Source organism: Pleurodeles waltl, chromosome 3_2, assembly GCF_031143425.1.
Source record: "Pleurodeles waltl isolate 20211129_DDA chromosome 3_2, aPleWal1.hap1.20221129, whole genome shotgun sequence".
Classification (NCBI taxonomy): Eukaryota; Metazoa; Chordata; class Amphibia; order Caudata; family Salamandridae; genus Pleurodeles; species Pleurodeles waltl.
Window position 1 is genome coordinate 171,004,325 of NC_090441.1, and position 60,464 is coordinate 171,064,788.

At 44.4% G+C, this 60,464-nt stretch overlaps 1 protein-coding gene and 1 long non-coding RNA gene across 3 annotated transcripts; one reads left to right on the forward strand and one right to left on the reverse strand.

Moving 5' to 3' along the window:
• Window positions 1–24,398: 24,398 nt before the first annotated feature.
• LOC138286635 (keratin, type I cytoskeletal 18-B-like) lies at window positions 24,399–60,196 on the reverse strand. Of its 2 annotated transcripts, XM_069227086.1 has the most exons (8): window positions 59,791–60,196; window positions 47,296–47,378; window positions 44,807–44,963; window positions 38,632–38,793; window positions 34,331–34,456; window positions 29,844–30,064; window positions 28,471–28,499; window positions 24,399–24,712 (listed from the first exon to the last, which is right to left on the reverse strand). In XM_069227086.1, exons 1-8 carry the CDS (start codon window positions 60,145–60,147, stop codon window positions 24,615–24,617), a joined length of 1,233 nt encoding a protein of 410 aa, XP_069083187.1. In that variant the 5' UTR covers window positions 60,148–60,196; the 3' UTR covers window positions 24,399–24,614. The 2 variants fall into 2 exon arrangements, with proteins under 2 accessions (XP_069083187.1, XP_069083188.1); XM_069227087.1 differs by lacking the exon at window positions 28,471–28,499 and having other exon boundaries at window positions 59,791–60,195.
• On the forward strand, window positions 31,924–32,814 carry LOC138286636 (uncharacterized). Its single transcript, XR_011202026.1, has 3 exons — window positions 31,924–32,031; window positions 32,549–32,606; window positions 32,729–32,814. It is a non-coding gene; the product is annotated as an uncharacterized lncRNA (long non-coding RNA).
• Window positions 60,197–60,464: the final 268 nt, after the last annotated feature.

A 60,464-nucleotide genomic window follows, 5' to 3' on the forward strand; every position in this document is an offset into this window, starting at 1 on the left:
CCATCCCGTTGGGGCTACAAGTAAAGAACGTTCCTGTAATTTTAATTTTCATAGCGGATCCTGAATATATGGGTGACTTCAGTTTCATCTGAACTAAGTTTTCAAGAGACTGGATGGTACTATCAATTAAAACAGCAGAACGCCTAAACAAGAAACTACTGGATGAAATACTGACACTCAAAGAAGCTATCAAATTCAACTCTGTCATAGTGGATGCAAAATAATCTATTATCCCTCAGCGATAAGGAAATCAGTACATTTAAAACAGATACAGAAAACTACAAGAAGAAGGTGCAGAAAGACATCATTAACTTTTCAAAAGAACAGGTGTATTCATATCTAAAGAAAGACTTCTACAACCAAGGCAATACAAGGCATCGTACTCAATTTCATGGTAGAAGCAGTAGACGATTCAGAATGTTCTCTGATATGAATAATAGTGACTCTGAACCGTCAACAAGCGCTTCAGAAAGCTTGACACAAGGCTTTTTTTATTTTTTTATTTATTAAATAGGAAGGGGTTCAAGGAGAGGAAGAGGATGCAGATGGATCAACTCTAGGCAAGGAGCAGGAGAGATACGAACAAGACGACAGATATACAGATGGGGTATGACAGGTAATTCCTATATACAACGTGTCATCTCGACCATTGGATGAAATGGAACAAAGGTGTTGACCAGAGAAATGTCACTTGTAACCTCTGAAAACCGGAATACACAAAGACCCACTTTGAAATGATTCAATTCTTCCAAAAGAAAAGATTAAAACTATTCTTCCTCGAGAATGAAAATATAAATTCCAATGGGTTTTCCAGATTAAAGAAACCATCAAACTTTTTTCAGCCGAATAGCAACATGCCGGGCGAAATGATTGCTTTTGAGAAAGTGGTCCTTCATGCTCTAGACAACATGGGATACAAAAGAAAAAACATCAACTATATCCTCCAATCGGATGAAAGAATGGCCTGGGCTAGACTACAGAAAGACAAGATTATTATAAAAGCAGCCGACAAGGGTGGTGCTATTGTGATTATTTACTGACTAAAGTACAAATAAGAAATCTTGCCAAATCTAACAAGGAACCCGCTATAGAAAAATAGGAGATCCGACCCCCTTGATTCGTGCAGAAGCCATTAGATTGATTAATTGAGCAAAGTGCAACTGGAGGTCGGCTCACAGACAAAGAGAAGGCATTCTTGATAAACAGCCCAGGACACCAATGATTTACATCCCTCCCAAAATACATAAGGTTCCACAAAATCCACCAGGGAGACCGATCATCTCAGGAGTGAGGTTGATTCCGGAGCCTTTGGCTAAGTATGTCGATGTATTTGTAAAACCTCTCATCCAGCAAGTACCAAGCTATCTGGAAGACACCACCGCGATGGTGAATAAACTCAATCACATTGATTTTGATATTTCAACAGACCTGTAGTCGTGAAATTAGCAGCCTGTATCCCAGCATCCCACAGGAGCTAGGACTAGAAGGGATTTAATTTTTCCTAGAAAGGAGAGAACTACCCATGAAGTGAGCACGTGGTTTTTACTTGCAGTAGCCTCAGTCTGCATGGGTTGTGTCTTTGTAATAAAGCTTACATTGGTCAGACTTGTTAGGAAATTCAACATCGTATTACACAACAAATTAGCTATCCAGCGCCAAATGATGCCTGTGCCATTGATTCAACACTTTACTCAGAGTAAACATAAATTGTCTGATATACGATGGACATTTCTATGACAAACTCCAGTGAAGGGACGTTTTTACGACAGGAAGCCCGCATGATAATGAAGTTGCGAACCTCAGAAACGAAATGTCTGAAATCAGCAACGTCTTCTAAATACACCCGTGAGGGTGTTGCTGAGTCATTCCAATTTTCTGTGGAGCCGGGACGAGGGCCACATTATTAAATAGAGGATTTTTTCAAGAGAGACTTCCCTGATCTAACAACATAAAATACGCGCTCTTGCCTTTTGATTCAACATGTTCTACTCAGCAAACTGACGGGTCCCCTTTCACCTGCGACATCGAGCGAGAATACATCTTTGTGGTTCCCTTCATGATGGGGTCGGTCACACACACGGCTCACTGAAGTAATCCAAGAAATCCTTTGTACAAAAAACACCAGCCTATGGACAAAACTCGGAATCATGGACACGTCTGGGACTGGACCCTGCAAGTCTCGGGCATCCGTGCAAGAGTCGCCGTCACACACGCGGCACCTTTTAAGCCCTGGGAACAGAAAACGCTGAATTTCAGCGACGCTGCGGTCTCGATCAAACAGAATAAGAAGAAACGGAAAGGTAAACATTGCCCTGCGTACTGCGAAAAGAGGTTAATTCGAGCGAACAAATAGGTCTCTGTCCCTAGTGCGTGTTTGTTTTTAGCGCTCACGCCAGTCCCGGAAGGAGTTTTCTCTGTAATTGACAAGGGGGTCAGTGGCCTGTATTTAAAACAGATGAGCATGTTGTGGGGGATCGTTTTTAAACCATGGTTGCCTTTTAAATCACGGTTGCTAATCATTGTTGACATAAACACTCACATGGTATTTAACATTGGAAGGTGCAACACTGGGGCACTCCTGCCTAAAGTATGAAAGTAATATGTCCCTGCTGAGTGCAGGGCTATGGGACCGTCCTCTAACTGCACATCTTGTTGAAACCTTATAAACTGTAAGAGAACACCCACAGCTGCGTGATTAACCAGGACTATCCAAAACAAGCATTTGCAATGCAATGGGTCTCGCTCTTGCTCGAGTTAGAGCTATTAGCTTTGCAAACGCCTAACCGGACTTTTCTTGCCACATAAATTGAAAATGAAAATTAATACAGTTTCACATAAGCAAGCCGACTCAAAGCGCCATGCCATAAGCGTGAAGGGGAGACGCAAAAGGGAAAAAAAAGTTCGCTCGCAGTCAAATGTATTGGTAAACGTGCAATTGGCCATGTAACAGGGTCGATGGCCAAGGTGGTAACAAAACTGCCCCAAGGAGGGACACACCCAAAGCATTTACCAATGATAACAAAGGATTTTTGAAGGGCAAGCCCATGAACCAGTGATATTGATGGGCGTGAGGTGGGTGCAGCTAAAAGCCCAAATAGATAACTTGTTGCGCGCTGCTATGCTCGACCTAAAAATCCAAAAGAGATTATGGGGGTCATTCCGACCCCGGCGGGCGGCGGAAGCCACCCGCCTGGCGGGAACCGCCAGAAGACCGTACCGCGGTCAAATGACTGCGGCGGTCATTCTGACTTTCCCGCTGGGCCGGCGGACGACCGCCAGAAGGCCGCCCGCCGGCCCAGCGGGAAAGCCCCTTCAACAATGAAGCCGGCTCCGAATGGAGCCGGCGGAGTTGAAGGGGTGCAACGGGTGCAGTGGCACCCGTCGCGATTTTCAGTGTCTGCAAAGCAGACACTGAAAATTTTCATGGGGCCCTGTTAGGGGGCCCCTGCACTGCCCATGCCAGTGGCATGGGCAGTGCAGGGGCCCCCAGGGGTCCCATGACACCCGTTCCCGCCATCCTGTTCCTGGCGGTAAGAACCGCCAGGAACAGGATGGCGGGAAGGGGGTCGGAATCCCCATGGCGGCGCTGCTTGCAGCGCCGCCATGGAGGATTCCTATGGCCGCGGGAAAACCGCCGGTTTCCCTTTTCTGACCGCAGCTTTACCGCCGCGGTCAGAATTGGCCAGGAAGCACCGGCAGCCTGTTGGCGGTGCTTCCGCGGTCGTTGGCCCTGGCGGTCGATGACCGCCAGGGTCAGAATGACCCCCTATGTGTTTTTTCTCTATGCTATTAGAGTCTGCATGATGGTGAAAACGAGAAGCTTCTACGATGACCTCGGTTGAATATATTTGCCCTACACACAGAGGCAAAGAGTAATTTGCTGCCTATGACCAGAGGAAGGATTGGTGATCCCCTGATCTCGTATTTAGTACGTCGTCGCATATACTAAACATTGTCTGAATCCTAAACAAGGGGCATCTACTTTTCGCACTGCATTCCACTGGCAATATCGGGCGCTTTAATTTAGTCGTTTATGCTATTCCAGAGACTAGTGCACGCATAGCATATCACATCGAGAAATTGAAGGGACCCTAAACTGTAGTCAGTAGCTGATTGTGATATATGTATGTTAACGTCTTTGTGATTTAATGTCACAGCCACTGTGTTGTGAACATTTATTTTGTTTTTGTGGTGTTGCTTTTTTGGCACATGGGAAACATTGAATAACAATGCCGGCAACATCTATAATGTTGCGTAAAGGAGATTGTGTGTAAAGAACTTAAATAACATGGCAAAGATGGTAAATGAACGAGACTTTGGCAAGCACAGTATTGTTGCACTGCCTTGTGTTTTGTTTGTAAAACAAATAATCAGTACATGCTGGGGGCAATGTCATGGTTGTATTTTGTTTTAATTGATCCCTGTCCCATTAGGGCTTTATAGGATCCTACCCCGTTGTTTATCCCAGGACTTTGACTTGGGCAGAGTAATGAAATTATCCTAGAGCCGTGTTCCACTGAATATTCTAGGACCTGGCTCATGGGCATGATTGCCAGAATAACAAAACAAAATGGATGATAACTGGGTGAATGTGTGTTGTGCTGTACGTAACTTTGTGATGGGGGCCAACCACCGGTGCATAGTAGATTCCTTTGCGGCGTTACTATGTATCTCCTTGCCTACTCTGTAAAATGCCTTCCCAATGAGGTAAGATTTGTATTGGAGTATCCTTTATTGGTGGAACTTGGAAGAATAGTATTAAGATGGTACTAAGTATTCTAATTATTTAGGTATAAATATATGTAGCAATAAGTTGAATTATAAAGGCAGAGAGGCTCTGTCTTAATCGGAGAGTGGGTTATTAGCGTCCTGCATATTCGGGCGCACAAATAGTGTTTTTTCATTGGGCACCAGATCATTTATTCAAATATCCTGGCTCCTGTGTTTGTGAGTTTCAGTTTAAGCATGAAATCCGTCCGGCTTTGGGCGCAATGTATTAAAAAAGGAACATTTTAACTGGGAAATAATACAGATTATGTATATGTTGTTGTTTCGAGTTGAATTAATTTCTGGCACGATAGTTCTCTTTTGATAGCCAGGGCGTTGAGAACAACCCTCCAACTTGGCAGACAAAAGCTCATAATTAATAGCAAAGAAAGATGGGGTGATAGAAAAGGTATTAAAAGCAAGGATTGCTTAAAGGATGCGTGCGTGGGTGAAAGGATGGATGATGAAAGGGTGTGTGGGAGGCTGAAAGGGTGGATGAGTGAAAGGCTGCTTAGGTGGGAGAAAGGGTGAGTGAACAGGTGGGTGGGGGAAAGGATGCGAGGGTGGGTGAAAGGATGCATGGGTGGATGAAAGGATGCTTGGGTGGGTGAAAGGATGCTTGGGTGGGGGAAAGGATGCGAGGGTGGGTGAAAGGATGCATGGGTGGGTGAAAGGATGCATGGGTGGGTGAAAGGATGCTTGGGTGGGTGAAAGGATGCGAGGGTGGATGAAAGGATGGATGAGTGAAAGGATGCTTGGGTGGGACAAAAGGTGAGTGAACAGGTGGGTGTGTGAAAGGATGCGTGGGTGGGTGAATGGATGAAATGGTCGATGGGTGAAAGGACGGGTAAAAGGGTTGATGGATGGATGATGAAAGACAATGATGAAAGAATGAATGTATGAAATGGTGAAATGGATCTCAGCGGGTGGATGGAAGGGTGAAATGATGAATGGATAGATGTTTGGGTGGAAGAGGGGGAACTCTTCTGGGAGCGTTGGGCTCACTCCCTTTGCTTGCTTGGTATCATGAGAGCTTTAGTCCAAATTGTAGGGGATGTATGTGAATTTTCTGGCTACTCCTTTGATTGCTATTTATGGGACTAAAAGTCTTCTCGAACCTTGGTAATATGTTTGTCTGAAATGACGGATGGCGCTTAAGTAAATTATCCCTTACAGGAATTACTTTGGGATAACTTCATCACGTACACCTTCCATTCCTTGCTTTGTAGAGCTTACCTCCAGTGGGTTGATGAAGGAAGCCACGCTGGGTTTGTGTGTTAGTCAGAGGTAAGTGTGGAAAGTTATTCCAGGTGCGAGGGATTACTGGAGGAAGGTAAGGTGCGGGCTGGTCAGTTTTAGATGATTTATGTATTGAGTTTGTAGCTGGGCGAATGTTAAACTTATTGAGCCCAAACAACTATAGTTGTAAATGCATTCAAGGTTTTCTGATTTGGTAGAATAATTGCAATACTTTGCCAAATAACCAGCGAGGGGGAGTCCCTGTCGCTTCACCTTTGAACTAAATTGATTCAGAGCTATTACCAGATGCACAAAACAACTAGCACTGGCAGTGCCAAATGTTTGGCATGTGTGTATTGAGTGGTTCACAAGCACCTGCGAACGGTGCAGTAGCAATGCTGTTTTCTCATGCACGGAATCTTGCTCTGCTGCTCCACGTTGTAGAAATCATCTGTCAAGAATGAAAAACCCTCCTCTTCCCAGCAGAGTTTAAAAGCTAGATGCTCTTCAAGGGAACTATGTGGGATCTTTGGAGATCGTGGGGAACCGAATTCTGCCACCATGAAACTCCTATGTTCCCTTAACAAGTGAGCTTGTCTCAACAGAGACACTTACAGTGAACAAGACACTCCGCTAACTTACTGAGGCGAAGATTGGGAAAAGGAACAGCAGACGAGTCTCAGGTCACATTTAAACAATTCTGTTTGCATTATAAGGAACAGGTCCAAGCAAGCATCCAAAGTGGTTCCCTCTCTGACCCTCCACAACTGTTCAGGGTCACACTACACTTCACAGCTGCTCTGCCCGCAGCAAGAACCACCCTCAACAACTCGCCAACTTCAGACACCTTCTGCTTCATCCTCAGAACCTTCACATAAGGTCATGCATCAAAGAGAAACCGCTCAAGCAGCCTATCGAGTCCACTGCAGACCGATCTCTCGCGGCCTGTTTATGGAAATAGTAGCAAAGCAGTCGTAGTACAGCTCCGCCAGTAGCAGAACCCTCTGCTGTGGAGTGACCGACAGCTATTGGCCTGTTTATGGAAAACTGTAACGAAGCAATCGTAGTAAACCTTCAACGCTGCTGTAGAATGACACCTGGCTAACTCCCCCAGTCACAAAGCACATCGCTGGATCCACATCTGTGCAGGTCACATATTCTCATGTTTTCCACTTCTCTTGTAACGCACTAGGGGAGATGCACTTCACTTTAGAGGATTATTTCCACTGGGGAATGTGTATGCTGCCCATGTAATACTGTGGTAAATATCAAGCGAAGCACAGTGCACCCTACAGACTCAACCGATTGACTTCTGTCTTTCCCAGGAGAAATCCTCATGAATATTTCATAGGCATTGGTCACATCCTTGGATGTTATACACTGGTCCATCCTCAATCATTCACAGTTCAGTTATTTTGCAGTTCGGTTAACTCACATTTTGTGTGTTTTAGCAGTCAAGTACTTGCTCAGTCAGTGCAGGTAATTGTCTCGCCTGTTCTATGATTGTCGCCACTCATGAGAGGAGAGTATTCCCTCCATTTATGTGTGTGTACACACTGCTCACATATCACTGCAGTGAAATACCTAACAATGTGCCATGTCCCAAGAGCTCAAACAATTGGATGCCTTCCCTACTAGTCCAACAGAGGTCTTACTGACACAGGTGTGGTTCTCCCCACCAGACCTTGTACGTTTTTTGCTTCTCACCAAAAAAGTTAATACTTTAGAAGTTCCCAAATTTCATGGGGACACAATTTTCTAATATGAGCTCTGGGGTTGTGAACTCATAAAGTATTTAGAAACTTAGAGCTACAGCCATGGGAGGTCCAAATAGCATTTGTTCCTGCAGACTGGCACTGGTGCTGCTGGCAGCTCCTGAGGTCCCAGCTTGACGCCACCACGTCTTTCACTTGTGCCTGTGGTACCAAAAATGGTGAAAGGCAATGTTGCGCCCTTCCCTTTGGTGCTTCTGCTTGTCAAAATCAGCGCTTTTGCTCCTTCCCCTTCAGCATCCTTGGAATTGGGAGTGTATATTGGCACCCCAGGGCTCATGAAGTGGTCCCCAGTCATTGTTTGCGTACGATGCTTCTACATAAAGAGGCTTCTTTACCTAAAAAAAAGTCACTCATATGGAGGGTTCTGTCCTGCTTCCCCCATATTCTTGGGTTCACCCTCTGTAGATCACCTAGGCCCCAAAAGGTAACATTTTACTGTTCAGAGAACAGTACAATGTTCCCTACTCAGATATGCTTTCATGGAGGGAATGTTAAGAGTCAGACAACCTGTCGGAGAATTTCCCATCTACAGGTAGTATATTGCACACAGCTTAACCCAAAATGAGTGTGCACACACAATAGTTGGTATTTCACATTGATTGGTCACTTATTATACTCTGTCTACGAATCATGTGCCTTAGAATTATTGCACGGATTAGACACATCTCAACAATAACTATCAATCAGAGATTTGTAGAGCGTGGCTAATCACCCATAGGTTCGCAAGGCTATACAAATAAGGGCAAAGGTTAAATAAGCTAAATCATATTTAATAACACATCCCTATCCAATCTGTTCAAGTCCTACCTAAGTGATGACCAGCGGTCTAGCAGCTTAGTTATTTGAGGTCTTTATAATAAGTCACACAATTAAGAACCTTGTATCTTATTGAGCCATCTGGCCCGAAGTCGCATCTCCACATTTCAGCATCCCCTCTAGCAATTGGTCCAAGTGTCCAATCCCGCATCCAAAGTGGTACTTCATATGCCTTTCTTTAGCTGGGTGTCCTAATGCGCAAGGAGGTGCAGTTCCTGTTCGGCTCCTTTGTGGATGTAAGTATATTGAGCAAGGTGTCTTGTTCAAAATGTAGTTGTACCCAAAATGTACTATTTCCTTTTCCTACAATACGAATACACAAAGGGCCTGATTTAGAACTTGGCGGATGAGTTTCTCCATTACAACAGTGACGGGTTTCCCATCCTCTGAAATAGATGTCCCGTTATATCGTATAAGATTTATCTTTCAGCGGACGGGAAAGTACTAAATCAGGCCCAAAGGTTCTCCTTGTGGCCACATTTCAGCAGCTGCATTCCTGAAGAATGTGTGCAACAACCTGCTTCTCAGAGAATGAAAGGTTTTCCTTCTCTGCTGTGTTAGTGGGCATTTAAGAACATCACAAAAACCTAGCACGTTAGCTGCACATTTCAATCAGATTGGCCTGCGTCATAAGATCTTTGCTTGGACCTGGTAGTCCAGTGTTTTAAATGCACAACCAGACCTGTACTGTATACAACATAAACAAATAAAAAAAAACTATAAAAGCTTTATTACACACGTTCCCTACCATGGAAAGGACTAGTCACCAAAGTGGCCGAGAAAGGTAACATGTTCATTTGTCACTATTCTTGTTAATGATAATCAAGATCTACAAGAAACTGCTAAATAATCGCGCACATTGCTTTAATCATTTTTATAAGAATTAATGCTGCTAATGCAGTCTGGCATTGTGCTTGTGGAATCATTCCACCATCCTTGTCTGCGGAAAGCTGCTACTGTAGTGTCTCATAAGATGCACCATTTCAAGATTGCTTGCTCATTTCAATGGAAAGTACCAAGCAACTTCACACAGGAGTACTAGTTTGTTCTGTCTGAACTCATAGGCAAAGCAGCAGGGTACAGTCTTCAAATGTAGGTGCAAACGGTGATGCAATTAGGAGGTGTCCCCGACAACAACTGCAGTAAATATCGCCCCAGCTCCACAATGCACCACAATCCTAAAATGAAAGAAGAACAACCACATCCCAGTGGATGCCTGCAAGGAATCGTCTATACTTTTATTTTGTTTGCATGGACCTAGATTGCTTTATTTTGGGCCAGTGGGCAAGGAGAAGCTGATAATCAACCTCCGGAAAGCCGTGCTTCTTCACCTTAATCGTGTCATTCAGTAGGAAAACTCTTGTTGGCATATTTAACTTTCAGCTATGTCCTCTTTAAAAGATGTGCAAAGGTTGTACATGTTACTCAGAAAAGTAAATGTCCAATGTGGAACTCAATGAGTCTTTCAGCTACTCTCGTTGAATTAAAAACCTTATGAATAGAAATCAAGGCGACAGCCCTGTAGCACCGCAGATCAAACTCTCCATGTTAAACATAAAAAATGATCTGTTTTTTTACATTTGAAGCATAAATCCATATCCACTCTGTCTTTTGAAGGTGCAAGGACCATATTGTAAGGAATAAGCAGGGTATGCAGAGACTGCAACAGCCCTCATCCTCCTAGACCTGTTGGCCACCTTCAACAGTGTCTGCCACCACACCCTGAAAATCCGCCTCAGCCAAGCAGGGATCCAAGACCAGGCCCTCAACTGGACCACATCCTTCCTCTCCGGCAGAACCCAGAGAGTCCGCCTCCCCCGTTCCAATCCAAAGCCACCAACATCATCTGCAGCGTACCCCAGGGCTCATCCCTCAGCCCGACGCTGTTCAACATCTACATGGGCCCCCTCGCACAAGTGGCCCGTCTACACAACCTCAACATCATCTTCTACGTCGACGACATCCAACTCATCCTCTCCCTCACCAAGGACCCTCAAACCACCAAAACCAACCTCCACGAGGGCTTGAAAGCCATCGCCGACTGGATGAGAAGCAACCGGCTGAAACTAAACTCAGACAAAACAGAGGTTCTCATCCTTGGGCCCACCCCCTCTGCTTGGGATGACTCATGGTGGCCAGCCTCGCTAGGCACCCCACTGACACCAACCGACCACGCACGAAACCTCGGCTTCATCCTCGACTCATCCCTCTCCATGTCAAAACAAGTCAACGCCATCTCCTCCTCCTGCTACAACACCCTCTGCATGCTTCATAGAATCTACAAATGGATCCCATCTGAAACAAGAAAAACAGTAACCCAGGCCCTCGTCAGCAGCAGGCTCGACTACGGCAACGTACTCTATGCAGGCATCCCATCCAAACACCTGCAACGCCTCCAACGCATCCAAAACGCCTCCGCCTGACTCATCCTCAACATCCCTCACCACAGCCACATCACCCCCCACCTAAGAGACCTCCAGTGGCTCCCCGTCGACAAGAGGATCACCTTCAAGCTCCTCACCCACGCACACAAAGCACTTCACAACACCGGTCCAATCTACCTGAACAGCAGACTCAGCTTCTACACCCCCACCCGGCAACTCCGCTCCGCCAACCTCGCCCTCGCCTCCATCCCCTGCATGCGGCGCAGATCCTCCGGTGGCAGATCTTTCTCTTACCTCGCCGCCAAGACCTGGAACACCCTCCCATCTAACCTAAGACAGATCCAGAACCTGCTCACCTTCAGAAGACACCTCAAGACCTGGCTCTTCAAGCAGTAGCAGCACCCCTCTCCCCCCCCCTCCCCCCCCCCCCCCCCAGCACCTTTAAACCCTCATGGGTAAGTAGTGCACTATAGAAATAGACTGATTGATTGCCGTGGGAAGAAGGTGCAACAGGATTTGCATAAGAATCCCTGGGAGACTGTGGCGGGATGGCGAATGGCGGATGGGGCACCAGGATTGCTAGCCGAGAATGTCCAGGGATGGTCATTTCAGGTCACGAGAGGCAGCAGTCCTCTATAAACACGTCACTTCCCTTGGGAAGGTGTCTGGCAACTTTCCATGTTGTAATGGCTCCTTCACTGTCACTCTGGTTCATTCACAGTAGTGCCCTCAGGTTTGTTTTTTTGCTCTTAATTTGGTTCCTTACCTTATTGTGTGAAATTTGACTGGCCTGTGGATTGCGGTTCGGATTGGTTTGTTGTGTTTTGTCCCTTGCTTCCTCATACTTGTTTTCCAGGATTGCTTCCAACCTAGACTTCACCATTCCCAATACTGGCTTTCTCATTGGCTGAGGTTCTCTGTGGCCCAGCATCTGAAGCGACTAACAATAATAACAAAAATCACTTTTGTCATTAAATTGCTTCTTATTCAATTCTATAGTGAATGTTTGTCTATCACATCTGCAATAAACGCTTGATGTTTACCTGTAAGAACACCACCATGAATCCCCTGAAGTCTGAAGAGACCATGACGTGTAGGCCTCCTCTTCTCTGTATCCTACATTCCTTCTTCCCTCCAGAGTTTGCTCCTGCTATCCGTGCTTACTCCAGTACAGGCAGATTTAATTCTTAGTGAGTGGGGTGGATTTTCATCATGTCCTGATATTCAAGATTTGCACATCTTGAAACCCATGGTCAGGTTAACAACATGAACATTGCACCAGGGTGCATATTTAAGTCGCTAAAGCTTAAAGGTTATGTTTCTACATGGTACCTATGATAGACCCTGTCCAGCGTTTTAAAAGCCTGCTCTTGCAACTTGGGCAATGAACCATCTACAATATTATTTTTCATGGCATTGTACTAATTAATGAAAGTGCAAATCGTTGGTGAACTCGCATTCTTAGTGCAAATGTCACAAGGATGACTTTTAGAAATATGTTTAAACATTTCCCTTCTTCAAACTGAAGGTTAGAAACAGCCTAGATAGATGGGCGGTATGCCACATACAACAATTATTATTCTGAGTTATTTTTTGCTTTGGAGCACTGGACTACTGAGGAATTCCCCATTATTAGTGCTTTGCCAGAGATATAAATGTTCTCTCTCTCCATCACTGGCACAGTGTGCAAATTATCAGAAAGACAAGAGACCTTGACCAAAGGACTTTGCACTGGTAAGTCTGTCCAACTGTGGACATCAAGCCATTCTGAAGGAAATGGAAATACATTTTTCAGTTTAACTACAAAATCAAAGGCCTGGCCTCCTTCCATAGCAAATGCATGCCAACATCTGAGCACTGTGGGGAATTCCTTCAAAAACAGGTCTTACTAGAGAGACTAGAGACACCCTGGCACTCCATTCTAAAAGGTTTAATGTATAGGTAAGTGTGGGCCTAAATATACTTGTTTACTTGTTAGGAAAGACTTTCTAAGAAGTATAACAACAAATGATAGAGGCTCATCAATAGGTATTCTTCCTGTTATAATTGCCCAACAGATTCAAGCAGCATCTCCAAACAATGTCCAATGAAAACTTATTTCTCCATTAGTCAAAGGTTCCATATTTAATTTGAAGGAGTCTGGAGGTGTTTGTGAAGGATGAAAAACTGAGATTGTAAAACTTCCTTTGAGTTCATTTTTAGACCTCGCTTGAGACAGTGCATGCTCTGTCGCTTGCGAGATCTTTTATTAACCTAAACTTAAAGGAGGCTTAGAGCCCACCCATTACTTACAATTGGTTGGCTTCATCGTCACTCTCTTTTTGTTACTTCTCATTGGTCAGCGCATACCGGTTTCTCTTTCTGTCTTTGTGTTTTTCTTTTGGATGGAGCAAGGACAGGTTAATGTCTTTAGAAGGGTCCATGTGCTGCTCGCGCTTGGATTGAGCCACTTTGACACTATAGTCTCAGTCTTGCTTAATGTCTGAAAGCTCAAGGGCAAAAAATTGCAGCTGCGGACTTATTTAAGGTTAAAAAACACCTTGTTCATTTTCCAAATTGAATCTTATCTACAATGATGCTTTCATATCCTTCGGAGGGCACTGTAGCTATGGACATATTTAATATTTAACAGCATTTTCTTTCTTTTCAACATGCAATTTTATCTTTTTATTAGAGCAGTTTGTGCGACTGCATGCTTTTCTCTCCTCTATCTAGTTTTTAGGACAGGGCAAGGTAGGTTTTAGGGTTCAGGGCTGGGGCGGGGAGGTGGGGGAGTTTTAGGATAGTGCGGGGTAGGTTTTAGGGTTCAGGGTGGAGGCGGGGGTCGGGGTAGATTTTAGGACAGTGCGAGGTAAGTTTTTGGGTTTAGAGCAGGGGGTCAGGGCAGTTTTTAAGACAGGGCAGGTTTTAGCGTACAGGGCAGGGGCAAGGGGTAGGTTTTAGGACAGGGTGGGGTAGGTTTTAAGCTACAAGGCAGGGGCGAGGGGTCGGTAGTTTCTAGGACAGTACAGGGTAGGTTTTAGGGCACAGGGCGGGAGAGGAGGGTTGGGTAGATTTTAGGGCAGTGTAGGTTATAGGGTTCATGGTGGAGGTGGGGAGGTCAGGGTAGTTTTTAGGGCAGGGTGGGGTAGGTTTTAAGCTTCAGGTTGGGGGCAGAAGGATAAGGGTAGTTTTTAGGAGAGGGGGTAGGTTTGAGGGTTCAGGGCGGGGAGGCCGGGGTAACTTTTAGGACAGGGTAGAGTAAGTTTTAGAGTTCAAGGCAGGGTGGGGGTCAGGTGTAGTTTTTAGGACAGTTTTAGGACAGGGCAGGGTCACTTTTAGGACTCAGGGTGGGGGAGGGTAAGGCTCAGGGGTGGAAGGTGGAAGGGGCAGTTTTAAGGGATTGAGCGGGGTGGATATGGTATCAGATGGAAGGGGGCAGGGGAGAATTTACCTCACATGTTCCTTTACCAAACATGCTTTTACAACTAAATTTGTTTTAAAGGCATATTTGGCAACAACAGTTATTGTTGAGACCTCGTTGTTATGGCATGCGTGATATTTGCACACGTTGTTCCATCATACATCCTACCATACCACACCATACTAGACAATGACGACCCATACCACACCATATGGTACCATACCAAATAGACTATAAAATGACAGCCCATATGATCCCATACCATACTGTCGGAGCTGGCTTTCACATTGGTCACACCCAGTGGCCCCCAAACCACAGTGACATCCTTCTCCACTCTACCAGCTTCCAATGGTGCACCTCATCTCTCCTTAACCCCTCTGTAACATTTATTTAATTTCTTATATAGCACTACTCATACCAATGTTGGATGTCAGAGCACTTTGCATCACATACACATAATATAGAAAGACAATGGATGAATGTGTAACTCAATGTATAGGAATTGTTAAAATAAGACACTGAGGACCACTAGGTCTAGGAGTAACATGTCTCCTATACTGTTCCGCAATTATATATTAAGAGTGCTTCATCTGAAGAAACCAAGACTGATTAAGTTTTCACATTATGCAATAGCCAAAGCTGCTGCGCTGTGCTGTGTGAAAAGGAGATCGCTCAATAACGCCACCTCTTCTAAGCTGTGCAGGTGTGGCTCTATCCTCTTGCTCTGCGATCCCATACGCTGCCCTGCACCAATGCAGACACACTTGCACCATAGTGCAAGGGTGTGTAAGTGGTGTCAAGCATAGGTTTATACTGGGAGGGCAGCCTTTGGTTTTATACTGGAAGGGTATCCTTCTGGTGCAAAATTCAATGTCTTGACAAGGTCCAGCACTTTACCACTTTGTATGTGTGCTGAACGGTTAAACCTGCCTCTAGTGGGTATAATTTTGTGACGCATATCCCTTTCTGCCAATGTTAGTAGATGGGGATTAGTCTCAAAATCCATGGGTCGTGGTCTGGGAACATCCATGTACCACCCACGCTACCTTCCTTGACACAAAATAGAGCCTAGTGCTACTTTATGTTACTCTAGGACTACTTTCCAACAAAATTCAGGATTTATGTTGGAAGTAAATCCCAAAACAACACTTTGCTCCAGGCCTGGGTCTCTTTTGTGAATCTGGCCTCAAAACCTAGGATATAAAACGTGACACAGTGGTTGGGATTGTCAACAGTAATAAAAATGTATGACTATCCAAAGGAATCCTTTCTTAGCAACCTTAGAAAGACGAAAGATTGAGAAAAAGCAAACAGGTTCTAAACTTATGCCATGCAGCGTGCATGCAGCACTTTGATGCCACTTTGTGGCTGTCTGTGTTATAGTAGAAGGATGGTAACTCATGAAGTGCAAGCAAGAGAAGGCAATGACCTACTAACCTATCTACAAAAAACACAAATGTGCTCTATGCATGCTACATGTTGTGCTTTGCATCAGGAGCTTTAACCCGCTGTGCTACATTATCCTGAGTCAAAAATATCACTAGAAAAATCACAGATCTCTCTATCAAGTGCATTAAACACCAGAGCTAGCATGCTGTTATCAGCCCCTGCAAATGCAGCACAAAGATCTCTGCAGCCTGCTCCTATCTCTCGTCTGCATGTCATTGTAATAGTGGCCCACGACCTTGGCATCCGGTGCCCTAAAGCTGACCCTTTATACTGCACAATAACAGACCATACCATACCATACCATACAATGACAGATTACACCATAGCATAATATACGACAGGCCAAACCATACCATGATGGGCCATGCCATACCAGACTATAACATACAATGATGGGCCATAACATAACAAACCATACCGTACTTTACTCACAGTCCACAACTTACCATACTATACAACCACAGCCCATACCATACGACAGGCCACACTAAACATTAGCAGATCATGCCATATGTGCAATGACAGCCATACCATCACATACCATGCTATACTGCACAATAACAGCCAATTCATATCATAACATACTATACAACAGCAGCCCATACCATTCTATACAATACAATAACAGGCCATAATATACCATACAATAACCTGCCATATCATACTATACTATGACAGGCCATACCATACCATTCCATACTATACAACGACAAGCCATAGTATACCTTAACATGCCATACTATACAACGATAGGCCATGCCATACAACATAACTAAAATGCATGAACAAAGTCAATAGATTTTGCATAGGTGAGCCCTATTGGCTTTGCCAATGCTTCTTACATCTGTAGACTATTGGTTTAAAAAAAAAGCTAGCGGAAGATTAAACACCTCTCTATAAGTCCTTCCTATTCCCAGAGCAGTTGAGTGGCCTGCATGACTCTGGCACCGGATCTCAGTACAGCTCTGGTATGTGCACGTCGGCGGGAGCTCCAGGCACATTGTTTTCCTTTTTCCTGCCCAGACCTGTCATGCCTTGCATGAGGTGGGGAACTGCAGCACTGGCAGGATTAGAGGCCGGTCAGGCCCTAAGTAAGGCCCTTTAGTCACTTAAGGCCTGAATTACAACTCGGCTGACGGGTCACTCCATCACGACGGTGACGGATATCCCGTCCGCCGAAATCTAAATGCCACCCGGCCACCAAAATCTAAATCCCACAGGAAAAAATGGGATTTAGATTTTGTCGGATGGGATATCTATCACCGTTGTGACAGAGTAACTAGTCCGCCGGGTTCTAAATCAGGCCCTTAATCAAATGCCCTGCATCATAATGTGCTTTTTCACAGATTCAAGTAACTGAATTACGAGCGTCCGAATATTTAAACACTTTGAAATGATCGAGCTTTATTTATTGTGCACAAGTGACAGTGATCTGAAATTCAGTTCCCATAGGGCAAACCTTAGCTCAGGAATGGCCCCACTCATGAGCTGCTTCTCTGTACAGACATGCAAGCCGTGGAAAACACTCATCCTAGTTCGAGTCAGAAATCATTGGTTTTGTGGTTTGAGTGCTCGGTGCAGATGCGCTAGGAGCGGTGTCGCCGTGGTGTAAACATTCTGATGAGGATGGGGGGGGGGACAGGCCTCTGTAGGTGGGCACTTGAGGCCATGCTACAAGAAGCTCGGAGACTACCCCCTTCTTGGCATGCAGTGCTGGTTTTCTTTCACAGTCCATCTTGTGAGCTATATCGTTTCCAGTTCTTTGTGAGTCAGGGGCGTAGCCTTGGCTGGAGGGGGGAGGGGAGAGACGAAGGTTAACCCCCTCCTCCCCCCCAAAAAAATATATCATGCGATAAATAGTTGGGTACAGGGGATTTTAGTCAGGTATGGTGAGGCGTCTGTCAGATATCACCAGGAATTTTACATGCAAACAAAATCGAACACACTCACACTCCCTCAATCTGTTTAAGAAGACTTTAAAAATGTTGGTTATTTCACAAAATAATGTTTTCTCTCTCACTTAGTGCACCTAGCAGTCTGCATTCCTCTCCCTTTCCGCTGCTACTAAGCCCCTCTTGTCGCCAACTTGTCACATAATGCATTTTAGTATCATGTGCCAGTCTGATTGTTGGGAAATCTGAAGCTCACCCCTTAACCTGGCCCCTCTTCCCCCCCTCCCCCCCCGCACCCCCAAAACTTACAGACCAAGCTACGCCCTGTTGTGAGTTAAGCATTGCCTGACAGGCCAGGGAGGATGGGCCTTTGGAGCATTGCCTCTGGACCTGGCCCTACAGTTCGGGCCAAGGGGGTGTCATTTAAGTGACGTCGTGTGCCTACAAGTTACAGCAGAGACTCCCCGAGGCAGCACCAGGTATGTGCACTTCCTGACAAATGCCACAGTTTGCATTTCTTCCAGCGAAGGGCGGGGCCGCAGTCTATGTGCTCTTTACACATTTAAACCCATTCACGTCACCCGGGCTAGTGTATGCTTCCTTCATAAGGACCATTGATGGGTTTAAAGTGCTCCTGAGCCTGAAATATACCTTCAGGGCCTATTGTTAGCTGTGAACAACAGGTAATCGAGCCTCTGCCTTGCCCGCCCCATGCTGACTTCTCACATTAACACAAGCACAGGTAGTGTGCATTTCACACACCAGCCGGGTCATTAAGTGAAATAAATATCCACCTGGTAATCCCTGGGTTTAGCATGTTTTTGATTATTTGTTATTTGTTTTGCCTTACACAGACATTTAACCTAATTTTCTGTACTCTTAAATTGCCAGGACATGGCCATGGGGTTTAAATTAGGGCCAGGAGTAATTTTAATTATGCTGGAATAATGGGAGTAACTTCAGAAATTCTACTTTACTCTTTGTCGCGCAATAACCAGTACTAATGCTACTATGCCTAGTTGCAGAATTAAGAGTAATTTAGGGAAAACAACCCTACAGAGAGAGCACAATTACCGACCGTGAGTGGACACTTGTGCTCGCTATTTGTGTTCTGCTGCATTCAACGACGGCTGCTGCAAATCTCAAGGGGAGGGGCGAGAGTGGGGGAGGGATGGAGACAGGACGGGAATAAAAATTATTTTTAAAAAAAAGTACCTCTTCCTGTCGCCTCCTGCTGCCTCGCTCCTCTTCTTCTGGTGTCCCAGCATTCACTGTAACACCAGTACAGGCTACCCAGCAATCCTATCGCTACTTTCATGCTAAACCTAGCATGAAAGCAGTGTCAGGATTGGTCTAAGTGGCCTGCAATGCAGCTCAGAAACTGCAGTGGGGTCTTGGGGTCCATGCAGTTTCTCCAGCTCGGCTGTTCAACACAGCTAGGATGGAGAAACCTAAATGCGCATGTGTGTTTGGCCGATGTTCACTTTCTCCTCCTCCTCCTCCCACCTCCCGCAGCCCCGCCCGCACTTCCCTCCCAATGCTGCTGGCTGAGCCAGCAACTGAAAGGTAAAACGATACAGAAATATTGTTTTATTTTTCAGCTTCTGGCTTAGCCAGGGGTGCGATGCTCCTTCGCCATTGCAAAGGAGCCGCCCTAGTTGCGTTTAGGGCCATTTCTTAACCCAAATGCATCCTCCTGTCTATTTTGGAAGTGAGGGTGCATTTTGCTCTAAGAAAATAGTGCTGGATGACGGGAGTAAGTTGGGGGAAATTCTACCCTAACAGCACATTTAGTGCTATTTTTTAGTGCAAAAGTGTCTTCTCAAGCTCATTTTGGATACATTTGGGCATTTTGTGACAAGAAAACAGCACCAAATGCAGGTGGGCAAACTGGGGGAATATCATACCCCAAGAGCACATTTAGCAAGCACGAGTGGCTGCTCACGCTTGCTATTCATGTTTTCTTGCATTTAGCAGTATTTCTCATGCCCATTGCGGATGCAAGGAGTCATTTTTGCATTAAGAAATAGCGATAAACGTGGAATTATTCTTCATGAGTAATTATGCATAATTGTGAAGATTTTTTTTTTGTAATTCTGGTCATTACACTACATTGAATTACACAAGTTGAGCCCTTCCCTAGTTTTAACTGCAGTCAGCTAAATGAGTCACGCCTTTAAGGGCAGATGTCTCTATAAAAGATTTATTGTTATTATGTTTCATATTCAAGTTCTTGATATACATGGACGTTCAGGAGATACAGTTCTTCTTCAGAAAGATGGTTTGTAGACGTGTACCTTGCAGCCTACAGGTTGAAGCTCTGACAGCATCTTTGATTTTTTATGTGCCACTTGTCACACGAACCATCAAGTGAGGGTCGGTTTGGAGGATGGCTATATAAATGTTTAATTAGCTTTAACACATAATGGAGGTCCAGCCTCAGAAGTACCCAGAAGTGCACATAAAAATGAGAAATAAACGAATTTAGTGCAGTTGAACAATAACACATTTTTTGTACTGCATTGACCCTTTGGACATTGAAAGATTGTCCCCACCTACCCCTCTTACATGTGATGAAGGTTGTATGACGAAGCCATACGTGCATTTATCACACATACTTTTAGAACGCGGTCTAAACAACAAACGCTTCATTATTATGCATTCCTTTACCACGCATGTTGTTTCAATAATGTGCTTTACGGAAGCTTTCTACTTTGGAGTAGTATAATTTACTATTCCAGCTCCAGTCTGCACAACACCATTCCAACAACGCATTCCCTAAAGCAAGTTGCTGTAAAGGCTTGCGTGGTTCAGGAATGTGTCATAAAGATGCATTTTTTGTTGAAACTGTGTTGTAAAGGCACTGAGTAGTTCCCGCTGTGCGGTAACTACATGGCTGGGACACTGGACCCTCTAAATAAGAGAGAACTCAGGAGCCCTAGCAAGTAGCCCGCCAGGCACCCAGACAGCAACAGAGAGCGGAGGGGGGGGGGGGTCACTAAACATTATGGGAGCTCTGGGCAGACGTAGGAGAGCAGTGCTTAGCTTAACTCAAGCAAGTGTGGACAGTGAGAGCACTAAAATATCAATGTACAGCCGAGGGTCGTGTGTTACAATAACATTAAATAATTACATATATGAAATATTTTTACATTATAAAACCATAACTCCCGTCTGAGAATCGCAATGCCAATGAGGGTTACTAGACAAGAGTTAGAGTAGACGTAAACAGTACTGAAACAAAGGCCTCTGGTTAACCATTGTACAATTGTTGTGAACACAGTTATTTACCATGAAGTTCTATTGTTTTCAAAGCCTAGACTTAATCAGAATAGAAAATGCAAATGCACAGAGCCAAAGCTGCAGTAATGTGGTATTATAAGGTTCCTCATTAGATAATGTTTGAAGAATTGTCAACAGGTGAAATTTGATTCAAGATGGAGGTTCATGAATTTTCAGAAACAGTATTCTTTCTATCCCTTTGGTTATATTAAATGATGTTTGCAAACACCAAAACAGAACAGCAGAAAGCAAACACAACAATGTAAGTTTTACGTGTGGAGCAAAGGGACAGTGCCTTAGGGTTCAGGGCTGCACAGTTGGGGTACAGTGGTGGTATGCCGATTGTGGGAGTTCTATAGCCACACTGGGACAACATGGGGCCAAGTTGGACCATATTAAGGCCCTCATTATGAACCGCGTTGTTCATGCTGGCAGTCTTCCCAGTGACGGCCAGCTCCCCTGGAACCCCGCCAGCTGTATAATAAACATTATGCTGGGCCTGTTTCCGCCCGCCAGCCCAGCAGAATGCCTGGCTGGGACATTGCCGGCGGCTCCACATGAAGGCATCGTCAAAGCCTCTGTGCGGCGGGTGCAGCTGCACCTGTCGTGCAGATCACTGCCCAGAAAGGGAGCAATGAAAGAAAAGGATTAAAACAGAACAGGCAGAGCAAGGAGGGGTGTTGTCGCGAGGATGAGTCATCAGTATCTGATATGCACTTGCAGGTAGTGTCCTCTCAAGCAGCCCATCTCATTCACTGGTGCATGGATGAGGAGCTCAGAAGATGTTTGCAAACATTTATGTGGATTGAGATGTATTCTTTGGCTAGCAGGCTCCATCTCCTGGAAAGCGGCACAGGGGGCCTAGACTCTGAAATATGGTTTGTGAGTCCTTGGTCTGGCTCTGGGGTAGGTGAGCAGAGCTTCAGGGGTGCCTTGGATTAGTTCTAACCACGAGATAGTGGGCTGTGCACCAGCTTCACACTTTGGATACAGTTCAGCAACGAGAGACCATAGTCCAGCAACGTTCACTGGGCTTCTAGGCAGCTTCAGGTTACATTCATCCTGGTGGGCAGTCGTCAGAAGCTTTAGTCCTGTCAATGTCCAATTCATTTATGAACTCTGATGTCCACCACGTCAGGCTGGAGCGTAGTTTTGCTGCTGAGAGAGGAGTCTTGGTCTGGTATTGGTTACCTGGAGCCCCTGTCTACTTTCAGTGGTTCTCTGCTAGGGAGCTATGTGGATTCTAGAAACTAGGTACTAGAAAAAACAATGACTCTATAATCTAGCAGTAAAGTGTTTCTTATGTGCTGTTTGTGACGAGGTCTAGGGAGTAACTTAGGGTTCTTTATTCCAATGGCAAACAGATCACAAACCACGTATTTATGCAGTGGCCTATCTCAGTATGAAACTGCCTCGGCCTGTTTAAGATGTTTAGCACCAAGGTTGAGGAAATCTAGCAATAAGCCTGGAAAAGTACAGTAGAAATTGCTTCCCTAGAGTCCCCAAGAGTTCCCTCATAATCAGTTTAGTGTCTGTTGAAGACAGATATCAAAAGCCTGGGATGTGTGCCTTGTTAGAAGGTGTGTTTAGTTAATGTGAATGAAAAAAAAGAAAAGGAAAGATTTTTGTTGGTCTGGTGGTAAGGAACCATAATTCGATGATGGGATGGCTTTGTGGGCTGGCAATATTATGCCTTCTGGAGGAAACAGTGAATGTTTTTTACGCAGCATGCAAAAGCCAGCTTGTAATGTGCTGTCACCTGCATGGTGATGAGTGAAATATTCTGGTGACTAGAAATCAACATGAATGGCAATAATTCAATTGTATTTTGTGGTAGACCAGTCAGAAGAGTTTGTAACAAAAGTCAGAAGGGTTTGAAAATATTTTTTGCACCATAAGCTTTTATCACATGCTGCTTATCAAAGGTAAATTTGGACATCAGAAATATTTGATACACAATGCCAAGAGAAAGCAAACAGAGGTTGGTTCTGATTAACTTTTCACTTAATAGCCAGTAGTAAAGGATAAACCTATTAAAAGGACCACGTATAATGTATTTGCTATAATTCCTGTTTTCCTGGTACAGGAAGAGGTATTTTTGACATGAAGTTGCAGGTGAGAGCACCTTGATGCTTTGTGGAGCTATCAAGACCAAACAGTCGCTGTTGTCACCGGCAGCAACTGTGGCATCACAGTTTGCTAAACTGCACTGGCCATACTCTCTGGAGTAAGGCTCCAGAATAATGTCGACTAAGTACAGCGTCCAAAGCATCATCCTAAATTTAAATTATAGAAATATCACCACATTGGAGTTGATAATAGAAACTTTACACCCAATGGGATCATTTTTTGTGAATGATATTTAGCACACAATATTTATGTAATTTAATATATTTTTCGATGATATTCTGACATACAATGATCTCTTTGTTAAATAAAATACAAAGTAAGAGATCGTTTTAAAAGTAAACCCAGCCAAAAAAGCTTTTCATTAGCATTGTGCAGCACACCTAGAAAGAGGGAAATGCCGTTCAGGATTGTTTATGTGCAGGAAGGTGCCTCTTCCTGCACAAAAACAATCCTGTCTGTAACTCAGGCACCCTTGCACCATGGTGCAAGAGTGCCAGCATTGGCGCTAGGAAGGAAAAGACAGGAATGTGCCATACAATGTTAAGAACAGCACATTCCCGCCTGTTTCCGATCACGCGTCGCAGCATACCAAGGTGATTTTCTGCACTGCATTTTTTTTTGTTAACTATGCCCCTCATTTTTTTATTATTAGAATTTGACGCAGGGCAAAAGAAACAGGCACAAAAAGGGAAAAGATGAAGGAGAGGGAAGATAGTATAACTGTGATGATGGGAGAAATGAGGCTTGAAAAAGAATTACAGAGACAAAGTTTAGAGTGGTGGAACTAAGAGGTAAGAGGTGGAATCAAGATTAGGCGCCCTTGGCATTCACAGTGCCAGTGGCAGTCCATTGAAAAAATAACTTTAGCCTTCAAACTTATTTTGTTACTATTTGAGTACTGCTTTTTTTGCCATAAGACCTTGACCCAAGCAAGAGAAACGGTGGCAGAAAAGTGATAAAGAAGAAGGATGAGAAAGAATGGAAACTAGTCACAGAGGGAGAAAGCAAGGCTGAAAAAGCCTGGAAGAATGAGATAAAGTGATAGAAAGGGTAGGGTGGTGGATGAAAGGTATGAGGTGAATCAAGACTAGGCAGCCTTGGTACTCAGCGACACAACCATTCGGCAGGAGTTATGGCAGACTTATAGGAAAAGTTTTGGGACCCTATAGTTACTTTTTTATGATTTAAGCACTGGATTAATCATCATTGATCTTTTACAGGAAGTCTGAAATGTTTTCTTTAATGAACAATACAAAAGACATATTACCAAATTTCAGCTTTATTGCGCAACAAAATCAAAGGTTTAAGCAAACACAGTAGTGCTTAAAACTTACAATGTCAAAACAATCCTTTGATGCAGCAGGACTAGCCAACAGGTTAATGTGTAAGGACGCTGTATCTTGATGAACGCTCAACGGGCACAGCAGGATGGGCCATCAAGTCACACTTGTAAGATGCATCCTGGAAAGTAGCATCTTCAGTTGATAAACTCCTCCGACCTGGTGGACACCACTTGGCCGTTCACTATCTCCTGGACAGTCACCACCTTCTTTCTAATGGTCTGCCTGGTCGGGGCTAGAAAACATGAGAAGATTTGCTAAGACATGGGATGTGGCTTGTGGCCTTCCTGTTTGCTAATGCTCCAATGTTCAGCCCACTTTCTTAAGGCATAACTGTGCCCTTAACCCCTTAGAACTCTTTCTTGTCCCCCAACCCCACTGCACTATCCAAAGAGGCTGACCCAAAATCAATTGTTACAACTTTGTTCCACCCAAACAGACCCCTCTGAACAAATACAACCACCGACCCATTTTTAGTGAAAACTCTACAACGGGAGTTGACAGGTCAAAGGATTGAAGGTTACTGATCAGACACAGGTCTTTTTGAAGAAAGACAATTTGTTAACTGGTGAATCGGCATTCAGCCGCTCTGGGGCTCGGAGTCTGCTCAGGTGGATGTTTGTGGAATGGATTCCATCTTGGATGAAGAAGAACCTCGCTCCCTGTCCTTGCTAGAGCTGCCAACAGCCTTTAAACAGGTTAAACATAAGATTCTCTTTTCTGTTGGTTCATGCACCAGAGGGATGCTCCTGTCTCTGCTTAGCGGGCAGGGGAAGATAAGGGATTTAATTAGAGAATAGAACAAACGTATAGGGATCAAGAGTGCTCTTCACCAAAGAGATTATTTAGCGTGTTCAGGTGGTCACCTGCCCTGCTGATAAATAGGACATACATTTCAAGCTATTTCTAAGGGAGTGAGATGACAGCAAAGCAGAGTTATCTAATCGACTTTTGGTCATAGGAGAATCACAACCGTGGAAAAAAGTAGCATTCTGATATTGCTCTAATTTTGCTCTATTTGCATGATAAGGGTCTACTTTTTAAGATGTAAACTGCTAAATGAGTGCAAAACCAGTTTTCCTTCTTTAACTCAAGAAACAATATGGCCAGGTTCTCCTTGCCAATAACTACATTTCAGAAGAAGAGTGTTTCATAAGGAATTGGTGTGCCAGATGATTGGTTTGCAATGGCTGCCCAGTATATTTCCTCATTTTGTGCAAATTCTTTATGTAAAATTTACTGGAGCAAAATCACTTTTCTCCACTCCTTCAGTGTCTAGAGCAATTCTTACATAATTTGTCCTCAAACAAATGTGTTACTTGTCACCCACACAATGAAGAATGTTTTTGAGGCTGTAGTTCAAGCATTTAGAATTGGACACTACTCTTGTAAAGAGTGGGCAGTGCCATTTTTTAATTTTAAAATGTATCCTTTTATACATTTCTTTTTTATAGCTTCCCCTGGCTCCTGCTGTGATACTACAGATCCAGAGAAGAAAACACCCAGAAACATCTAACACCATGAAACTATTTTGCCATGTTTAGGACATTAGCTAAGTCACGTATAAGTAGTACCTTAAAGCACACAAGACGGGCGCATAATATAGAAAAGGAAAACTTTACAGAATTAATCTATGCACCATTGTAAGAGCAAAAATTCTAATAAGTGATAGACATAGAATTATATTACTCTATCACTTAATGCTGCAATTGTGACATTACTCAAATCTCCTGAATGCCTGGACAGTAATCAGCTCAGTTTTGCTAGACTCTTTTTCCTCCACTTGCAGTAATTAACCCTTTGATGAGGTATGAAATACCTTCCCTGGGAGATACCAACAGGATTGTCTTGTTGACAGGAGGCCATCTACTGGCAAATATCTTGGAATCTAGATGGGCAGAGGAGTGGGCAGGAGCAGCAGAAGGTTTACAGAGAATAGGCCAGGGCCTGAACATTTGGAATATTGATAGTAAACAAAAACTTGTTAGTGAGAGGAAGACCTTTGCTGGGCTGTCTGTGCTCAGCCGAGATGTCGCTCTTCTCCACTGGAGGCAACCTGGCTGAGAACCAACCAGCATTGGCTGCTAAGGAGCATTCTCATGGTTTAATGAGACAACCACTGAATGGGAATTTTGAGTTCTTCAATAAAGAAAATATGAAATTCCCCAGCTCTCCTGCAAACTTTCTGAAATAATAAATTATTTTCAGTTCAAATATCATATGCTGCACTTGCGCTGGTAGAACATTAAGTTACTACATCTAGTCAGGGTGACTAGCTGAACAGTAGTCATCTCCATCTATATATTGCTGGTATTTAGGAAAAGGAACATTGTCTTGGCCTTAGGGGTGGACAGTGTTTACTAGCAAACACTAGAACAGTATTGGAATGTCAAATGCTGATGAAAGCTCAACATGTTTGAAAATAAAACACAAAATATATTTGAGTAGAAGACAGACAGAAATAAAAGCATCTGCTCAACTGCTGGGATGTATGCACCAAGAAAACAAGGTTTGCAAAAACAGTGTACTAGTTTCCACATAGCCGTCTGTGGAAAATAAAATAAAAGTAAGGTGGAGCAAATAGTTAGTTGCTCTTTAACAGTGTCCAGTGTGCTGCATACTAAAATAACTTTAATTACACCACCAATCAAACATAAAAGTGTGATTTAGTTTCTTAGCTTATGAGACCACTCCTGTCACTTACAAAAGTAATCAGATGTAACATATGCAGAGTCAATTGCCTTGTAGGTTAATGTTTCATATATTCCTTGTACTTTTGAGGGTTTTACAAACCAGAAACACCAAATACAACATGCTTATTCTTTCTTGGAATGTCTCAACTTTCACTGAATGCCAAGTCACTTGGATTCACCAAGGACACCAATCTCACCCTCAAGGAACACATTGCCAAAAAACAAAAAAAACAAAGACAGCCTGGAACCAGCTCTTTCTGCTAAAGAAAAGGAAACAATTTCCTCCATAAAGTGATTTCAGATTTGACATTAAGCCCTCCTGCTCTTCCATCTGGATGGTGGGAACACCCTGCTCCATGACCTCCCAGACTCCACACTGACCCCTCTTTAAGGACATCCTACGCACTGCATGTCTCATTCAGAGTCTGAAGAAATATAATCGCATTACCCCCATCCTGGTGGAACTACATTGATTTGCCTTGGTTGCCCGCTCAATTTTCGAAACTAACTACATCATTTACAAAGTCACCACGACCAGCACCCCTGCTTTTCTCATAGACAAACTCACTACCTCTGGTGGTTCTTTGCACATCTGCAGAAAGGAAACCATCAGACTAAGAAGTGTAAGAGCCACAGGCACTTTCCATCTATGCGCCCAAGACCTAGAACAATATCCCTGTATCCACCATGACTACCTCAACGCTGCTTCAATGTACAAAAGAGTTGAAGACGCACCTCTTTAAAGCACACTACATGATAATGCATCAACAGTCCACAAACAAGCTACCTCTCCTATCACTCATTGATTTTACACTTTTATTTGACCCTGTAGAGTGTGCTCCAAAGAAATACCCAATTCATGCATCGGTACAGATAAAAATACATTTTTTAATTCTAATGCTGTTGAAAGCTTAAAAGGTTTGACTTGTGTGTTTAGGACTTTACTACTAATGTTGGTGGCTGTTCAAAGCATGTGAATCTACACAACATCCTGTATCAGAGAAAATATATATGATCCTTGAAGGCATTGAAAGTCCGTTTACATACTCACCAGCAGAACAACATATCAATAACAGTAGCGCTGGCTGATCACCATCAGTAATATGTAGACGATACACAAGAAGATAAAAGCGGAGCGCAGGCGGCGGCCATCTTGGGCCAGAAGAAGAATTAGGTTACGATTGGTTACAGTATAATCACATGGCATGATTGAAGCACTTTGATTCTTCAAGACAGACCACACAGCAAACCACGCAAAGCTACAACCTACACTAATCTACAGTAACACACATATACTTACCTGTGTGTACCACAGCCTTTGATTCCTCCCTGAAACACAAAACATGGCAAAGCATTTGTGTTTTTTTTAACCCTTTCTCCTGTATATCATGATCTTACGGCTTTTTAGCTGATCTAAGAATTGGACGAGGGTATTTAAACTTGCAATTGCCTGGTATCTGCTGAATGTGCATGTTAGAAAGGGATGTGAACGAAGGCATCCTACAAATTGACCCTGCTTCATACACATTCCAAAAATACACACTTGTGTGCACCCTTCTGTTTGGTCAGGCTTGAAGTATCCTGTGATGGTACCTAAGAATTGTGTTGGGTGACTAGACAGATGGACTTCTACTACCTTGCACCTTTGTTCTGTGTCCCTTTGGCACTTGCCTTAGGAGAAGCCAAGAGCCGTGTTGTGTTCAAAGCCCTGCACCAAGCCACCGCTGGGTTATAAACATACATCATATATACATTGCCCTTCATGCAGAATCTGTAATCCACCTCTGAACTTGGAGCCTTATGCTTCTTGAAGCCAACTGCTAAGGCCACTGTTTATCGGTTAAGAGTCCCATCTTTTGCAGTTTTAAAGATCAAACTGAGTTAGCATCTGCTCCAGAAGTAAGAGTAGAGAATTATTTTTAGCCTGCAAACAATTAATACACTAATATTTAGGGCAAATTACTAGAAAAAACATGTGTGGCACTCAGAAATGTCTAAATGGCATTTTGGAAATTTAAAGCTGTGTTTCAAAGCCAGAGAAGTTGACACATGTTGGGCAGATTCCTACAAGGGGGAATGCCCTATTAACTTCTTAAAAATAGATATAATTAAGGGTTATTAATTAAGGACAAAGATCCTTGTTAAAGAAAGCTGTGGAGAGGCATCCTTAGCTAATCTGTGTAGTCCACTCAATGCAACATGTATTAAAATGTCAAATGGCACATAGGCATCTGCTATGTGGTGCACCCAGGTACGCTTGCACAAAATTCACAAAACAGCAACACAATAAAGGAAACACAAAACCACACAAGAAAATTATAACAAACAAAGCAAGCAAACATGACATGCATGCAGAAGCAATCTTAAAAAACATATTGTGGGCATGCATGAGTGATTTGTGATCAATTAAGTAATCGGGTAGTAGGCAATTGAAAGCTGTACTGTTCATTGGTGCATTTTGCTGTGCCAAAGGGTGGTGATGTTCCAATAAAAGCATAGAACAGTGGTTGTGCATTGGTTCAAATGTTGGATTGAGGTCGCTAGCTGGTGGTAGCAGGACAACCAATAATGGAGAAAGATATGACAAGGGTAAAGACTTTACTGTACCAGAGAAGACTTCTCCACCCTATAAAGCTGGTTTGGAAAAGTCTAGGATTCATTGTAGGTGGTTACCTGTCAATAGCCCCTTCCAGAAGTTGACGGTAGTTGTTAATCTCATTCTCCAGCTTGGTTTTTAGGTCGAGCAGTGCCTCGTATTCCCGCACCTGGCGCGCAATGTCAGCCCGGCAGGCTGCCAACTCATCTTGAAGCCGGTGGAGGATCTGGTTGAGTTGAGACATGTCGTGACCATACTGGCCCTCGGTGTCCCTCAGGCTCTGCTCCAGAGAATCGACCTAGGGTTGTCGGAAAGTGGTACGAAACATAAGTCAAATAACACAGGAAGTTTTATTATGTTGTTGAATACTGCATTTAGTTCACTGCTAATTTTATAGGGGGTCACACAATTTGTTTGAGTAGGGAGTCTGACATTAGAATGTCCAACAAGTTAGGAGCTCTGTTAGAAGCTGGTAGGAGGCCTGTCCATGCAACAGAGACTATGGCTTCTGCTCCCCTAGCGTAGGACCAAGAGAGCCGCCGATGCAAAGGCTCCACTGAAAGCTCTGGTCCTTTTCCGAGCAGGCACCATGTTTGATGCACTTGCTGAAGAAAGTTTTTGTTTTCTGAAAACAAGTTCCCAAACCTTGAATTTGTTTTTTAAAACAAATAAATAAATAATGACCCTCATAAGAATAGAGGTTTCCTCCCTGCCCGCGGTAGCACATTTTCACTACCAAGTAGTGAAATTATACAATGCATGGTGTTCCTTGGTGGGGAAAATGACTCATGGACTAAATGGGTTGAGGAGATCCTCATGTGACATGGAGGCCTGGAGACAGGCGGGCTGCCAGATCAACAGCTTATGGTAGCCAGGCCATCTAAGGTCCGCCCAGTACAAAGCCAGTGCTCCTCCCTACTTTAAATGGAGCGTGTGAATCTCTAGTTTGGAGGGACAGGACACGGCCAAATTAGGGAGGATCTTCTACTCTAACACATTCTAAATGACCCTTTTGGTTAATAAAACTCATTTCCGCCCGACACTGATATAAACTGGTTTGACAGGCTGATGACATTGATAGGATTTCATCATAAATGTTTCTGGTAATGAGGTTTGGTGTTGTTTGTGGTCCCATGTTCTACAGGTACTTTATTTGAAGGGTGTGCAAAGTTGTAAAGCTTTTCTTCTGAAAGCGTTAGTGTTCGATTTTTCTCACAAAAAACGTTTTCTGGGAATGTTCTTCAGCAAACATGTTTTTTAAAGAATTGTCCCCCATTGAAATTATAAAACTTAGTAACCTTCACGAAGTGTGAAATTTGAAAACTTAGGAAAACTTTGAAGTTAAAATTACAATTTTGACATCCCCTATCTGTTTTTGCAGTTTTATCTACTAAAAGATTCCTTTCTTGGAAACATATCTACCATTGTCCTAATCAGGTGATCTCTTTGCCCCATCTATCAGGAGTAACTTACTGAAGCAGAAAGTGTGGGGGGTAGGTGGGTGAATGTGGAATCAATTATGGAATGCAAAGCTACAATTAACTTGAAAATGTAAGTGTTTTGGGGGGTTTTAATTCGAAACCATAGCTGCCAAATAAATATATATATGTGGGCCTTAAGCATCTCTTATTCCCTTCTGCCTCTTGTGTACATCACCTGTGGCCCTGGAGCATCTCTTCCCGCCTTCTACATCCTGTGTACATGTCATCTGTGGGCCTTCAAGATCTCTTACCGCCTTCTACCTTCTGCATACGTCACCTGTGGGCCTTGAGCATTATTACTCCCTTCTGCCTCCTGTGTACATCACCTGTGGCCCATGAGCATCCCTTACCATCTTCTTCCCCCTGTGTACATGTAACCTGTGGCCCTGGAGCATCTCTTCCCATCTTCTACTTCTTGTGTACTTCACCTGTGGCCTTTGAGCATCTCTTACTCCCTTCTACCTCCTGTGTGCATGACACCAGTGGACCTTAAGATGGCCGGAATGTCACGGGGCCGTTTTTTGAACTTTCCACGCTTAATTCCTTTTGTCCCCTCATCAAAGATGGCCGATTGTGTTTGGCCGTCGTCTATTTCCATTAGATACTCACTACCATCAGAAGACCTTCTTCTATTTCTCACGTTTTGATACGCGCCTGGAGCTCTGTTGAAGCATGACTTCCGGGTCCTAACCGCCTTCAAATACTCGGAGAACGGTGATCCGCGTTTATATGCGGTTTCACGTCCTGGAGGGTAGGTCCATAGTTGGGACCGGCGGCATTAAAAGTGAGTACGCTGTAACGTAACATGTTCAATTTTTGCATCCGTATTTGTGATATTGCACTGAACGGCATTTGCATTGCACACAGGGGTTATTTTGGGCTCATGTTAACCCGACGAGTGCGCTTCCTTAAAGTTTCTTGCATCGGATTTTCTATAAACTTGAGTGCCAGCTACAAGGATGAAGCACTGTATATAGCACCTCTTTCGCGCCACTATGCGTCTATCGTATGGTCGGCTGTTTTATCACCACAGACCAATGGTGATTATACGCCCATGTTTACACACTGCACGATATATATTGCACAATGATGATGTTCACCCTGCGCCTTCTATCACCTTGCGCTTTTTCTTGTTATCTCACTAACTTGGTGACTGGACAATGGTACCTACATTTCTCTTTGTCCATATATTGTTTGAAGATACCTTGTGGTATATTTTATGTTGACTATCAATAAGAACATTGTTCATTATTCTAATAACAGACTGCCTGTTGATTTATATTTATACTCACTATGTTTAGCTGATAGCCGAGTCTTGGGGACGTGTGTACCAAGGAGTCCGTTCCCGACTTGGGGGTGGTAAGCCTACCTTACTGTCATCATGTTATGTTATCTTTTTCCTTTTGCACAATCTTTGCATAATGACTTTTATGACTACTTCTGGGCATTATTTGGTGCTTTGTTTTTGATTGTTTTTCTAGGGCTACCTGACTGTGACTTAGCCTATTATTCTTCAATGTAAGTGACCGGCTTTGTGTTCATAATTTTTGTTTAATTGGAGAAGAGCGTTTTAATATTTTGGTCCTGATGAAGCGTCATTGGATCCATGGGGACCACACGACGCGAAACATGTTGACCCTGATTAAGGAGGATTCCTAGTGGGTTTTTCTCCAAGTTTACTGCCTATTGAAAGTAATTGAGCATAGATACTCATTATATTACTTTCTCCTGTTTTTAATCTTGGTTTCGTCCCTGACTATTGATTAAAATGATGATATATGTAGGAATGATTAACCAATTTTACTCTTATCTCTTTTTGTTCTCTCCTCTGGGTACAGGTGCATGAATGGAAGCCTGCCCATTTAGATAACTATTGTCTATCAGTAACTATCAGAACAATACGGTTCAGTGCTCCTCCTTGTGGGGAGCCCGTCAGGCGTTGCACTGCCGGCCTGGCGAGGAGCACTACCCAATGATGATGCTAGTCATCCATTGTGATGCTTGAGGGTTCTTGCTCCTGATAACTCAGGTCTCTCTAGATTCTCTTTCTTTCTATGGAACAGTGTACTTGAATTGAGTTGCACCAGTGGACCTTCAGCATCTCTTACTGCCTTCCTCCTCCTGGGTACACCACCTTTGACGCTTGAGCATCTCTTACCGCCTTCTACCTCATGTGTGCATGTCACCTATGGCCATTAAGCATATCTTACTGCCTTCTACCTCCTGTGTATGTCACCTGTGGCCCTTAAGCATCACTTACCGCCTTCTACTTCCTGTGTGCATGTCACCCGTGGCCCTTACTGCTGTCTGCCTCACATGTATATGTCACCTGTGACCCTTGAATGTCTCTTATGTTCTTCTACCGCCTGTGTGCATGTCACCTGTGGACCTTCATCATCTCTTAGTCCCTTCTACCTCCTGCATACGTCACCTGCAGGCCTTGAGCATCTCTTACTCCCTTCCACCTCCTGTGTACATGTCACCTATGTCACTTGAGGTCACCTATGTCACTTGAGCATCTCTTACTCCCTTCTACCTCCTGCGTACATGTCACCTGTGGCCCTTGAGGATCCCTTACTGCTTTCTACCTCCTGCGTACATGCCACCTGTGGCCCATGAGCATCACGTACACCTTCTACCTCCTGCGTACCTGTCACCTGTGGCATTTGAGCATCTCTTACCTTCTTCTGCCTCCTGTGTGCATGTCACCTGTGGCCCTTGAGCATCTCTTACCGCCTTCTACCTCCTATATACAGGTCACCTATGACCCTATCTCTTACCGCCTTCTTCTTCCTGGATACACGTCACTTATGGTCCTTCAGCATCTCTTACCGCCTTCTACCTCGTGTGTGCATGTCACCTGTGCCCCTTAATTTCTCTTATTTTCTTCTACTCCCTGCGTACATGTCACCTGTGGCCTTTGAGCATCTCTTACTGACTTCTACCTCCTATGTAAAGGTCACCTATGACCCTATCTCTTACCACCTTCTACTTCCTGGATACATGTCGCTTATGGCCCTTCAGCATCTCTTACCATCTTCTAACTTTGTGTATGTCACCTGTGACCTCTGAGCATCTCTTACCGTCTTCTGGAGGGTCTGGCGATCCACCTGCAGGCCCTGGAGCTGCCGGCGAAGTTCGTTCACCTCGCCCTTGGCCTGCTCTAGTGCCTGTGTGTTCTTGTTCACATCCTGCGACATGCTGTTGAACTGAAAAGAGCAAGAAAAGATGTTATTTGGCTTCATTGCATTGTTTCAATTGACTCTGCAGCTTGCAGCAGATTGTTAGAGTGCGTCAAATTAGGATAATATAAAACACCACACAATGCAATTCAGAAAAATGTCAGGGCAAGACACCACAAAGAGCAGTGCCATGGAGGTGGATTCCAACATAAAGTTCTCAAAGTCATCAGCTTCAGTCTATTTTTAGTTTTCAACCAAATAGTGAAATAAATCTCTTGTGGTATCCAGATTAGTGTCTGAACAGTATATGCCCCCACCTTGCTTAGATGAATATCCTCTTCTGATCATAGATCTTGGGGTGTTGAGGAGACACCCATCAGTGAGGTTTCCTGCCTCTGAGTCTCATGTATGATCCAGTGCTTTCCCTGCTAGGCACAGTTCATACACACCTGTGTGTTCCTAGATGGGGCTGTCTGAGCAGTGACAGAGGGAGAATGTCTTAGTGTCTCCAGGGTAAGAGAGGCCAAGACCCTTACTTGGTCTCTGGCAGGGTGGTCATCAAACAGCCGAGGTGTCCGAGGCACTGTCTCGATCAGCCCAACTGAGGTGAATCCCACTGCCCTTTCACTGAGGGGAAAAAATGCCCAAGGGTGTAGCTACCATTGGTGCAACATGTGCAGTTGCACCGGGGCTCAGAACCCTGAGCAGCCACTGAACCCTGATCACTGCTGTATTTCACAGTTCAAACGTATCCTTCCTTGCACTGGAGCCCAAGACACAGCAGCTGTGTCACTGAAACTGTGACTGAATCTCTGCCATGGTGAACCTGTCTGCACTTGATTGTTTTCAGGATTTGTGTTAGAAAATAAAGTTATTAGGGAGGATCTCCCAACAGTTGCCCCACAGAAAGGGTTTTTTCAGTCAGTGGTCCTGGTGGCAGCTCCAACAATGAGAAAACTAGCATCCTTCACCACTAAATGAGACAAGACAGGAAACATTTCCTCTGCTGTGGCACACAAGCAGGTGTCTCAAAAAAACAATTGTTTCAAATCAAAATATCTAACCAGGCTTCTCCAACAATTAGCTCGAGAGCTCCGAGGAGACCTCCACCTACCTGTAGATCTCCTTTGTGCAGCCCAGCTTTCTAACTTAGAAGCCTTAGTTGAATTAATATGTGTATCTCAAAATTGAAAAGTGTGTATTCGAGACAAAAATGTCAAAAGCTGTTTGGAGAAAATAGATTTAATATAAAATGATTAATATTACTACCTTCGTATCAGAGACACTTCAGCTACGACTGCTGTGTATTACCTGTGCAGAGACATTCCAAATTGGAAAACCCTTTTTAGATTACTGATAGTAAGTCTGCTTGATGCACTAAGGTGATCGATGCTGATAATCTTGCATGAGGCGGCCACTAATGTGATCTTATCTGATGTGGTCACTTTTAGAACACTAATATTATCTACAGCCTGGGGCGGTTTTTGTTGCTCATAAGTAGCTATTATTACAGAAAATGTTGGAGACTCCTGATGTAATCAAACCCAGATCACGCTAGTAGGTGCCCTAAGAACTGAGGGTCCGATTTAGAGTTTGGCGGATGGGGTTGCTCCATCACAAACATGACGGATGTCCGTCCACTGTATTACGATCCCATTATATCCTCCGGGAATTGTAATACGGTGGACGGGATATCCGTCGTGGTTGTTACAGACTAAACCCATCCACCAAACTCTAAATCTGGCCCTGAATCATTTCAATTTCTTTTGATCCTGCTTATAGTGTCCCAGTACTGCTGACAAGTCATCACCCTTGAGGATGTTTTACACGTTCTGGAGAAGACTCAAGAGAAGCAATTATCTCCATGAGCCGAAACATTTGTTGACACTGTTTCAAAATCCAGTTGTGTGTAAACGACATAAGGATGATAAATACCTCTGTTATAAAATACTGTACTTAGAGTGTCAACTAGAGTGATAGATTCCTGACTACCTGGTGGGGATTTCCATGTCTTCAGTTCATCCACCAGTGGGCAGATGTGTTGTAGACATGTCTGGATGCCACGTTGTCACCAGATCTTTTTGGCTTGGTCGATACTCATTTCTTTTTTTATGTATTTCTCCAACAAAGTCCAGAAGAAGGAGTCTCTGTGATAAAAACAAAACATAATGGCCCTGCTTCCCGGGTCCATTGTTTGTTTTCCATGGCAGGCTTCATAACAGATGAAACCAGTGGTGGAAACCCCGCTCTAAAAAAAGCTGTGGTGCTGGCACTGTGGTCCAGTGATGCTGTGGCAAAGCCACGTGTGGCTCTTTTGTTCCGTTGTTTCCTTCACTTCTAAATGAGGCAGAATTGTGAGTTTAGCGGACAAGGGCTTTGTTAATTTAGCGCTGAGCACCCGCGCTACCAAATTCTAAATGAGGCCCATTGTGTGCTGCTGATGTTACACAACTCAGTGTGAACGCTTTTTACACTCTGGCACCGTGGTTCCCAACCTGTGGTCCGGGGACCCCTGGGGGTCTGTGACTACTTCGAAAATGTTATATTATTAACAGATTAGGTCCCCAGCTTTCAGTAATGACTAAATGGGGGTCCTCATATGCCAATAATGATTCAGTGGGGGTCCCTGGGTTCCAGTAATGATAAAGTGGGGGTTCACAGAAGTCAAAAGGTTGGGAACCACTGCTCTAGCAGTTTGCTACTACTAATATTATTAAGAAAGATCCCTTAAAATTGTGTTTTCACTGTGCTCAGTGGTCACATATCCCCTTTGTTTTTTTAAAATAGCATTTGGTCTGATCAAATTTTGAAGAAGAATGACTTTAAAAAATATTATTTTTTAATATCCCTTCAAAATCTTCGAAAAATATTTTAATTACCTGTGATATGGGTACCTGGCAGGAACAAACGTTACGTTTATTAAAGGGTAACTCTATAAATAGAGTCATTACCCATCTATCACAGAAGCTTTTCATAATAAAGAGATTTTCTCAGCGGGTTCCTAATACCGAGTTTTTTTTTTAAAGTCTTGTTTGATGCCAGATCAGATTCTGTTCACTGCTATTTTATATTTTTATAATTATCAAATAACGTAGTTTTATTAACTAAGACTCGGGTGGCACTAAAAGATATTATGAGGTCTTTGGAGTGTAAATCTAAATAGTCCTCAGTAGAAATGTATCTTTCCAACACCAACAGAAGTGAAAAAAAATCTCGATTGGTCTTCGATGTACTTCATCCTTTTTTTAATTTAATTTGGAAATTGAATACCTAGTTTTCATAGTTCTTCGGTCAGTGACAGGAAACAAGTCACATAAACAACAAGGATACCATCATTGATGACATCACACGTGAGAAATGTAATGTTACCAATATGTGGAAATGGAATCTTGTGGGGGGCACCGCATCTTCAGGAAGACACTGGAACATGCTAGAAGGAGTAGTGAACGTAAAGATGCAGGGGCATATTTACAAGCCCCTTGCGCCGCCTCAGCGTGACTTTTTGTTTATGCTAAGGAGGCGTTAAGGAGGCCCCCACTGTGCACGGTATTTACAAAGTGGCGCAATGCGTGCATTGCACCACCTTGTAACCCCTTGCGCCACATTATGCTTGTGCCAGGTATAATGTAGGCAAAGGGGCGTTCCCACATAGGGAGGCCCAAAAAAATGGGGCAGAGAAATTCTAAAGATTTCACTGCACCAGTTTTTCCATGATTTCTAATGCCTGCTCAGGGCAGGCGTTAAAGTGACGTTCTCATAATAAGCTATGGGCCTCCCTGTGCTTTGCTGCACTAGTCCATAATTTATGGCACTAATCCAGCAAAGCGCCACAAGACCGTCATAAATTATGATGCTAATGTGCGCTATGGTGTGCTGTATAGTAAATACAGTGCTACCATAGTGACGTTAGGTGGGACAGGGGCAATGCAAGAAAAGTGGCGCATCAGGGCTGATGAGCCACCGTCTTGTAAATATGCCCGCAGCTTCTTCTCCCTCCCATTGTTTGCATAGTCGCTGCACTGCTTTAAATAATTACTGAGAAACTAAATTCCAGTTAAACAAAGTACCCAGATTACTCCAAAATATAGGGTATACATTACTAGTATCACCCTTTGTCCTTGAAGTCTGTGTCCAGATTTATTTTTGCCATTTTCCCCACCCTCCACCGCAACTGTACAAGACACATTTTGGCACCTCCTCACCTTGTCTTTGTAAATGTCCTGTGCCTTAGCCTTGTTCTCATCCGCCAGTTTCTCATATTGTACGCGGATCTCCGCGATGGCCGCGTTCAGGTCCGGCTTCTTGGGAGCATCCACCACGGTTACATTGTTCTTTGAAATCAGTTCCATGAGGGCCTCCACTTCCTGCAGACAGGGATGGGAGAAAATGGAAACAACGTATGTTGATTGCATGTGATAGGTTCTAACCCACAAACATCAGCTGGTGCACGCGTAACCCCTTCTTGGTTCAAACATACGGTTGTGCACATGTACCATCTCTGCAATTAACAACTCAACCCTCCCGTTGTGCACATGTACCTTTTCTGCAACGAGTGACTGATGTCCAGTTGTGCTCATCTACGTACTCCGCAATGAGTAACCTCAGAACAATTTAAATATCCGTTTAAGCTCATCTACCAACTCTGCAATGAGTAACCTGAGAATGACTGAACGTTCAGTTGCGCTCATGCATCAACCCTGCAATGAGTAACCTGAGAATGACTGAACGTTCAGTTGCGCTCATGCACCAACCCTGCAATGAGTAACCTGAGAATGACTACACGTTTGTTTGCACTCATGCATCAACCCTGCAATGAGTAACCTGAGAATGACTAAACATTCTGTTGCACTCATGCACCAACTCTGCAATGAGTAACCTCAGAACGACAGAACGTTCAGTTCCACACATCTCTGAACTCTGCAATGAGTAACCTGAGAACAACTAAATGTCCAGTTGCGCTCAGGCACCAACTCTGCAATGAGTAACCTCAGAACGGCATAACGTTCAGTTGAATGAGCTCAACTACCAACTCTGCAATGAGTAACCTCAGAACGACTGAACGTCCAGTTGCACACATCTCTCACCCCTGCAATGAGTAACCTCCGAACAACTAAAAACAAGTTGAGCTCATGCACAACTCTGGAATGAGTAATCCCTGAAAAGCTTGAAAGTCCAGTTGTGCACAGATACCAGTTCTGAAATGAGCACTAGTGGGCTTCGGAGCGATTGACTGATTTCAGGACAGACTGGTAACTCTCAAAGGCTGTGGGGCTGGGATACAGATAGTCTCACATCAGAGGATGCTAACATGAGACACTATGGCTCGAGCCAATCAGAGTCATCAATCTGTCGAGTCATAGTTCTCTTTTAAATATAACCCACACATAACTCAGCACACTCCTGGGTATCCTCAAGTGGGTATGCTCACCTTGCTGCCTTAATATCAATTCTGTATGTGCATCATATTCTGCCAACATGCCCCTTTCACCACGTGGCAGTGCTGCGCATTCAGTCAAGCAGTTTGCATGTGGGTATATTTTGGGTGGCTACACACATGCTGCGTGAAAATAGGTGTTTTTGACCACCTTGGGAGACACCATGGTCTATCGCGTTTTTCATATATTGCCAGGTGAGCCTCAGCTGAAGTTTAGACCAGTTACACCTTTTAGAACACTAGTCTCATATTCATGTTACTAGAGATTGTTAAACATAGCAACTGTGGCCACTAAGTTCCAGTTGTTGATGCACAAGGGATAACCCACGTAATGTATTTTGATGATGATATCTCGGTACATGTGTGGAGTATTGAGGATGAGCGTCAGAGGTTGAGTGTAGTGGGGTGGCAGCATGCACTGGGCAGTGCCATTTTATGGTTTATCATTGTCATGATATCATCATCCCCACCATGGATGTTGTCACCAAGGAGTGGTGCAGCCCTAGAACATGGTGATGGTGGAGAAGGAAGAGCAGAAGTGCTTTAGGTTCCTGGGATTTAAATGGATCTAATATAAATTGCTCTGCAGCGGAAGACGAGGCATTGTCCTATTGCGGGGCCATTCAGCATTTCAGATATTTTAAAGCAGTGAGGTGTCTAGGGTGTGCACTGACTATCAGACTTTGGTGCTGATGTTTATGTGTAAGTGATAAGATAGTGTCAATCTCCCAATAGCTGTGTGGATATTAGGATATACTATATTTGTGTTCAATACTTATTGGGTTTGATATATGTTGACAGTGACATTCTTGCTATGTTGTCAATGTTATTGACATTAGTGGTAGTTTTCTTTGTGACTGCCTCTTAGGGTTTGGGCTGGTTCCCTGACTCACCTCTTTGCAGTTCAGAGACGATTGTACTTGCCAAACAGAATGCTTTGTTTGGAACCTTATCGGCTGCCCAGTTTGGGTGGACATAAAGACGGGCCTTGATATTTTCACAGAAAAAGTTCTGTTCATTTGTACAACACCGATGGTGTGTTTGGGTGTGCGTCTTGCAGGGCTTTCCACATCAATAGAGTAGGAGTTTGTTTTGTTCAAATTTTATAATGAGCAGTTAGTGATCAGGTAGTGTTGTACAGAGGGGTAGACACACAAGCCTTCTTGGTATTGGGCTGAGGGAGTTGGGTGCACAGAGTAGCTTGGTGCACAAATCAGTGCTGGGTTAGGAGGGATGCTGTAGGGATATTTCCTTTCCATTCAACATCTGTGGATGCTCCTTTAAAGTTGAATGGCCATAACCTGAAAACTCTCCAAGCAGCAGGGACCCATCTTTTTGACTGAGATTTGTTGGTGTGATTTGTGGCAACAGTGTTTTTTTTAAGTATTGTTGAGTTGCAGCGGTATTTGGTATCCTGCCATGGTGTTTAACACCTACTGCCTTGAGATGCAAGGAGTGTAGGGGAAAGGGCGTGGCCAGATTAACTAAACCATGTGTCTATCCATTATTAATGCAGAGGGCTAATGGGCAGGGGGTTGCTGAACAGGAATGCCCTACCAGTTTTCTGAAATCACCTTTGGATGTGCAGTCTGCAGATGGCCACACTGTACACAAAGCCAACACTCTGGCTCAAGCCACCCATTTTTACAAAACATATCCACTGTTGGTATCTTCTGTAAATAATAGATACCACACTCAATTTACACTTGTTCCAGGATCTTGAAGCATAAAATTCAACCATACACAAAAGAAAAGTTTAAAACATTGATGTTGACCATGATCGTCGCCAAACTTTAGATGCCAAAATACAATCATTCATCTCTGCAGGCAAATTCACAATGTGATACATGTGAGAGAGAAGCTGCTTCCTCCGTGATGCAACATCAGGACCATCATCTCAACCCTGAAAACACAGAACTGGGCTCCCTCTACCACAATAACCAATAAATGAATGAAGGCCTACAGTACAGCACTCAAATACGGCAGAATGTAGTCAAGCCCTACATGAAATCAGGCCCTGGCACCAGGTTAAAAGGTGTGGCAGTGCTAAGACCCCTAAATTATCTGAGTGCTCCTCACATTGAAGCTGGACTTCCCACCGCTTCCCACGTGTCCTGGTTGAACTTCCACCTATAGCGTCCACTGTCAGCCGCCAGCACGCCACGATCCATAGAACATTGTGGGGAATGTGCCACAGTGGACAAGCCGCACATCTTGGAACTTGGAGAAGTGTGTTCTAATCCCAGCATCAGCACCTGACAATTGTATGAACCTAAGAAAACCTGTTTATTCCTGTGTCTCTAATTGAGAACATATGCAATCCGATAAAATAGTTGCATGGAACAACTGTGTCCCAACTACATGGTTTCTGGAACTGTACTATTCAGTGCACTACTCGGTGTACAAGTCAGTATAGAGCACCTCAGAGCTCCCGCCCTCATTGAAACCATACATGCGCTTTATGATGTTCCTAAAGATGATAAGACCTTTCAGATGTGTTGCCTTTCATGCAAATGTTGAAAATCTGCCTCCTTGAAAACATTTTTGCTTAACTCAACTTTAAAAAAAAAAAAATTTTTAGGGAGCCTCGTGGAATACAAATATGCACCTTTAAAACTTACTCTAAATGAATAACGGATTCAAATTTCATGTTATGTTGATTGTGTTACTCATTTACACATACACCCATCTATCTCCACACCATTGGCCCCAAAGATCCACTACTGTGTCTCTCTGCACCATCTCTGGCTCTGTGTTTTGTGACCTCCCATATCTGAGGTGTCCTGGCCCCCGTTCACACCACAAGTAATTCAAGGGAATCACGTGAGTAGTGCGCTGTCCCTTTAAATATTGAACAAGGATGTCCTGAAGCTGAAAAAGGCGGGGCCTTTTTGGCATACACAGCCCTGGTTAGACAAACAACCAAAATGCCACCTTCTCTGGCTGTTTCCCAAGTCACACTTTGAGCAAACAGCAAGATGGGGTAGGAGAGGTGGTTCTCATTGTGAAATACGCCCAGACTGGTCCAGTGAGGTTCTTCCAGCTCACGCGGAACTCAGCCCTCTGCCCTCTGTAACCGCTGCTCTGGGATCCCACGCCTGCTAAGCAAACACTGGGCAACCTTCAATGGGGACATAATCTCTGTGGCATCTGGATTTCTTAACAAGGTCCTTTCAAGACACATTCACTGCTTTTCATCTTTTTCAGATTTTAGGTGTTGAGTGGAATTTGCTGGAAGCACAATCCCTCTAGACACAAGATGGCTGGCCTCAATGCAAGCTCCACCCACAGAGCCCATTACGCCGTAGCCTGCTTCGGAGAGTCATGAGAGGGTTGTGTCTTAAAGAGACAGAGGCCCCAAACCCATGCATCCTGTGTGAGTCTCACACATAAAGGCCGGGTTCAGCACTCACACCAAATAAGCTGGACCATGTGCAACATTGGTCTGACCCTCAGATGTGGATCTCTGATCACAGCTCCACTGTGCATAGAACATCACTTGGCGGGTACGTAGAGGCTGCTGGAGGCTCTACAACCACTGAGCATCCTTGTGCAACCATTATAGGTCTGAACATCCAGGGGCTATCGGTGGCTTCTGCTGCAGCCCTGACTCCTGCCCTCCTCTGGAAGCACACATGGTTCAGTGTTAGGGGGACACATTTGTTTCCAGGACCTGCACCTGACTCCTAGCAAAACATGGTGTCCAGTTACATGGGAGGCAGAGAAGAGACCATCCTCTGACCCGTGGTACCTCTCCACCCACTGAGCCATCAGTACCGGCAGCCTGCATGAAACTCATCACTGTTAAGCTGCTTGAGCTGCTTGTTCTCCCCGGGACTACCCTTCAAGACAGTGCAGGTGGCCATGAAGTATGGGGGAGCAGAGGTGTGAGCAAACTCAGAGCAGCAGTATCTGTCCGCAGAGCTTCGTTCAGCCCCACCCTTCCAACCCCTCATGGCCCAAGGTGCCCTGGTGCAAGCACGAAGGGGTGGACAGCCAGGAGACTAGACCATGGTGGGTCACCTGGATCCTCAAAACAAATTCGTCTGGGACATGATGTTTATATTTTCTGGGCGGCCTTTAAATATATTACCTTATATGTTCATTATTTTTCTATAAAGTAGTAGTAATTGTTGGATATACTATCTAATTGGTGACATTATCTTTTATACTTTCTGGGAGATTATTGACTACTCTCCCTGAAAGGACTGGTATTTTTATACATTTTCCATGTCAATCAATCAATCAACAATTTGGTGAACGTGGCTAATCACCCATAGGGTCTCAAGGCTCTGTATGTGGGTGTGCTGCTCAGTCGAAAAGCCGGGTCTTGAGGTCCTTCCTGAACTGCTCCAGTGATGCATTCTGCCTGAATTTGAGTGGTAGTGAATTCCATGTCCGGGCTGCTATGTAGGAGAAAGATCTTCCTTCTGCTGTACTTTTCTGGATCTTGGGGACAGCTGCAAGGGTGAGCTGGAAGGAACGGAGACGTCTGTTGGGTACGCAGAAGGTGAGGCGGTGGTTGAGGTATGCCAGTCCTATTTTGAGCAGTGCCTTTTAGCTGTGGATCAGGAGTTTGTATGTGATGCGCTTGTTGGTTGGGAGCCAGTGTACGTTTCTGAGGTGGGAGAAGATGCAGCTGTGTCGGGGGATGTCCAGGACTCGTGCCTATACTGCTGAATGGAGACATCACAGCTTTTACTACCCGATGGATGTGTTTTCCCGTTTGGGTGTTATTTGCTCTATTTTTAATTTGGATACCAGTATATAACACCCAACCAGTGAGATTTCAGAGAGTGACATTTTGCAATATTGTGTTCATCGATGTCTCATTTGTTGTAGACTTTCATTACACAAATAGTTGAATTGGTCCTGCAAGGAGAACAAATCCTTTTTGTGTGCTTTTAGCATGAAATAGAGTGTATGCATCTGCCTTCCCTTACCTCCTTGTGGGTTTGGCGCAGATGGGCCAGTTCCTCCTTCAGCGACTCCAGCTCTGACTCTAGCTTCATCCGCAGGTGGTTGGTGTCGTCGATCATCTTCCGCAGTCCCTGGGTGTCCTTCTGCACCCCATCGCACATCGCCTGCTCAGTCTCCAGCCTACAGGGGCAAAGCAGGACCTTCTTGTTAAATGAAAACACAACTAGATCCATTGTCATTGAATCAGAAATCAGCAAGTGATAACCTAGTTAAGGGAATCAATCACCTAATCTGGGTTCACACACCAGCACTCTACATAGCTGTCAGGCAGCCCTGCTAAACCAATCAAAATCTACAGACTTGGATGGCCAACCTTTCTATTGTGAAATCAACAGCCCAGAGTTCCAATCTCGGCTTCTCAAATCTAGCACACTCTGTGATCCTGGGAAAGTGACTTTAGCTCTCTGTGCCCAAGTTCCCTTGCTTCCCTATCTCCTAACAGACCCTGATTCCTAAATGGATATTGGAAAACTGGGCATTTACTTCTGCATTTATGGAAACTGAAGGGACTGATCGAATATAGGCACTACTTTATATAAGCTAATCCCTCCCTTAAAGAGTACTATTGTTCTGTTTAGCCTTTTTTGAATCATTGTTTGTGTTTTGTCACCAGTACTTTGGTCATCACTTGCATAAAAACATATGTTCTAATCTTCCCGCTGACCCCCTGCCTGTGCAGTCTTATTACGTGACTTCTGGTACCAGACGTACCCTGGTGCTGACAATGCAGCCTTTAGTCCCATTGGAAATTCCATTTTTTATCATATTATTGAGCCTTCACACACCCTGACTCACAGCCTGGCTTAGTCCTTCCAGGGATGCAGCTTCCTATGCTGGGGTGGGCAGTGGTCCCAGAGGAGTCCAGGTGTGGCCTCTGGAAGAAGTAATAGAACCTCACATTAGGCCCCCAGAACTCAGCACAGTAGCGTACGTAAAACTCCTGTTCTGGCCTGCTGAGCTACCCAAATTACTCCCAATGAGTCCTTGTGAAATGGACACAGGAGTCCAGGTGAGCCATTCAGAACTGTACACAGAGCTGCATGTGTGCCCTCCAGAAGTAGTGGAAAAATCACAAATGGGACATTGAGACCTGAGCACCAAGGTCTCCTGCAACAACCTCTGCAAACTACTTTAAATGTACCCCGCCACACCAGAAATACACATGGTGCGCCAGGTGTGGCCGGCAAGACTAGGGCCCGTATTTATACTTTTTTGCGCCGCATTTGCGTCGTTTTTTGACGCAAAAACGGCGCAAACTTGTAAAATACCATTGTATTTTGTAGGTTTGCGCCGTTTTGCGACAAAAAGCGGCGCAAATGCGGCGCTAAAAAAAGTATAAATACGGGCCTAGATGCGCTACTTTACACGTGGCCTCCAGAAAACACTTTAGATCTCCCCCTACACCTTCAAATGGCCACAGTACTCTAGGTGAGTCTAGGTGAGTCTTTAGTAAATGCCTATAATATTCTAGATATGGCCATCACAACTAGGTGCAGGTCTCCAGGTGTGACTTCCAGAAAGCACTCAAGATATTCCTCTGGCACCCAGAACTGAACAAGGTGCTCTGAATGTGTCCTTCAGAATTGTATGTAATGCTTCAGGTGTGGCCTCCAGGGCCACCTAAATTGTTCCACAAGGGTCCTCTAAAGCTGGACACTTTACTCAAGAAGAGGCCTCCAAATCTAATCAAAATGCTCAGGAGGTGGCCCTTAGAATTGGAAACCACCCTACAGATGTGGCCTTCAGAACTGCACAGAATATTTAAGACGCGACCTTCCGAGGTAGATCCCATGATCCCTGATAAATGAACAACCCAACACCCCCTGTATCCTAGGACAGCTTTTTATCACCTTTCACATCCTGATAAAATGTGAAGACAAGGAGTAGAGGGATAAAAATATATATTTGCTTCTATTGCCTTTTTTGTACCAGAAGCAAAGGTATCATGTTTGGTTTTTTTTCTGGAAATATACCTCTTCAAGTTCAGAGACTGATTTGTAAATGAAAACCTGACGGTTTCTTTATTAAATGCTCTGGAATATTGTGGAGAACAAGCGGGACCTTGCCCTAGAAAGACATGATTTGCACATTTTCTGCAAATATGTTTTCTGAATTGTTTTCACCTTCCGTTTTTGAACAGCCTTGCTTATCGTTCCCAGTTTACTGCGCCATCTTGAATTATACGCCTGCACGATTTTCTGTTGTGAAAGGAGGCAATGACCATGGGGAGGTGCACAAAATGTGCGGCTTTACAGCAAACAACACAAGTAATGCACACCCTGTCTCCTAATATCATCTGGAAAAGGATTCATGTTAGTGGCTGTCCCTCTTATGCCCCCTTTGCTACATCCATGATGATTTGCTTTTGGGTCCATTTTAAGTAGGGTCTACACAAGCAATCCACAGCCATCGTTGGGTGCTTACCACTTTTGTAAAAATGTCAAACACCTACTTGACTTTGATGTCATCAGCAGCCAGACGGGCATTATCGATGTGCAGCAGGAGCTTGGCGTTGTCCATGTTCAGGCCTTCGACCTATGAGACCAAAGACAAGAGTTAGAAGGTACCCCAGTGAGGCTTCTAAGGGTACACCAACACAATCCCCTCCAGGATGCCCTAGATCACCCCATACTTGAGATATTCTGCCCAAAGAGAGGACCTGGTTCTATAAATGGCAATATTTAATTCCTACTAGGTAGCAGTTCGACGTGAGAGTCTTGTCAATGAGCTCAATCGTTAGCAGTTTGCCTCCATGTCATGTTATATATTTCTACAGCATCTTATGGTAGCAATGGCTGCTTATATGCTGTCCTGTGCAAACTAAGGGGTTTGAGTAGGAGTTAAATAGAGATAATGTTGAGCAAGTGAGATGGAGCATAAACACTACAACACTCACAGGTATTTCTAAATGATTTTTAATCTCTTCCAATAATTGTGGCACTTCTTGATATTGTAAAGAGGTGGGCTGTGTTGGTTTTTAACAGGTGAACCTCTTGCTTATAGAGTGCGAACACCCAATCTCTCTGGTGACCCCACAGAGTGAATGTCCCAACCTCAGTGATCTTGAAGGTGAACAGTGGCAATAGCTAGAGCTTGAAGCTATTTTGTTTTGTTGGTGAAGAGTTGGTATGGACTCCTCATTGGATATTGAGTAGTCTTTGGCCCCCGAAAGGACTATGCAATATCCTATGAGATAACTGGTCTTCAGTTCAGAGTCTTCAGATGGGATTCTAGTTCTTTATACTAAAGTTGGTACTATCAGCAGGATCCTTGATTCCCATCAACATGGTAACATCCTTGTTGTTGAGTATAGGTTACCATCTTAAGATCTTTGGGCCTGATTTAGAGTTTGGCGGATGCTGTTTTACAATTCCATTATATCCTATGGAAACTGTGATACGGTGGATGCAATATCTGTCACGTTTGTGATGCAGTAACTCATCGGCCAATCTCTAAATCAGGCCCTTTGTCATTTAGCACTGGAGGCCATCTTAAATCAAAGATCCGGTGGTCAGGTGATGCTGCATGCTTGAGGGTGTTTGGAGCCCTCCTCTCCTGAACCTGAATCCTTAACTGATGAGTTAGTAGCGAACGCCAGTCCTGTACAGTGCACTAGCTCCAACCAGAGTCCTGATGCGCAACTCTGCGAATACATCCTCCAATCCAAACACAAGCTCAACTTTGGTTGATTTGTAAAATGTAACTCTTCTTACAAGAAAACCCAGGTAATGCATTCAAAATGGAGTATGATCAAAAACAGATTACACTGCCCACACAGAGACACAGAGAAATGGAGTAAATCAATGATTGGGTCTGCCTTGAAGAAGCAGCTGTGAGATGTGGTGCAGCAGTCTCAGGGTCTAGAATCAGTGTATTCTGTGTATTTACCAAATTGTCACTTAGAGAACAGAGCTGGGACATCTTTGTAGACGTTTTAACCCATAGACCCAACTTGAGCTCGACTGGAGTCATTGCACAGCTTGTGTTTTCGTACTAAGACTGACTTTCATGCACCGATCCTAGTGTAATACACTCTGACAACTCATCCGTTGCTGATTTTTAAAGAACTTTATGGAATAACTTTTGATAAATGGCTCAAAGACTAAGTCCACCAGCTGGCCAGCGTAAGCCAATATTGCCTTTACTGTCTGCTGACCACAAAGCTTTGGTGTTGATAATAGCCGTCAGTTCCAGGACTGATTATTGCAGGGGATCTGGAATGGACCATCAGTCAAGTATTTTGTCACTCGTGTCCTAGCTGGGAGTTGGCGTCAAAGTGAGGGGTGTTGAACGGTGAGCTAAATAACTCTCAGAGTTTCTAGCCCCAATTTCTGATGAAGGATGGCACTGTGAACCCTGTGGACACACTGAGGATACTTTGAAGACCTGACTACCAAGAGAATGTTGTCAATGATGTATTTGATTGTTTTTTCAAAAGAGATAACTGAACTTAGCTGCAATGCTTGGTCTGCTAAATTTGTTCAGAGCTGCCACTTATTAGAATAATTGTGATAAAATATGTTTGCCGTGCCAGGTGAATTTCCTTTTACACAGGGGGGGTGCGTGGCATTAAAAAGTTTGAAGACCATTGCCTTAAAACATGTATCAGAAACAGAATGCATGCACACATCCCCTTCTACAGTGAGCACTGTGTTCCTGACCACAGTTCCACGACAAGTATACATTTTAGAGTGTGTGCTGTGTGGGTCTCAGTCCATCGGGTGACAACATTTCACAAGAGTGGATGGGAAAGTATCTGAGCTCGGGTACTGTGTGCGCATGCGGAAACCAAAAAAAAGCTCCTGTCCAGTTTTACTGGACACAGTGAAGTATTCTTCCAGTATTTTACTCTCTGTGTCCTTTTTTGAGGCTGTGGTGTGTGGTTTGAGTCCTTTGCTCATTTTTGAGGAGGGGACAAAGCTGAGAAGAAGGATTACTGCTGATGCAAATGACCAGCTGCGCTGATTCACACATGGAAATGAGATGCCTACATTATGTAAAGTTTTTTAGCAGTCAATGAATTCCGAAAATGGCAAATGAAGAAAAACATGTAATCCATGTAACAAGTCCCACAAAACCGAAGAACTATGGCATGGTATTGGTGGACCCCTCACAATCATGCTTAGAAGTGCCTAGTAATTCCTTAAAGCAATCTTTCCTAGATGATGTGTAGGTCTCGGGTCGAAATTGAAGGGGGGGGGGGGGGGCTGGGATCAGTGTAGATAGAAAATATCAGAAGGTGGTCTGGAATGCAAATGTTCATTTTACTCACCATCTAGAGAGGACAGAGAAAACTGACATGTAAGCCTGCCTCTACCAAACTTAAAAAATCAGTTTACTAGGACCCTTCTAAGTTACCCCGCCTCGACTCACTGTTTCATAGTTTCACACCCCATAAAACATTACCACTGCACCCCCAAACAATTCCTTTCACCCCTTCTACTCTTGATTGCAGTCAACCTGTGGGTTTACCCAGTCCTTCTGCTCCGTTGAACAATCCCTCTCCCCTTTATTCAGCCAGTTTGCCCTTTTCTCCAGTCCTCCTGCACTGTTGTTCTGTATTTCTCTTCTGTTACCCACTATTTCTAACACATCACTCATTTCTACTGCCTTTAGGCACAATCTAACTCATTTGTTGGTGGTGCAAAACTGATAGAAACTGTGGTGAATTCACGTTAAAGATCTTGAACCTCTACAGCGGTTTGATGATCCATGTTTGAGAAGCAATGTTTTTTCATGTGATTTTCTCATGGAAATTATATTAAGTTCTCCAGAAGCTAAAATGAGGGCACATTTTCTATAAATTCACAAATCTCTTCCAAGGCAATATGAGGAAAATGTCTGATATGCTGAAGAAAACGTACTTTCCCACAGGAGCTGTGGGCTATCAGTTAATACTTCAGTGTTCCAGTGCAGTTTCACCACAAAGTAAGCAACTAGTGTGCTAACCTTATGTATGTTCATGACAGAAGTGAGACGCATCTGAATGCCATGTTGGTGGAACAGGAGTCTGGAATGGGAGTCGTGGATCTGAATATTTTTCCTACAGAGGAGATTGCCTTAAATGAACAAAATGATGGATTTAATTTTGTCAAAAAATTATAGTTGGATCTGTAGAATGCTAAGATTATAACACATTTCTCAAATATCTTCATCATCCTGTGTCGGAAATAAGTCTGGAAGGCTGACTGAAATGTATTTTCAACAGCAGCAGTCTGCCAGTCAACTTCCCTGTGGCCTACTAAATCTTCACCACAGATTTCTAATGAACAACTAGAGAAATTGTGCTTCACTGCATATTTCTTTGAGTGACACCTTTTTCAAGATGGGGTAGACTATGTGTATTTAGTTGATGTATAAGGCAGTGCTCATCCAAGGAAGTTTTACAGTACCAATAGTGAATACTACTGTCAGTATACTAAATGCTACTCATTTATGCACCATGGAAGAAGGATGAAAGGTCAAGGTGGGTTCAACTTCCAGACCTGTGTCCAGCAGATTGTACAGGAAGCTCATTAAACAAAAACTGTCTCTAGCATCAAGGGACTCAGTGGGGTAAGTGTCTGCTTCAAGGCTCTGTGCAACTACTGCAAGTTCGAGTCCTGGGAGGGCCACCTGAACCATTCATGTTTCCAAGGTAAATGAAAACAGTGCCACTATTAATCCTGTGCATATCTCATATTGTATAATACAGTGGAGCAAAATTATTTTCATTACTTCGGTTGGTAAACACGTCGGCTTTACTTCTTTGGCAGAAGTGGGTTTTGACCTAAAGAGTAACCCAAGGGCCACGCAAGTGCCAAATGAATTTAAGCAGAATACAGAATTATTCCAGAAAAGATATACAATTATTTTTTATATGTGTAATTTGGTCAAAGTAATTGTATGTTCTGAGCATAATATGTACTGTTGTATAAGATAGTTTGGTAAATAAACGCATTTCCTAGAGACTTGCGTGCACGCTACTGCTCATAGCACCTGGACACCCTCGAGGGTGATTAGCGCGCTGTACAAATCGGAATAACATGACATCATTTCTGATCCCAATGGACAAACTGTGAGGACAGTAAAATCTACTTTTGAGAAAGTTATCTTCTCAAACGTTAGTTGTGTTTGATGTGTTTTGGGGTATGTTGTTTCTGAGTTATATTTAGAATGATGCATTTTTCTACAATAACAGTGCTGTGACTTTCGGCCTCTTTCTTCCGGTTCTCCTAGTGTGCATGTGTGTTTTTATAGTGTCATATTTTGCTGAATCTGCGCCAGTAGTTGCTCGTGGAGGACTTACGTTTTATTCCATCAGAATTCGTCCAGAGCATGAGGGAGAAGGGAGAAGGGAGAATGAAAGAAAAAATAGATAGGAAAGGGAATAAAAAGTTTGGTAATTGGTGACATGAAAGAAAGGTAACCATGGGATAACAAAATCAGGAATTGTAGGGTGGGGGAAGAGGCATAAGGTGGAATGAAGACCAGGTACCTTTGATATTTGGCACCTCTGGCATGTGGTAGAGACACTGGCAGACTCCTAAGAACAACTTTGGACCTCTGCACACACTTAGGCCCATATTTATACTTTTTTAGCGCCGCATTTGCGTCGTTTTTAAAAAACGACGCAAATGCGGCGCTAAATAAATATACATATGGGCCTTAGGGCCTTATTTATTAGGACATGGCACAGCGCTGTGCCGCAAGCAATGTTGCTGTGCCGAGCTGCGTCCTTTCCAAAACGCAGTAATGCACTGTATTTTCAAGAATACGGTGCATCCCTGTGTGCTTCCATGTGCTGGCACTAAAATGATCTGCCTAGAACCAATGCAGGCACCCTTGCACCATAGTGCACCCATAGTGCAAGGGTGTCTGCGTTGCAGGAAATGATTGTTTATGTGCAGGAAGGTGTCCTTCCTGCACATAAACAATCTGCAATGGGGATTTCTTACTTATATGGGTTTTGCAGAATACAGCACACATAGAGGTAGCAAATCGTCATTATTTAATGATTGTTTATGTGCAGGAAGAGACACCTTCCTGCACATAAACAATCATTAATGGTGTTTTTCTCTCTCTGCGTGACGCACAAAAGTGAGTCGGGGCCCATATTTACAAGGTGGCATTAAGCCACGCAAAGTGGAGCAACGCTGCCTTGTAAAATTAGAAAAGGGCAGAGTGCGACCAAAGGTCTCTGAAAGTGACTCTCCAGTGGCGCTAGGGGCTTGTAAATGAGCCCCTAAGTGCTTTTTAGGTCTGGCTCGACAGTGCATCCACTTGCTAACCTATTGCATCTAAAGCTTTAAAAGACACATAGAGTTTGGTTTAGCTATAACCCAAGGAGTATTTCCCTCTCACATCATGCTATTAAATGTTGGTCTCTTATTCCGCCTGGAGTGGAGCGCTTGCTTTATATGACATGAGAGAGTGTTTTACATCTGAAAGGTACACGGAGACGTCACATTGCAATGATTGCATTCATCACAGAGATGCATTCTATACAGGCAGCAAGGCCTTTGAATCTTCAATCAGACGTGTGGCTTTGCAATGATTGTTTTACAAGCTACGCACTAGGGTCATAACGATTGAAATCCGTTATAATGATTGATAATGTTTAAATAATGTCATAGATTTTTAGATTACTTATGGCTTCACATATGTTGACGTTCTATGTGAATATAAACCAATAAAAACCGTGTGCATAAAAATGAAGTAGCTTTTGTACATAAGACCTATTGTTTATAATGTGTCAAGAAATTGTTATAAAAAAAATATTCATTACTATTTGAGTTCTTCCTGGAGCTGTACAAAATATATAATAAAAACCTCCACAGGATGCGCGCTCGTCCTGTCTAGGGCGTGGGAGAGGGGCGCTGATGGTGTTATCCTACAGCAGGCTACGATGTGAGGAACCAGAAGTGCAGCAGCGCTCCCTGCTGGCCTGTCTTGAAATAACAGGATCAAGTTTCCTTTCCTGGCTTCCAGGCCAAAGCGAGCACTTCGAAATGACGCGGAAGAAGCAGTGTTAATCAAAACCAAATTCAACACAGGCCTGAAAAAAAACACACACGCGAACTGCGACGGTGCACAAACGACTTCGAAAGCAATGATGCAAAGACCAGGTATGTGACTTACTATTCATATTTTTTATGTGTCCTGTGTGTTGGAGCCGGACCTCCGAGCAGTCTTTAATTTGTAGATTGCCTCCAATTTGATTTTATGGTATTTATTGTACGTCTATCTTAATAACTGAACTGCATCTATTGGGGCCTGCTGGGCTAACAAGATGAACATCCAGGGCCTATATTTACATGCAGAACGGTGGGTATTTCCATATCGATGAGTTGTATTTAAAACTTGTCTTGATGCAGCCCTGCAGGTCTGCCAGTGAGCGCCAGCCAGCTGAAAGATGCAAAGCAGGCGGTGACGTCATGGTTTACACGGAAAATATTTCAGTCGAACAGTAACCACACCACTCGCCCACACTTCCAGTTTTGCAGTCACTAGTGTGGCGCATGGCACTAGATTCACACGCATTATGTGCTACTCAGAGTTAAGACCCTCTCGTGACTGTACCGATTCGCTTCCTCAACGCTGAGTGGCCATTTACACAGCACCGGCTACAAACCGAGCGGTCTTCTGCTTGTGTCACCACAGTATTGATTGGTGCTCGCTCTCCCGACCTCAAGGGGCCGGGCGAACCTCAGCGGGATGCGAACCTGTGCCCTGCAACTTACATAATTGTGTGTGCAACAGGTGCATTAACACAAACATGAGATCTGCAGGTTACAACTCATCCATGTAGCCTTGGTATTCGTGAGGTAAAGACACAGGAGCAGTAGGGTGGTGGAACACAGAGCAATGGGGTGGGATTAAACTTAGAACGTCTTGGTATTCATGAGATAAAGACACAGGAGCAGTAGGGGGTGCAAGAAAGAGGTATGAGGTGGAATCAAGGCTAGACAGCCTGGTATGTATGTGAAAAAAATGCTGGAGCAGTGGGGTGGTAGAAAAAAGAGCCATGAGGTGGAATCAAAACTAGACAGCCTTGTTATTCATGAGATGAGGAAGGAGGAAGAGTAGGATGGTGGAAGACAGAGGTATGAGATGGAATCAAGACTAGACAGCCTTGGCCTTCATGAGATAAGGAAACAGGATGCGTAGGGTAGTGGAAGAATGAGATGAGATTGAATCAAGACTCGTCAGCGTTGGTATTCATGAGATAAAGAAGCAGGATGAGTGGGGTAGTGGAAGAACGAGATGAGATGGAATCAAGACTCGACAGCGTTGGTATTCATGAGATAAAGAAGCAGGATGAGTGGGGTAGTGGAAGAACGAGATGAGATGGAATCAAGACTCGACAGCGTTGGTATTCATGAGATAAAGAAGCAGGATGAGTGGGGTAGTGGAAGAACGAGATGAGATGGAATCAAGACTCGTCAGCGTTGGTATTCATGAGATAAAGAAGCAGGATGAGTGGGGTAGTGGAAGAACGAGATGAGATGGAATCAAGGCTCGACAGCGTTGGTATTCATGAGATAAAGAAGCAGGATGAGTGGGGTAGTGGAAGAAAGAGATGAGATGGAATCTAGAGGAGGCAGCTCAGGTATTCGGAGACCCCAGCATTCAGTAGTGCAGTCAGGAGCAGCGGTTAGCTGCTAAGACAAGCTTTGGGTCTCCATGCGTATGTTTTTTTACATATTAAGCACAGGGTAGATGTACCGTAAATGGTGGTGGTCTTGTTTCATATTTTTCCTAAGTATTATTGTATTTTTTTATGTGTGGTATTCCAGCTGCACCTGTGGATCAAAGTACATGTTTTTACATAAAAGCATTGGCTGGACCTGGATCTACTAAGTGTTATTATGTGCTCTGGTGACCTCTGAGTCACTACTTACTACTTACATTTTCCTAAATAAATGACACCCCCAGGATGCTAAATCCACCCTAGTAAATATCTCTCTTTTTTAAATTGAAAAAAAAGTGCTACCCCTGGCTATACCTTAGTACTGCTACTGTGACTATACACCAGTACGGCTACTACTGACTGTACTAGAGTACTGCGCAGCTAACTATACCCTAGTACCGCTTCTGCTGACTTTACCCTAGTACCACTAAAGCTGGCTATACCCTAGTACTGCTGGCTATACCCTAGTATCGCTACTGTGACTGTACAGCAGTACAGCTACTGCTGACTTTACCCTAGTACTGCTAGTGCTGCCTATACTCCAGTACGGCTACTGCTCATTATACCCTAGAACCACTAAAGCTGGCCATACCCTAGTAGTATTACTACTGACTATACCCTAGTACCGCTAAAGCTGGCTATACCCTAGTACTGCTGGCTGTACCCTAGTACTGCTACTGCTGGTTTATACCCCAGTATGGCTACTGCTGACTGTACCCTAGTACTGCTACTGCTGGTTTATACCCCAGTATGGCTACTGCTGACTGTACCCTAGTACTTCTAGTGCTGCTTGTATGCCAGTACGGCTACTGCTGACTATGCCCTAGTACTTCTACACCTCTAGTACCGCTATCCCTTCCTAGAACTTGGTGCCACTACCCCTTCTTATAACCTAGCACCTCTGGCGCCAGCTGTGCCCTAGTGCCTCAGCCACTGCCCTTCTACCCCTTACTAAGCCCTATTACCTGAGACTTATTTGTTCCCCCTTCCTACTCTGTCCCAAGGCCTCTACCCCACCTGCACCTTGGCACTCCGGCCCTTGCCTATATTCCTCGACCCACCTTATGCTCAAGCACCCCTTTTTCCATTAATGCCCTGGTACTGTAGTAAAGGTATGCCTGTGCCAAGGTAATGCGTCTGGAGACAGGCTGACTGATGGGCTCTGACAGTCCTCGTATTCCCCTATACTAATCCACCACTAATCCTTTCTGCGTTCTGGAGTACCAAAATACTCGTCCAAAAGAGCTTTGACAGCTCGTCAGGGGTAGTAAGTGCAATATAAATACAAATACTACAATTACATTCAGCTGCCAGGGTCATGGGTACGCCGTGCGTCACAAGACACAGTCCTGCTGTGTGCAGAGGTGATGTCACTTCCTCCTTAGAGGCGCCCCTCGCGGCAGCTTCCGGTGGGCACACAGATGTGTCATGTACAGTCTCATCGGTTAACGCCCCCTTTTCATGGGTCCTGGTCTGTGTGTTGCTTCAGTGACCCAGCGAGGGCACCCTCGTTCCTCTGCCCTTCTAGCCCCTTTGTATTTAAATTGCGTTGAATTGATTTTAAGGAAGCTGCTGTCTGGAAGGCGGGATAAACCTAAACCAAGATTGCGCCGAGCAGACCCCATCAAGGAGCTGTCATGCCTAGCGTGAGCCTGGAGCCAGACCGCAGCAGGTGCATGCACCGCTGGGCTGCAGTCCGCAGGAAGCAGACGTGGGTGTGGCAGGGAGTCTGTGCCCTACTCCATGTTACTGACCAGGACAGGTGAGAGAGAACAGCACGAGTGCTGCTAGTTTGACTCAGTGCAAAAGACACAAGGAAAAGCAAGTTCAATTACATGGAATTCATGAAACGGGCCTCCTACGGTTCATGGTAAACAAGCATTGGTAAATCCAAAAGGTCTGGCTATTTCTTAGTGATGGGGCTTGTTAATAGATCATGCCTGATTATTAATAGGTGGACGACTGAACTGTTTTGGCATGTGACACTAATATCAGGGGACAACCAAGATGATGCTTCCAAGTAAAGATGGCAGGAAAAGATGGAGGCTGCCACTAAAGGACACAAAAGATGCTTTTCTCGTGCACTGCTGATAACAAACCAAGTCAGCAATAGCAGTGGGACATAAAAGGTCACTATGTTGGTTCATTTTACAGACAGTACACGACCGCGCCCTTTTCCTCGGGGTGCAAAAAAGCCATAAATCCAAAAATTTGTTTCAGTCACAGTAAAGTACAGTGAATGCATGAGCAAAGGAAAACAGTTCAGAGCACCTTGTCTTTACGGCAGTCTGGGGCATACCAACAAGAAGTAGGGGTTCAAGAGAGCTGCAGCACCCCCAGAATAACCTTGCAGGATGAGATTGAGCTTTAAAGATGCATTTACATGTTGTTTTTATCATGTTGCATGTATATTTGTAATTTGAACCAAGAGAAAATCTTGGTGGGTTAAAGGGTCCCATGGGGATCAGGGTCAAGACTGATTTGCATATGACTGGATCCGAAGTGGGGTGGCATGGAGAGCAAAAGAACAATGGATTAAACCCAGATCTGTGACTGGGGGTGAGTGTTTGCATTGTCAGCACTCCGTCTTTCATCCTTTTGTGTTGCTAAAGTTGCCCTATGTGGGAAGGGTATGCCCAAACGAGGGTCCCTTGCTCACTGTGCCACTGGATTCAATCTAGCCTGACTGATGAAGGGTGATACTCTGAAACCAGTCCCAGGATGTTAGTTTCTGGTCCAGGGAGGACTTGGTCTAGCAGTTCGGGCAGGACTGTTCCCATGAGGAACAGGATCAAGACTGATTTGCATATGGCTGGGTCCAAACTGGGGTGGCATGGTGAGCAAAAGAAGATGGATTAAACCCAGATCTGTGACTGGAGGTGAGTGACTGGAGGTGAGTGGTTGAAAAGTTTCATCACTCCGTTCATCATTCTTTTGTGTTGCTAAAGTCGCCCTAAGTGCTCGTTTCTGGTCCAGGGAGGACCTGGCCTGGCAGTTTGGGCTTGAATGACTGTTCCCATAGGGATCAGGGTCAAGACTGATTTGCATATGGCTGGACAGATTAAACCCAGATCTGTGACTGGGGGGTTATTGATTGGTTCTGCATTCCATCCTCCATCTTTTTGTGTTGCTAGGGTTCCAAGGAATGTCAAAGGAAAGGCAGGAAAGTAAATGTTTTCTACCATATAACAAAATTGTAACTTGTAACAACTATATAAACATGTTGATTAAACATTTTGTGCAATTCTGAGTGTGGTGGAAACAAAGCGTGTAATAGGATTTAAATAAAACAAGACACTTCAATTGTGCGTTGAGCAAATGAAAAATATATGCTGAACCCCGATTTCCACACGTTATCGTTCGTGCACCATATATGGTTATCCATGAAACTGCATGTCTGGCGCAGATGTATTGACCATTTCAATGGAAGATGCGTTCTTTATACATCTCTCCATGTTTTAGTTGTATAGTCAGGAGAGAGGGCTCCAGAATGCAGCACGAGACACACGCCGGGCCTGCCCCCTACCACACTGAGTGGGGGTGACTCGTCCACTTCACTTGTTCTTTGGGTAGCACAGAGTTTTCACAATGGCTGTGACGTAGCGTTGAAAGCAGCCCCCCACTCTGGAGGATGTTGCAGTACCAATGACTGCGGCAGACCCTATGTGTGATCTTGGTGTCTGTGGAGCTGACACCGCATGTGATCTTCGGCAGGCAGTGTGTGATCTTGTATGAACACAACGCCTCTCCCCAGCACAGCAGTCAGAGAACACGCACGTCTGGTCTGCTTGCAGAACTCCCCCAGGAAGCCCCCAGGGGCATCCCAGTCTCAGTGCAGTTGACACTCTCTGAGACTCTGTCACTATGTGTGATCCTGGTGTCTGTGAAGATGCTCTGTCACTGGTGTTTGTTACTGTCTGTTCATGATATCTGTGCATGTAACACCGCGCCTGCTCTTGAGTTATCTGCAGCTGACGCTATGATTCTGTACTGTTGACTCTATGTGTGATCTTGGGCTGGAATCCTCGTCTGACTGTGTGTGATCTTAATGTTTGTGACTCCCAGTCTGTATTCTCTTCATTTCCATACAGAAGTCACTCCGTGCAAATGTGTGTGATCTTGGTGTTTGTGACTCCTACTCTGTATTCTCTTCATTTATATCTGACACTCTGTGATCTTGGGCTGTGATCTTCCTCTGACAGTGTATGTTCTAGGATAAACCCAGCACCCCTCTCAGTCGGGTATCGCGGCGCTATAACGGGATGCTGATCTGACCTGCTTGCGGAGATCCACCAGCGGGCTCTCGTAGGGCTCCCAGTTCCGCTCGGTGGGGGTGCTCCGGCTGGCAGTGATCTCCTGGATCTCCTCCTCCAGACTGCGGTTTGCCGCCTCTAGGCGCTTCACCCTCTCCACATAGCCGGCCAGGCGCTCGTTCAGACCCTGCATGGCCTCCTGGTGGTTATTGGCAGACAGCAGCGAGTCCATCCCTGCCCGAAGCCCGGGGAGGGCAGCGTCCATGCTGCCCCGGAGAGAGCTCAAGCGGGAGGTGGAGATACGTAGCTCCCCAGGAGCGCCATATAGACTCGAGGAGCTGGAGCGCGGCTTCTGGCGCACGGACACCTGGTAAGACATCTCTGGGGTGTCTGCGAGACTTTGAGTGGGTCTGTCTCTTCTGGCACTTTTAGCGCTATATAAGGGGAGGCGGCGCCCAGGTGAGCTGCCATCTCCGGGAGTGAGAGCCGCCGCCCAATCAGGAGCCGGGCACTTGTCTCCACCCCCATGCACCTGTATGGCTTCACCCTGCCACTGAATAATGTATGATTGGTTGGCCTTGGCTGTCCACGTCGCATCCCTGACACCTGTGCAGACCTTATCACCCCCGCCCCCAGACTTCGAGGCGCTAGCCTGAGCTACGATCCCCTCCCATGCACCTGTACGCCTTCACGCAT

Excerpts from the sequence above, each read along its gene's own strand:
- LOC138286635 (XM_069227086.1), bottom strand. The coding sequence starts at position 60,147 with ATGTCTTACCAGGTGTCCGTGCGCCAGAAGCCGCGCTCCAGCTCCTCG. Across the intron at positions 38,794-44,806 it reads TGCGCCAAACCCACAAGGAG|GAAGTGGAGGCCCTCATGGA; the intron begins GTAAGGGAAGGC and ends CCCTGTCTGCAG. Across the intron at positions 24,713-28,470 it reads AAAGGCTGTGGTACACACAG|CCCCGACCAGGCAGACCATT; the intron begins GTAAGTATATGT and ends CATGTTTTCTAG.